Below are 59,349 nucleotides of genomic sequence, written 5' to 3'. Positions count from 1 at the left end.
CAATAAGTGTTCCCGGAATTTCCGCGAAAATATTACTGAAAACTACAGACATCATTCCTGAATTCAAGAGTTTCCTTTGATTTTCAGGATCATGTCACTGGAAATTTTTTACAAAATGACTTAATTTTAACATTGCTTGCTCATTGCATTTCTGAAATGCAGCTGCCTAAAAAAGACACATCGATTCCTAGGAACAAGGTTTTTTTTTCTCGGTAAATACATACAATAGAGAAATGTCAGAGTGGAATTCCCTGATTTTTTTTCACTCTCGATTAATTTTTTAAAGATTCAAATTGATACTTGATTCATTCACATCGTTCCATTCCATCGGGAGATATTGTCGATTGGAGACAATTTTTTATGGTCACTGAAGGAGACAAACCATTCATCTAAATCTCGCAATAATCTGCGAAAAATCTTATTCATTAATCTATTATTATTGAATTAATCCCATTATGTGTAGATCGCTGGAGAACAACGAAAACGTTCCAACCGTTCAAACGAGTTGGAATGATTTCTCTCTCCTTCTTCTCCATTTTCTTTCTCACTCGCACTCTTTAAANGACAATTTTTTATGGTCACTGAAGGAGACAAACCATTCATCTAAATCTCGCAATAATCTGCGAAAAATCTTATTCATTAATCTATTATTATTGAATTAATCCCATTATGTGTAGATCGTTGGAGAACAACGAGAACGTTCCAACCGTTCAAACGAGTTGGAATGTCTTCTCTCTCCTTCTCCATTTTCTTTCTCACTCGCACTCGTTAAGTTTGGCGGAGGACGGGCACGTGCCAACCCGACGGAGACGACAATGAGTGGGAGTGAGCGCGATACATATTCGTTTCTCACTCAGGGGGGGAATAAATATATATAATCGAACATTACCATAGTAAAAAAAAACAAAATCTGCACAATTATTCAATAGAATCACCGTGTCAATAATAAATATGTCGAGAAAATGGAAAAGACTTTTAGATTATTAGATTCTGCATTCATTATACTATTGATTATAATATGTTCGATTTTACATTCCTGACAATTATTACAAAATGCGAGGAGCTACCGTATTGAGAACCCCTTTCCGGTTATCGACAAATTGATGCTCAGGCCCTACCATACCAACAGTTCCGTACGCTCCATCGTAGTCCATGCGCCACCGCTACGAATTTTGCTGTTGAACACTTTACATTGGCCCTGCTCATCTCCCCTATAATCTCTGCCTTATTATCTCTGTGAAACGATCGGTGGTGAAATGTAGATAATCGCATTTCTGTATACGGGTATAGTTTATGTTGCTAACAAATTAGCAATATGCTTCCGAATGGATTCCCTATTTCTGAAATTTATTACTCTTATTTTTTATTGTTTTGAATAGTGACACCCATATGACTCTCTTATGATCCCTATCTTACCATTTTATGAGCCCATAGAATCCCCATGTGACCTCCATATGACTCCCGTATAACCCCATGCGATCCTCATATGACCCCATATGACCCTGTATTATCCCATATGAGCCCATTATGACACCATATGACCTCAGATAACTTCCAAATGACCTCATATAACCCCCATATGATCCCGTACAACTTTTATATGACCCCATATAACCCATATATGACCCCCATATGACCTCCATATGACCTAAAGCTTCATATTGCTACTATGCAACTCAATAAATAGTTATGCTGTTTTCATCGATCTTTGCAATTCATCGAGAAAGCATCAAAACAATCTTTTTGAGTCATGATTTCATTGATATGACAATTTTTCCAGTTTATCGTGAAAAAAATGAAAAAAAAATCTCCCAAACTATATACTGCAGCTCAACAGTGATAGATGCGATCCGCATATCATATTCTGATAGAACCAAGAGGCTATCAATACAAATTTTTCAAGCCATGATTCATTAAATTTTGATAACAATTCTTAGACTGAGCGTCGAAAATCGATTTGTGAAAAAATACCAATATTTTACAAACTCTATGAATAATTCACCTTTAATTGGTGTCGATGAATAGAGCCTATTAACGTCTATATCCATGGAAAAATTCATGAAATTTCATCAAGCTCCTATAAAGAAAATTGCGAAACAAAAAATTGAAAAAAAGTACACACATACCTACATACAGACACAATACATTGATGGCGGGCTTCCGAATGATCGGAAATATTACAAAAGTTTATAGCTTCACAACACTAACTAGCAGCAAAATTTCAAATGGTTACTGTCTTCTCCATGGGGGCTATATTAAAATTCCAATGTTTCGAATACTTCGTATGAGCGGATATACATATTTTTTGTCCAAATTTCAAGTTAATATCTCCATTTTTGCACAAGCTAGAGTGTTTACAACGTTTCTTTTTATAAAAAAACGGAAAAACGGGAATATCTCGAAAACTTTGTATGAACTAGTATATATGTTTTAATTGATTTAGACAGAAGGTAGCGAAACGAATGTTTTGAAAGAGGAAAAAGTGAAATCGGTTGCGTAGTTTTGAAGATATTCCATGTAAAAAATTTTCAGAAAAACGGGAATATCTCGAAAACTTTGTACGAACGGGTATATATCTTTTGATTGATTTAGATAGAAAGCGTCGAAATGAATATTTTGAAAAAAAAAATCGAAATCGATCCACTAGTTTTGAAGATATTTGCGGAAAACGATTTAACAATGAACCGCTTTTTTCAGAAACTATTAACTCGATCGGGCTTAAATTTTGCACAGAGCTTATCCTCATTAGGACCTATAAAATTTCAGATTTTTTGGAATTACTTTAGCCACTTGATTACTCAATTTTCTAAAAATTGGCCGCCGGGAAGGTGGTGGTGGACTTGGTAACATAAAGACATGATCGCCAACTTCGTATTTTCACGTTTCAGACCATTCTACATCATTTCCAATTAAAATTAGAGAATGTGAAAATCGAAGGATTACAATGCTTCCATTTGGAAGCAAAAATGTTCTGAATTGATCGAATGGTGGTTTAAAAAATTTGTTTGGATGTTCCTTTGACCGAGTTCGAAGATAGTGATACTGCGAGACACTTTACGAGACAAAACTTTGGAGAGATGATCTCGTTCTTAATGAACACGGAAATCATTGCTCTCGTCTCAGTCTCAAAATACGCAGTATCGACTCCTTTCGTGATGACTCCGAGTCAATTTATCTCATCTCGGTCTCAAGTTTTTCGTGTTTTTTAATATAAAATCTCGGTTTTTGCCTCGGTTTTCTACATATAAAAAAGTCGAAAAACTGGAAACCGAAATGAAATAAATTGACTCGAAATCATTACGAGAAGAGTCGATATTGCGTATTTTGAGACTAAGACGAGAGCAAAGATTTCCATGTTCATTGAGACCGAGATCATTTCTCCCAAGATTTGTCTCGTGATGTCTCATGGAATGCCTCGCGGCATCACTATTCGAAGGTGAAGGCGATACCAATAATCGTTATTTTGATTTATTCGAAAATTTTCAAAAATTTTGTATTTTTTGAAAATTAGAATTCCGGGGATATTTTTGAATATCATTCTGCAAATGTGATGTTTCAAATTCATTCCAGCACGTGTCAATAAAATTTTTCTACAAACATTTTATCGAAGGATTGAGAGGAGAGATGAAACTGTAAAAAAAGGGAATCGGTTGTATACAAGAAAAGGCATAATAAGAATAATGATGCTGATAACATTCAACTAAGTTGAAAATTTAACAACATTAGGTGAATGGAAATCTTATTCAATTTAATAAAATGAAATAAACAATGAATTATACATGATAGAAGGAATTAATGTGTCAAATAACCATTCGGAAGCATATTGCTAATTTATTAGTCAAATTAACTATACTATATACAACACAAGAGCAATCCCTCTTCCTCTTGCTTTTATCGTTGACTTGAATTTCACTTACCTGCATGTCATCTACTCTTCAATCTCTTTCAATCGATTTTCAGTCCTTACAGATTATTGGAAACGGGTCTCGAAAGCGATATTATGACAATGGATGCTAGAACATTGGAAGCAGCAAAAATTTCAAAGCACACCAACCTGATCGACGGTTAACAGACTTGAATTATTCCTTAGTTAGTATATACATCGAAGATACAGCTGCGAATTATTACGGAGTGAATAAAAAGTTTATGTACAAAAAAGTATGTAAAAACCAGAATATAAAATGCACAGGTGTTTTCATAATGCAGGACATCACTATCGAAATTATTTAAAATTCGAAATTATTTGCGAGCTCAATTGGGCCTGTAATATTTTGAAACGTAGTGCCATCTCTTTGGCTTGATCTTTGAGTTTCTGCGATTCTACTTGGAGATCCTTGACTTGTCGTTCAAGATCCCTGATGTTTCGTACGTTCATGTGCTCCATATACTTCTCCGCCTCTCTCCTAAACCTTGGAATCCCATTCCCAGAGGGTACTTCACAGTTTTCACAGCAATCAGACCAGAATCGAAGATTAATTGACGGAATTTCATCACAATTGATGAAACTATTTTCCCCTTCAGGGAGTTGAAATACGTCTCTTTGAACTCTAGTGATGTTGTCCCCATTATCGCAAAGGATTCTGGCTAAACTGATCTGTTTAATCTGTTGCAGTTGTTCGGATTTGAAGGTGGACGGATTCTCATACCAAAATCTATCCCCATCGCGAGACCTGCGGAATTGTTCTAATAACAGACAGTTAAACAAAGGGCCAACTTTAGCGTTAGGTAGTTGATCCTCTAAAATTCCACCGACCCAAACATCCATATTTCCAGGATGTCCATAGAGTTCCTTCAATTTCCTTCTCACTCGGGGATTGCTGATTTCCCTTGCAAGATCCTCAAAGTCATTTGCACTTGCCATACCGCAGTACTTTCTCCACTCTAAATATCCCGGGATTCCATGCTCCCTAGCTCTCTGAATGTTCATGGCTGCTAGATCTAAAGCAACTGCATGAGCAGTTTTAAAGAGCTCTTCAGTGAGTTCGGAGTTGAGATTTTGTTCTGGTAATTTGAGTTTTGCAGCAGTAGCGAACATTCCACGAAGGAGGGGATCGACTCCACCTTCATCTACCAGTCTCCAAGGTGAGAAGAAAGCATCACGGAGGCTGAGAGGTCCTTGAGGAATGCTTCCGAATGTTTCGTTCAATCTCTCCAATCGTGGTTGGATAAGTGAATGTCCGAATCGTAACGCCGCAGTGGCAAAAACGTTTGAAATCCTAGGATCCAAATCGGGGTCATAACCAGAGTAGGCTCCAATCAACTCCTCAAGACTTTTTCCAAAAACTTTAGGCATCCATTGCTGATAAGTAATGTGCTGCATCTCAGCTCCAACAATTTTTCTGGCTTCCTGGTACAACTTTTCCCCGGACCAATGGGGATTAAACTCTCCTAAACTTCTGGCAATACGATTATGCTCCCTCAACCAAATAGTATGCATTGCGAGCAATCCCACCTGTTCATTAGCTCGAAAGTCTCCAGTAACAAAACAGTTGATAGAGCTTTCTTGAGGATTCCTTCGACAATCCACAAATTGTCCCGACATATAGGGCAACATTGCTTTTCTTCCCGGCAATGCAGCGCCTTCTCTTAACAATCCCCGATCACTCTGAAGTTCCCGAAGATCTCTGGCTAGATCATCATCGTATCCGTAGACCTGAGAAGCATCTATATAGCTCGTCAATTGATTCATCTGTTCTCTTGGGCTCATCCCATGTCCCCAAAGAATACTCGTCATTCCAGATCCACAAACTGCACTGGATCTGACAAAGTCAATGCAACGTCTATTGGTGATTCTAGGATCTCCAGGAGGTACTTCCATTGGGAAACATGGAGCTGCATTTTCACAGGATTTTTTGCAGTCAATTCCATCCCAGGACTCGCTGGAGACCGCAGGAAGAGCATGGTCAAGGTCATGATCTAAAAATTGACCCCACTGCATTAACATGTGTGTTAATTTATCGTCTGAAGTGATCTTATTAGTTGAAATAATCTTTGTCGATATTAATCTTGCAGCAGGCTTTGTGAATCCGAAGTATAGTCTCGTTTTATCCCACCCAATTGGCTGAGAGAACCCATTTTCATAAATCGGTTGAAGAATCCTCCGGAATCCTGTGTAAGATGATCCCCAGGTTGTGTGTTTCAAATTATTGCAGGTGCCATCGATTGTTCTGTATTTACTATGAAAACACAAATTGTTACATTTTGGTTTCTGTCGGTGTCCAGTGCAATCCGCGAGCTTCTCAATCTCCCGGACTTGATCATGCGTCAAAATGTCGGTATAATTGAAGGGTCCTGAAACATTAGCCTTCATACCTTGATTAACAAACTTTCGAATATTGACTAGAGTTCTTTCGAAAATTTCTGCAGGTCTGGCATTAGCCCTGGCGACTTTGTTGGGAAACCTGGCGATTCTGAAAGGGTCAGAATGACCTGTAGGAGGTGCACCATCGATTCCAAACAGCCTTGCTAATGTCTGATTTACGGCCCTATCAATACTATCTGTTGCGTCTTGAAAAGCTCGATGAACGATGCTGTTTGAGGTAACTAAAGCTTGTTTAACTTTTAAGAGACTTTGAGCAGTTGCTCGACCGTAATCATTGGCAGCTGTGCATTCGTATCTCCCAGAGTCACTCAAGGTGATGTTTTGGATGTATAAACTCCCTCCACGCGAGATTCTGTACCTGGGGATGGGTTCCAAAGCACTTCCATCTTTCTTCCAGTGGATTATGGGTTTCGGTTCACCTTCTGAGCGACAGGGGAGTTCAACGGTGGCTCCCAACTCTGTTTCCATGTTCTCTGGAGGCTCGTAAGTGAATCTGGGAGGGCTGGCATTCTCGGAGACAACTTTCAGATCTGCGCTAACCTCTGCGAATCCGTTGATGTTTCTTCCTTGGCAGACGTATCGAGCAGAGTCGCCAGTGGTTGTGGAGATAATTCGTAAGGTCATACCTTCGTCTTCTAGGAACATCCTGTCGTCTCCTCGGATCCGTTGGCCATTTCTCCACCATTCGATCCGCGGGGAGGGACGAGCCTCTGCTTTACAAGTGAATATAATGTCCTCACCTGCAGTGACCGACTGGGAGTTGGGAATTTCCGTAAAACGAATAGAGGGAGTCGCGGTTATGACCGCGCGGGCCTTTCGCGATGCTATTGAACCCATTTTGCTCTCAGCAATGCACTCGTACTCTCCAACATCGTTCTCAGAAATGTCCGAAATAACCAGAGTACCGTCCTCTTTTATGATGTAGCGCGAGCCATCTGGATTTACTTCGTCGGAATTTCGCATCCACTTTATTTTCGGTTTTGGATCGCCAACTACTTTACAGCTGAAGGAAGCTGTTTCGCCAATTGCCAAGTGGATGTCTTCTGGGCCTTTCATTATCTTTGGAACATCTAAAAAGAGCATAGAATAAAGATCCGTGAAGTGGTACAATGAGTGAGATAAGGGTGGGATGAAGAAAAGTGAAAATCGATAGACCTGAAAAAATGTTTAGGACAATACTTTGAAAGTACCAATTTTGGCACTATGCTTATAACAAAGGGGTCAACATGCTTCCATAAGTTTACTCATATCCTATATTAATTTCTGACATTTTAAGACAAAATTGCAAATGACTAAATGAGTCGAGTTAATCGTATTCAGGGGAAACACCATTTAAAAAATTTTTAGAATACAGAAGAAAAAAATTTTTAATTGTCAAAATAATTTGTTGCAGTAATTTTGACGAAATAAAGTAAACGAATAGTTTTTTATGCTCGGGCTGTTATGAGGTTTACTCTCAAATTAATAATTCACTTACTGAAAGACTTTAAAGATGAAAATAAAAATAGAGGGCAATGAAAACAAAAATAAACGGACTCTAATGGCCAAGGGAAAAATTGAGGTAGATTTCTTATTCAGACAAATAATGCATATATCGAAAATTTTGAGCCTCATATAACCTCATGCTAACGCCTATATTGGTACGTATTTTCTATTTTATTCCTGATTAATCAACTCGGATTGGTGGGCTAAAATTTTCATCATTTTTTAGAGTGAAGATAAATCTATCTATGAATTGAAAAAAAATGAAAAATTATAAATTTTTCGAATGCTTGCAATTGTGGATGAATATTCTTAAGGATATCCAAGTACTTTGTCTATTTTTGCTTCCGAATGGAAGCATTGCAATCCTTCGATTTTCACATTCTCTAATTTCAATTGGAAATTATGTAGAATGGTCTGAAACGTAAAAATACGAAGTTTGGTGACCATGTCTGTATATGACCTCGGGTCATATACAGACATCCCGGGGGTCAATTTTCAGAAAATTGAGTAATTAAGTGGCTAAAGTAATTCCAAAGAATCTGATATTCCATCAGATTATAGGTCCTAATGAGGATTAACTCTGTGTAAAATTTCAGTCCGATCGATCTGATAGTTTTGGAGAAAAAGCCATTCGTTTTAAATCGTTCCGCAAATATTTTAAAAACAAATGGACCGATTTTGACTTTTTTGTTTTCAAAATATAGCTTGCACAAAAATCGAGATATCATCTTGAAATTTGGACAGAAAGTATGTATACCCGCTCATAAGTATAAGTATTCGAGACATTGGAATTTTGATAGCACCCATGAAGGTGACAGTAACCATCTGAAATTTTTGCTGCTAGTTAGTGTTGTGAAGCTATAAACTTTTGTAATATTGCAGACCATTCGGAAGCCCCCCAGCAATGTATTCATGGCGAAAAAAAATAAGACATCACTCAGTGACATGCTAACAGTCACATGGCGCGCTGTCATACGCTCGCTGCCCCCTGCTTGTTTCTCCAGTGAAATACTTTTCTACTGTTTTCGCCCAACATCAGAGCTTTCGTTTGAGTCCTAATTCACCCTAAATTTCCGGAAATTTTACAATAATTTTGTTATGTAAACTTTGCAGCCCTGAATTTGAATCTCGATATTGAACCGTTAGAAAACATTTTAAAGAGATACGTCGGTGAAATTTAAACGTTCACTGGGCTTTGGGACCCATTTAACAGTTTATGATATATAACGGAATAGGGGAATAACTAGGTAAAATCGCGGACCCGATCGTTTTTGTCCCGTCTAACCACGAAAAACGTCATTTTTTCCTGTTTTTACCTTCAAAATGCTCCTTGCGCCGTAGTTTGCATACGATTTTAGTTTTTTTTTAAATGTTCGTTACATTGCAAACAATAACGTTAAGCATCCATTTGGCTTTATTCGCAATAGATCATGAATAAATGAATTTTGAATTTCATAAGTTTTATTCCACTGTAGAGTCGCAAAAAATTTATGAAATTCAAAATTTCATTTCATATTTATTCAAGATCTACTGCGAATAAAGTAAAACGGATGCTTAACTTTATTCGTTGGAATGTAACGAACATTAAAAAAAAAGCTAAAATCGTATGAAAAACAGGAAAAAAATGAAGTTTTTCATGGTTATATGGGGCAAAATCAATCGGGTTTGCGATTTTCTTCTATTATTTCCATATTGGGTCCCAAGGACCAGTAAAGAATTTTAAATTTCACCGACGAAACCCCTTAAAAATCTGAAAAAAATGAAGAAGTTTACTTTTGGAGGAAGACTAATGGAATAATAAAAAAATTTCAATTTTAAAAAATTCCGAGCATTTTCTTGAAATAATTTATAAATAATCAAGTTTTCACCATAAATATCATTTGTTCGGAATCGAAACAAATTTATTTACTATATTCAGAATTTTACTAGAAATCGATTTCATGCCTAAGAAAATAAGGTTTCCGAAAGTTTAAACAATTTAAATTATTTATTTATAAATAACGAATGTTGAAAAAGATAATAACTCAGGGTAACATGTAATTTGAATGACGCTCAATATTCGTGATTTTTTTCAAAATTTTCTCACGTAATTTAATTGACAAATTGCATGATTGAATCAGTCATCGTGTAGTAAACTGTGAAAGATACTTGGATATCCTAAAAAAAAATATAATTTTTGAACTTTAATTAACCCAGCGAGTCTATTGTTGTTGATTAATTGATATTCTATATAAAAAGATCGAACATACGGCAATGGAAATCCTCAGTGGACATAGAGGTGAGTGATCGACCTTCCATCTCCACTGGAGCTTGACAGACCGCAGTCGTCTCCGATGGCCCTTCGCGAAGTCTTTCAACAAGCCAAAGAAGATCGCAATCACATACCAGCGCATTGCTATCCAACCTTAGACGTGTCATTGGCCCAACATTTTCAAAGGCATCCGCTGGTATTCTGTGGAGTCTGTTATTTTGCAAAAATAGTCTCTCCAACTTCGGTAGATCGCTGAACGTTCTCGGTTCGATCTCCGTCAGACGATTCTCGTGGAGATAGAGTTGTCTCAAGTTTGGCAAGTGCGCAAATGCTCCAACTGCCACCGAAGTTATTCGATTCTTGTACAAGTATAGAATAGTCAAGTTCGAGAGGCCAACGAATGCATTCGCCTTCAAATGCCGTACTTTATTATCATTCAACAGAATTGTATCAAGATTTTTCAGTCCATGGAATGTACCAGGTGGAATATCAACGATATCGTTGAATCTCAGATCTCTGTAAAGACATTATTAGTTTTATAATGAGACAATTTTTCTCCATAATCACTGCATGAGCAATTCAATAATTTTGATCCGATGTGACGTGATTCATGATTGAGAAAATTACGAACCTCCATAGCAAGGAAGATGAGACATAAATAATTTACTAAAATAGTCTGGGGAAATGTAAACTCAAGTGAGAGGGTGCGAATGACCAGAGCCATGCCATTGGATGTTATTGGACTTTTCAAATTCCGCGTGAGGTTTCAAATTACGGTGAACAAACCTGGATTTTCAAAATTATTGAGTACGACAAGGGATTGACAGGCAGCTCGATTAAATACGAAAACGTATTTTTTTCACAATTTAACTGGTCACTGGCAATTTAATAACTGGTCTAATTTTTTAAAGATTTCTTTCCTGGTCTAAATTTCATCCATTAGAATTTCACTATTCGACGTCACGCGGTACAACCTACATGTGGAATTCAACTGATGATTTTTTCGAACATTTTGTGTATTACTTAGGGCAATGTGGAGCGTTTGTTATCCACTCCAAATCGGAAGTATAGGATCTTTGTACATATAAACGAACACGTTTTTTTTAGAAATTTTTTTTTAGGACCTTTCGGGATGTACCTCGTATTTTTCCAGCCTTTCCCATATTATATGCGAAGAATTATGAGAAACGGCATTTAAAAGTCTACGTAATAGGCGAAAATTAATAATTTGGGATGTTTTTGATTTCGAGTATACATTGGAAACTGATTTTTTTTCATTGAATATAAAAAAAATACCTCAATAATCGCCCGTTTTTTAATACATATAGGAGAGAGTGGGGCAAAAAATGAAACAGTCAAAAATACGACTTTTTGAGACAGTTCAAGTAAAAACAAATTTTTTCATCAACTATTTTTTTTATATTAATTTTCATTTAAGGTAAATAACCCTACGCTCGTCTAGCTAAGGTGAACACATCATTAGTCCAATATTTCTATCGAAATGAGTGTGAAGATACGATGATTTAAATTACATATCAGAGGGTAAAACCTTCAGAATTGGAATTTATTTATATTAATTATGAAAATTACTATTTTTTTGATAAATAATCGTCCATGAATGTGAAAAGTCCCATGTCCCTACGCTCGTTCATTTGTCCCCATGCTCGTTTGACGCATGTCCCCATCCTCGTCTCGTGATTTGAGTGATATGGAAAGGTTATATCCGAACTAATTACATCGTGAGTATCCAATTTTGTGATAAAACAACATTAAAGAATATCTCGATGCACAAAATTATATTGCCATTGGACAGTCCAACCTTTTAAATGATTTTTTCATCCGTTTAGTCCGTTACCAGTTGACAGTTGGGTGCAAAACGAGCGTAGGATCAATGCCATTTTCATTGTACCTATTCTTTTAATTTGCAATATTTCAGTGAAATATTCGGATATTACTATAATTTATGCATTTTTATTAAATTTTCAACTATTCGAAACCTTAGCCAAGGGATTTTTAATTCCATTTTACTAGCGTAACGGAGATATCAACGTTTTAAAATTGTGAGTTTCTTAACTTGTGGCTTAAGAATTAACTCTGTCATAGCACGAGTTGATGTGAATGTGATTTTTTTCTCTTATTATTCAATAAATCACTCTGCATTGGTGTCTATAACTTTTCTTATTGACTAAAATAATAACTCCAATCGTACTTCACTCTGAATAAACTCTTGGGACTATCAAAATGATTGAAATGTCCATGGCTGGCAGGATTTGAACGAGCGTAGAGACAAATACGGGCATAGGTACATTTACCTTATTAATTTTTTTTTATTCTTGGCAGTACTGATGAGAATAATAATTTTGCATTCAGTAGAATGAAAAATTATTGAGAAGTTTTGACAGGAGAAGATTTTATCAATGGATTAATTGAAAAGAAAATGAAACAACAAAATCCAAAGTCCCGAGGAAGGCCCAGGGGGAGACCCAGATTGGGAAAAAGGAAAATATGATACTGAATTCCAATCGGACGAAAAAAAAGTGTAATCGGCCTAATCTAATCAACTGAATTGTAATCAATAGAATTATAAGACGAATAGAACATTATTATTCTCATCAGTACTCCCAATAATAAAAAAAGTTGATAAACAAAGGTTGATCCAAAAAAATTTTTGTTTGCTTGAATTGCGTCAAATAATTGTTTTTTGGCTGCTTCAGTTTGTCCTTCCCTCCCCTAGCTCCATTATTTATCAGTGAAAACAAAATGTTTAAAAAAAAACATCGACATGATGCAAAATAAAATTTGGATTATACTATGTAGTTATGAACATAAAAAAAAAATTTCTCCTATATTTCAGTAGGAAAATTGAAAACGTGTAAATATCCAAATCTGTAGTATTGTGGACAACAGTGGACGAAACTGTTGTTTTGTTGTCGCGCAGAACTATTTTAGAGTCAGGAGAAAATATGACGAAAAATTCTGGGTTGAAAATGTTCAGAATGTAAAAAAGGGGTCTCTCGATATTTTGTTCTGAAACTACTTGCTCCTGAGATTAATGAGGAAACAATAAAAAAGAATTCCGTTCGTTGTGAACCTTTCAAAACTGAATAATAATATTTCATTGGTTGTATGATAACAATTGAATTGATTCCAGGCTTTTTCCTGTTAGGAGGACGATAAAATGTTCATAGAGCATTTTGACGAGGATTCACTGCACACTACTTACGGAAAATTATAGTGGGCGATCGGGTTAGTGCAGAACCGTGTCAAAAGATAAATGTTGGGGGTCGGGTCATAGTGAATGGTCCTTCCACACGGGTATTATCGTTTCTACCCAGTTTACTCAATTAATCATGGTGAAAATTTATGATTGTCATGTTTTTTACCAAAACGTTCAATGAAAATTTGATCATATGATGTCAAATAAACGTTGATCAAAATGTAAAAAATACAATAGAGCTGATTATGCTGTGCATGAGGATTTGATGTTGAATATTTTGGAATTTCAGTAGTGTTAATGCAATAAAAAAATCGCACAGATTAATTTGCAAATGTCTCAAAAACTATTAAAGCAAGGAAGTCCTTTGACATTCTCTTCCAGTACGACCTTTTCGATTTGATCGCGATATAATTCGATAATTATAAAATGAATTCAACATTTTACTTACAAAATTGTAGAGTTCCCTGACACTCTCGGTACTCTGGTGATACCCTGGAACATGCATCGTACAGCAGTTTGATAACACCAGCACTTTCTGGGGCAGTCTTTAGAGATATTATCTGGTCTCCCTTGAGGTGAAGACAATACAGGAACCAAAGCCGCCAACAGGAGTAATCCACTAGAGATCCTCATATTCAATGAATTCCACCCGACATCCAACTTTTTTCTCCTATTGTAAACCTCTCAGAACTCAAATAGTTTAGTCTTAAATTTTTGATGATCTCAGCGAGTCAAGTTCAAGCGGAGCGCGGGTGCACGAGCAACTGGCCAACGGTTCCTTCAGCGACTGAGCCAATGTATTCTCAGTGGAACGGTATGAGTGCGTTCAGCTTCCACAAGTGAGACAGAATCAAATAAAAGGGGACGCCAACATTGGAAGCGGGATAGGAGTGGTGTTGAGAGAATGAGAGCCAAAGAAGAACTTACGCTCTCATGCTTGGAACAGGAGAGAGAGAGAAAAGTATGTCATGGTATAGTGAATCAAAATGAAAGACTGTGTGTGTTTGCTGGACTATTTGAATCCTGATCAACAACAAAAACGCTTGAAAAAAAATGTATATCCAATTTGCCTCCACATAATGACACTAATCCACTCGTTGTTGCATTTCCTACTTCACGCTCTCATCCATTCTCGGTAGAAAGCCCAGCAAAAATCGCCGGAGGAGATCCTGATGGAGAATGCGCGCCTTCGAGTCGCGTTCTTGTCTCTTTATCCTTATTTTCTTTATACAGAGTTTATCCTCTTCGTTTTCTTTTCGCCTCTGGCGACTAGTTAAGCATCTTTATACATTTTAATAAATCTAGTAATTACTCTAGTTACATCTCCAAGATGTCTTGTAAGATATTAAATAATTACTTGGAGATGAGTCGAAAATGTCTTGGAAGCCAGCTGATTTAGCAAAAGTTTTGAACATGTTTTGTCCAAGTTCATGACAATTTCTATGACGATGTTTACCAAATAGTCTCAAATTCCGTTTATTTTGAACTAATTCCCTCTGCAGACTTCTTACCATTCCACCATTTGAAATAAAATAATATTTTGTGCTTGATATTCTAGTCCGATCTAAGAGAATGAAATGACTCCACGTGAATATGTTGAGTCTGGTAATTCGATCAATTAAAAAAACATAAAAGTGAATGAACATAAAAAGAATAGTTGAAAAATACTGGCGCCAGTAGGCCATAGACGAGCTGGTAATTTCAGATACAAAAGGCATTCTCACAGTTATTTATGTGTGTTAAAACATGGACACATGTGCCTGCATCAACAAAGACCCTGAATTTCGTAACCAACCTTTTTTTTCCTCTCAGGTCGTTCCAGCTGGTTCCAGGCATTGAGCACGGTTGATCAGAGGAGGATGGCGGGGGTGTGACGTCCACCTCCATCCCGGATTCGTCATTAAACATATTTGTGTACAGTCTCGACCACCCAAAGGGATTCCTTCTCGGCTTCGCAAAAGCCGAATGGTCCAAAAATAACCAATGAGTCAATGCATCTGACCTCCCTCTCTCATCTGGAGCATTGATTTAAACTTTTTTTCCGTTTCATTTTCATTGGTAATCTTTGTCAATAAATATATCGTTTTTTCCGAAGCCTCTTTACAGATAGTAGATGAAGCTTTGAGATGTGGGTAAATAAAGATGCAGATATTTCATTTTATCAATGGGCACTGTCTTACGCCATCGAGTCACAAGATTAAGAGTTAAGAGGAGGAAAAAAAAATAAAACCAATAAGAGCCTATCAAAAATAAAAGCAAATGGATAAGTCAAATAAAATACTATTAGACATTCATGTGGGTAATCAATGAGGTCCTCTATCGCTGAAAAGTATAATCATGGAGATATATTCCCGGAATGGAGTCATAGTGAACAAGACATGAGTTCAATAATTTTGTAATAATCATTTTTCTAATAATTTGAGAGCTAGTGAATGAAAGAAAAGTTGCAAGGGGTCCATGTCTAAAAAACTTTTGTTTAAAGAACTTCGTCAAAACAACTTGGTAACAAAAAAAACTTGAAGAAAACAAAATTCGAACAACCTGAACTTGAAAAAACTTTTAAAGTATAAAGAAAACTGCAAGAAAAAATTGAAAAAAAAGTCCACACGCATACATACATACAGACATCTAAAAATCGTATATTCGCACTTGTTGGACCATATTTCGTGCCCTTGACACAAAAATTTTCAAACTTAAATGTGAAGAATTACAAAGCTTCCATTCGGAAGCAAAAATGGAAAAAAACCGAACGAACCACAATGCAAAACATCGTAACTATCGTAAACGGATACCAACACTCTGAAATTCCAAACACGAACACAGATTTTACCTATATTCTTACAAAAGGCAAATTCAATTTGACAAAAGTTCACTAGTCCAATTGGAAAAGCACGTCTAAAAGACATTCAACTTAAGTTGAATTTAACCAGGTTTTTTTAACGAAGTCTTTTAGACATGCTCCGAAGGAATAATGAGGCAAAATGGACCCTTCTGAGTCTTTTTATTTTAAATGTTAATAGCTCATTCAATTTTCAATGAAAAGGGATATTTTTCTAGAAAGGACAATTAATTGTTTCCTTCTGTGATGAGCCTAGATTGACTTCTACCGATAAATTCATTCCTGAGTTATGAACGTTAGAAAAAGTGTCAAGTGTCCATTTTACCTTATCCGCCTCTATACTGAAAAAAAAATCATACGATACTTATTAGAATGGAAAAAATTGCACGTTGACAATGACTGAATCCCAGCCTAGGACCGTTATGACAAAAAATATCGTTCGTCACATGGCCGAAACCAATTTTTCTAACTCATATTCACCAGAAAATTTTCTTTGGGCCCAGTGACGAAAAATAACAAATTTTACACTGGTGCTACGTTCACCTCGTACAGAATAGTACATTAGAGTACAAGGGCACAAATTTCGTTTTCAACGAATGTGTAGTTTACAGGCCAAGCCGAAGGCGAGGTCTGTACACACATTTGTTGAAAACGAAATTTATTACCGAGTGCTCTATAATATTTTATGTCAAGTCGTGCAGAAGTCGAGTTTTGCGAAGCGCAGCGTGCGATAAACTCGACTTATTGCACGGCGCGACATAAAAGTACCTTTTCGTTTACTCGTAAACGAATAGTAAACGAAAGGTCTTCTCACTTACTCATAAACGAAAAAGGCGCAGTTCGGCCACTCGCTGAACGTAACATCACTGTCAAAAAATATTGTTCGACACATGTAAGACGGGAATTTCCACAAATGTGAAGTTGGCGGCCCGAGGCGAAGCCGAGATCGTATCGAAATATACTATTTCGGTACTAGGTCGGGACCAACTTTTCTACTGAATGAGGCAGAAAAGTTCCTCACGGCCGTATTTTGAAAGATATTTTTTTATGACGTCTGTGAGCGGTGTTTTATGGATGCGAAGCATTCATGAAACAGTGCTCCGGTTCAGTAACAAAAATGAGATAGGTAGCATTGCTTGTACAGAAAATACATATTTTTGGGAACAACTAAATTTATTGTTTGCGTCAAAAATTTGTCATCTCAAGACTCTGTGCCAATGTTCAGCGCAACATGTTTTATTTTTGGTATTTATCAACGAGGAATTTTCTCACTTCAAATTAGTTTTGAGTGAGAATATGGGTTTCTTTTTCTCAGTGTATTCTGTTATGAGTAAGAGGGCATTAAAATATTAAAGAATGTCAACAGACCTCGATAGTTAAGTACCTATATTTTTGGAGCGGAATGGAGATTAACCAAAGATAAATCCAATAATTTTATAGAAGTTATTGAAATTTTTAAAAACAAAGGGTTTACAGAAAAAGGTTGGAAACATCTTTATTATCGAGACAATTGTCCACAAATACAAATCTCTTGAGGAATTCCGCTGAGCCTCTTTTTTTCGAGGATATTTGTACAATTCATCGATATCTTAATAACAGACAAGCGTAAGTGCTATGAGTTTCCTATGTAGATACACTTATCTGTTATTAAGGTGTCGATATGTTCATCTCCGTCGTTGTTAAATATCCAACATCCTTTGAATTTTTTTACATATTTATAAAATGATAGAAGATATTGAAGGAAGAAAAAGTAAAAATGAATGAGTTAAATAGATAGAATGACTTATACCTTCTCGTGTAATCAACGTGGTCCTCGATAGGCTATTAATATAGTAGTCATAAACAGGAGTACAGGGGAGAAATAGTAATTAAAAAATAGTATATTTCAGCACGTGTGGGGCAATTTCGTCTTTAACGTGTGTGGGGTTTACAGCATGAGCCGAAGGCGAGTGATGTAACCACACACGTTAAGGACGAAATTTCCCAACAAGTACTGAACAAAATTTTATGTCGCTCATGCCTGAAACCGGCTGAATTAGACACGAGATGCGAAGCGTCGAGTGTGTAATCCAGCCGGTTTCAGGCCTGAGTGGCATAATAGTATATTGTGTTACCAGTGCGTAAAAAACCATTTTTTCGCACGCACGCGTAACAGATCCTATTTTTTGTGATACCTGCCAAGTTCACTGTTCGGAACGGTAATGGGGGTAAAGTGGTTATTTTTGTGCACGGCCTCTTAATTTTACGCACGCTGTGCGTAAAACAAGCTAAATGGTTCCGAAAAGTGAATTTTTCAGGCAGCTATCTAAAAAATTTATATAATTTCAAACATCTTTCAACAACTGGGTTTTAGTAAAAAAATATACGGAAATTTTTCGATTTAAAGAGAGGTTCTCGTTAAAGAGTATTCTCCTCAATTTTTTAATGAAAACAGTTGATAATCTAGAACACGTGTTCAACATCTTTGGTTCCATGTCTTTGTAAAATCCATATTGAATACGTGAGCACTATTTCGAAGTAAAATATCAGAATTTTTTGTTGGAGCTCGTCCGATTTTCTATGGTAATTATATTTTTTTACTTCACTCCGTGCTAAAAGTCACGTTTATTGCGCGGATTGAGCTTAAATAGTATAGACCAATGGGGTATAAATTTTGTCTTCCACGAATGTGAGTACAGACCTCGCTTTCGGCTTGTCTTCTGAGCTTCACATTCGTCGAAAGTGGAATTTGTGCCCTAGTGCTTCAATTTACCGAAAGATCTTTACTGAACCTCTAGCTTTCGGAAGTACCTAAGATGAAGTAAAATATAAATGTTTTATACTTGCTCACTAAGGTATCCTTGGGTGGACCGGAGAGGCGAAACTCTGGATATTGAAATAGATGATTCGTGTCTCAAATATAAATTTTTATTCAAGTAACCAAGGTCTTCTTGTATTACTTCAGATACACTCATTCTTTTATCGCCCTTACTTTCTCAAACTAACGATCAATTACATTTCATAGGGATAGGTTTTCCATTATGTTCTCGGTCCATTAAACGGGTAACTGCTGTTATGATATTAACAGGTGTAGAAAATAACAAAATAAGTCAATTATTAAATTATCATATTTTTACAATTGATGAATAACTTAATTCTACTCCTCAGATATACTCATTCAATAATTCACAAATACTTATGCCTAAGTATGATACATGTATGTAGAAGAGAATGAGGCAGAAAAATGGAAAATCAATCAAGACAAAATTCAGTAAATTATTTAATCAATATTTCGCACTATTCACTATTCCCTTCTCCACCATCTTACATTCGTATATTTCTGTATTTCTACGAGATATGACTAATAATGATGCCAGCTGTGTAATTAAAGTCTGAAAACTTTAGTAATGTCGGTGTCATTCTCCCGAATTGGACCATCATGATAAAACAAATTAAAAGAAATGAATATAAGTTCGTCCTTGCATATTGGCATCTAAACTCTATATACAAATACTTAATTACATTTCCAATGTAAGGAAAACTAGAAACAATCGATGCATCCTACTTCAATTTAACCGTTTAGTAATTTGCTGAAACGTGTTAATCCAAATATGCCAATCTTCACAGTTACATAAATACTTCAATAATGAGTGATTATAAAGCAAATGTCAAAAGACCTTTGTCGTAAATAAGCAAAAATCCCAAAAAAGTGCCTCGAATTTTTCTCTAAAAACGCGTCATTATCGAGATAGTTTTATTTTCACCAAGGTATGGAAAATAAATTTGTTCTGTCGTGTTTTATAGATTGCCTATTGAATCCATTCATGCTAGTTTCAAGTAGATCGTTCTGTCCCTAACTTTGCAGTGTCTGAGCTCTCTCAAGGCTCGTTGAGCTTCATTGGGCGATGAAAAAGCCACTCTGGCATCGCCAGTGGGCATACCCTTCTCGTTGTATCTTCTAATGACATTTTCTCTCTTGACATCAAAGTCTCTGAAGAACTCAATGATCTCATTGATGTCAGCTTTGAAGGGTACATTCTCAAGAGAAAGAACACAACCAGGTTTACCAAAGCCCTCGACGTAATCAAGAGAGGACCCAGGAGGACCCGGTCTATTGATGGGCATGTGTCTGGGAAGCGCCATGATGCCAGGAGGTCCCCTAGGAAGACCAAACCCTCCGTTTCCAAACCTGGGTGGATGATTCCCCATCGGTGAGAACCTCGGACGCTCCTGAAGGGGTAAAGGAAAAGGCTGCTGCGTTTCTACAAACTGTGTATCTGCATTGCCCAACATATCCAACATTTTATTTCTCGCGACAAGCTCAATAGTAGGAAAATTCTTTCCCATTGGGAGTCCACTCTTGCCCGTTGCCCTGACGGCCTCCTCAGCACTCTCAAACTCGCAGAAACACTCGCCCGCCGGTGATCCGTGATTATTCAACATCATATGAATTCTACGTGGTACAATTCCAATGTCTGAGAAAAAGTCTTGGATATCACGTTCAATCACCTGGAAAGGCAATCCCCGCATGATAATACAATCGGGAGTACTAGCCTCTCCAAGGGTCTCCTGTTCATGGGTGCGTTTGGCTTGAGAAAATTTATCATCGCTTATCGACATTGCTGTTATCGCTTTTGGCCCTATTTTCAATGGGCTCGTTAACGCCGCTTTAGCGTCCTCAGCCCTAGAAAATTGTACATAAGCCATGTACTGGGGTGTACCGCTTGAGTCTTTTTTTGATGTTATGAAAAGATCATTTATTTTACATTCATCCAATTCCTTGGCAATGTCTGCTTCTTTGGTAAAAGAGGGGAGATCGGCAAGTAAAATACATGAGTTTCGAGAATCATTGGTAATGCTCTCAGGATTTTCATCGGGTTTTTCGCGTTCGGGAACGTAAGAGTCAACAGCTTTGTCGAAGAGAGTTTCATCGAGTGAGCAAACCTCGACCTCCGAGCCACGGATAAAACGAGGGACACTGAGAGCCAATTCTTTCCCCTCGGGTTTGAGGAATCTGATATAAGCTATTCCTACTCTGTTGCCTTGAGTGTCGTTGATGAGTTTCAAACCATCTTTGCGGATGTAGATTCCCTGGAATGCATGTCGAACATCTCCGTAAGTCGCATTCAATGGCATATTACGAACTTCGATACAGTGACCTCCCGATTTATCGAACCTCACACCATTGCCAACATTTCTCGACTTTGCTCTCTCAGAATTACCAGGGAAAGCATCATAAGGAGTAGAGGAACTCGTCTGAAAAGCATGGGGATTTCTCCTACCATCCAACTCCTGCATCTTACTCAATAAATGAGAATTTGCCCTTGAGTTGGCTCTGAAATTAGTATTTCCAAAGCTTGGGAAATTATCAAAGCCAGTGGATCTGACAGGGAATCTTATGTCACTCAAACGTGGTGGTCGATCACTCGACCACTGATTGTCACGTTTCAATGAATTAATACTGGATAATCCCAAGGACGATGGTAATGAGTTAAGATTGAGTGAATTAATCGCAGGTGTCTGAATGCCCCCGTTAATACCATTGAGGGTTTGAAATTGATTGGGTTGCATGAGAGGTGTTTGTCCAACTGTTGGGAAATTCATGGACCTTTCTGTCTCTGGAAGCGCCGCAATACCTGCGCCAAGTATTCCCGGTGCTATAATTAATGGCATTTGACTCTGCGGAGGAACTTCCCAGATCCCATTTTCGATGCTATTTCCCCCAGATGCATTCCCTTTTTTTCCAGAACCTTTGCTTCCGCTTTGCTGATCTTTGGGGAATGAGCCGACAATAACCACTTCGCTATTATCATCATCCTGTATATCTTTACGCCTATCACTGTGGGAACTACGCTTGCTGTCTCGATCACGTGAGCGTGTACGATCTCGTGAACGATCTCTACGGCGCCTGCCACGATCTCGACGATCGCGGTCTCGCGATCTACTCCTGTCTCGTCTACGTCTATCCCTACCCCGATCGCGCCTGTCCCTGTCTCTGTCACGATCGCGCGACTTCGATCTATCCCGTGATCTTGAACGATCCCTACGGTCTTTACGATCTTTGGTCGTTTCACTCTCATTGTCACGTTCTTTGTCGCGTTTTGATTCAACCGCCGGCGATGACTTCTGCTGGAGTTGCTGGGAATTGGCTAAGGGAACTCCCGATTGTTGGGGCACTGGTGCCACTGGCGTTTGCATAAACGACTGGAGTGACAGAGTTTGTTGACGCGCTGCTTCAATCACCTTCTGCATCTCCGTACGAGAACTTAGCAAAAGTTTTATCTTCATCTCTTTGATCTTTCCACCGTCGTGCATCATTGCCTGACGGGCATCCTCATCAGTGCTGTGGGCCAATAATTTCATTTTTTCGTTTTGTTTGGATGGTTAATAAAAAGAAAGAAAGAGAGGGATGAGTGTGGGGAAAAAACCAACGAAGAGTGATAATAAGTTGTTTCTGGGGAATTTGATCGACTAGGGAACGATATCTGCAGCAAGATGAATTGTTTACCTGAACGCTATGAAAGCATCGCCCAATTCGCCGCCGACTATGTGGACACCACCCTCGGGGATGCTCAGGCCACGGAAGAATTGACGGATGTCAAGGGCATTTGCTGACCATGCCAAGTTTTGTAGTCTGATTATTACACTCATTTTTGAATAGTGTAGGAGAAAGTGAGTATAATCTGTAACCGAAGGGAGGTAATAACAGTTGTTAATATGCTTGGGATGTTCAATTTTTTTTGCAGAGTTGTTTTAACTTTATTTCGGTTTTCTTGTTGTTTCGAGAGTAAGCTGACGGAGGAGAGTTCCTAACAATTAAGGAGGAGAATGAATTTTGCGAATCTTCGATCATCGAAATACATTTAGTACAATGTCCTTGATTGCAGCAATCGACTCGGAAAGCAGGGAGCATTAGAACGTCTCGTTTCCTGAATGAATTACGAGATTGTAACGAGGTCAAATGTCAGCAGCCTTGAAAAGTATATCGATAAATTCAGTATAAAATAAATCGTACATCTCAAAAATAATCCTACTGTGAATCCAGTTCTATTTTTTTATGGACGATTAAATTAGGCAATCTGAATTCAACAGTTTCTTGTCTAAATATTTCATTTGAATCTTCAATGGTGTATCAGAATTCTCCACAGTTAAATTTTATCGAAACAATAACGATATTTAAAATTAATCTAAAAATAATTTGTTCATTCATAATAATAATATTAATAATAATAATTCCTTCATTCATTCAACTCTTCTAATAATTGAGACTTGTCATAAAAACCTGTGGAACAAACTGGAATGCCATTGAAAATATGTCAATCTCCTGAAGAGTAGCTATCAGTTATCTACCATCTTGTTAGAAGATCACCCTCCACTATGGCATTCCAAGTACTTTTGTTATTTAATTAGGAGAGAGTGGGGCAAAATGAAACAGCCGAACAACAACTATTGGACGCAATTCAAGCAAAAAAAATTTCTTTATCAACTTTTGTTTCTTAACTTTTTTTATTATTGAGAGTGCTGATGAGAATAATAATTTTCTATTCGTTTTGTCATTCAATTGATTAGATTAGGCCGATTACACTTTTCTTTTTTCATTTGATTGAAATTCGGCATCACATTTTCCTTTTTCCCCCTCTGGGTCTGCCCCTGGACTTTGGATTTTGATGTTTCATTTCCTTTTCACTTAATCCATTGACAAAATCTTCCGTCAAAACTTCTCAATAATTTTCCATTCTACTGAATGAACAATAAGGTTTCTGGTTAGTACTCCCAAGAATAAAAAAAAATTAATGAAAAACAATTTTTTTGCTTGAATTGCATCAAACAGTTATTTTCGACTGTTTCATTTTGCCCCACTCTCCCCTATCTAGACGAGAGTTGTGGTTTTTTAATGAAATCATCAACCACACAAAATAAAAGTCCTCACAAATTCATCAAGAATAAACTTTCGAGTCTATCATGATGAATTTTCAGTCTGCCGTCGGTGAAGGAACTCCTCGAACAACATCCTTTTGAAACATGATGTGGCAGAAAAACGGTTGAACCTGGCATTTTGGAAAAGTGTTTCGATCCTTAAAAACCTTCTTGGACTAGCATTTTCATCTGTTATACACTTTGTTTCCGTGTTTATTTGACTTCAAACAATAAAATTCCTCATCCGTTTCATGTCATACAAAATAGATAATAAGAAACTGAGACGAACAGAATAAGTAAATTGAAAAAAAATTACCCAATTTCTGCTATACATGGAAAGAAATAGGGTGATCAGGCCAATTGCTGGACGATTAAAGGAAATTCGAGTTTCGTGGTAGGATCTAAAATAAAAGAATCACCTAAATGGGGATATGATGGCATCCCTATCTTCAAGAATGTTTTAATTAGCAGAAAAAACGGTTTAAAGTGAAAATAACAAAACAAAGAATAATTAAATTGAGAAATAGTTGAATGTAGCCGAAACCCCCAATTTCTGGACGACTTGGTGATATTTTTATTTATTTATTAAATGTTGATCAATAGAAGAAAGTAATTGATCACATGATTATACACAAGGGATATTATGGAGAGGTGAAATAATTAATACAATTTTCATTTTATTTGTGGAATATTCAATGCAAGTTGAAATCGTCCAGAAATTGACCTGTTTACCCTACATCACAATCTTGTGCGAATGCCTTCAGAAATTAGTGTGCTACCCGCTAGCCGCGGGATCAAACAGGGGATCAACGAAAAATTCGGATACGTACCCTAATTTTTCAAGGTTTTACGCTACATTTTTTTATAATTCACGTGAAAATTAGGGTGACATGTTATGCCCCAGGGTTAGTGGGTAAACGTAGAAAAATGGTTTACTTTATATTTTATTTCTTTTTTTACGGAATTTATCACACGAAGCTTGTGATTGGCCATCGCCCGAGGGCCTCCAGCCTGGAAAATGGTTTATTTGATTTGAATTGAATAAACTTCATACGAATTAAATAAATTTAAAAGGGGGGAGTGGGGCAAAATGAAACAGTCGAAAAACGACTATATGACGCAATTCAAGCAAAAAAAACTTTGTTATCAACTTTTATTTATTAAGAATAATAAATATTCTATCAGTCTTATAATTGAATGGATTATAATTCAATTGATTAAATTAATCCGATTACACTTTTCTTGTTTCATCCGATTGAAATTGAACATCACATTTTTTTTTTTTTGGACTTGCTCGGGACTAGATTTTACTGTTTTATTTTCAATTAACCCATTGACAAAATCTTCTCCCGTCAAAACTTCTCAAAAAATTTCCATTCCACTGAATGGAAAATTATTATTCTCATCCGTACTGCCAAGAATAAAAAAAGTTAATAAACAAAAGTTGCTTAAAAAAATTAAAAGAATTTTTTTTTTCTTGCTTGAATTGTGTCAAACAATTCTTTTTCGAGTGTTCCATTTCGCCCTACTCTCCTCTAGAGGATTTCTATCGTTTAAAATTGATGAGGGAGACATGCGGAAAAAGTTAAGTGCACAGCATTGGGTTCAAGAAAGATGTCTTCACCGAGAAACTGACCCTCTGCTGGAGAGAAAAAGACCTCTCCCTACAAAATTCCTCCAGGGTTCAATTACAAATCCCTCGTAATTCTAGATGTGATGAGGAGATTATCGAGACTCCTCTGGGGTCATTGGTGGTGGAGATTTTAAATGTTATCGTTCAAGGGCATGTCAACTAAATTTTCGACCGATAGCGACTGTTTGTAATCTTGACCGTAATGGTGATATTGGTCACTTAATTGCAATTTGTCTGATTTTTGAAAGTCTAAGAAATTTGTGGCTACCTAAATTGTAAATAGAGCCAAGAGACTGTATTACTTCATAGTTAAGGCGCGCAAATTAAGAAACTTTCATAATAATCTGATTATAGAAGCAGATGCTGACATCTCATAAGCTGCCTCGTAAGTTAACTCCCTTTCGCTCAATACGCTAACTGCTGTTTATTCCTGTCTGAATAATTGATTGAATGATTAAATGTACACAAAACAAATCAATTAAGAAGCCTGTATTGTAACTCCCCCCTGCCGTAGGGATCTCCCTGTATGGCAGGTAGGGTGAACAGGCCAATTGCTGGGCGATTAAGGGAAATTCAAATTTCGTGGTAGGATCTAAAATAAAAGAATCATCTAAATATGGATATGATGGTTTCCATACCTTCAGGAATGTTTTAATTAGCAGAAAAAAATTATTTGAAGTGAAAATAACAAAACAAAGAATAATTGAATTAAAAAATAGTTGAATGCAGCAGAAACCCCTAATTTCTGGACGATTGGGCCATATTTTTTAATTTTTTACATATGTCGATCAATAGAAAAAATAATTGATCACATGATTATACACGAGTAATATTATTGAAAGGTGAAATAGTCAGTACAATTTTCATTTTATCGTTTATGGAATATTCAATGGAAGTTAAAATCATCCAGAAATTGACCTGTTTACCCTATATGAAATAAATAAAAATAAATAAATCAAGAATAAATCTAACAAAGGATTTGATTCAAACAGAGTCTATTTAAATCAAATGAACTATTTTTCCGGATTTTCGTTAGAATCTCCTTTCCACATATAAAAAAACTATACCTATTCTTATTGTTTGGAATCCAACGAACATTTTAAAGAGTCTGAATAGAATGAAAAGTGTAGTTACGTTTGAATATGTAATGTTTACTCGAAAATAATTTACTTTGAAGCAGGAATTTGGTTGAAATTTTTTTTCATTTTTCAATATGTTCGTGTATGAAAAGTCTATCGATGGATCTTCCGATTTTCAAATTCACGATGCGCCCTCTCCAACAACATCAACAATTCAGCAGAGAATAATTTTATGGTATGTCCAATTTCATGGTAAATCAATTAGGTGCGAAAAATTGACTTTAATGACGTGCAAAAATTCAATAAAAGAATAGTGATTTAGGAGCATTCAAATACGAAATACAATTGGGCGAGGAGGAGGTTTGAATTTTGTACCGTTTTGAAATAAAGGGGGACAGTGGTTGTCTGCGTTGTCATGTCACATCATATTTTTTTCTACCATTTCTTAGATAACAAAATCGAAAATATTTTTTTCTGCTTTCCTCTTTTCAAATCCAATTTTATGAGAAAAACATGGAAAAGAGAAACAAATAATCTTCATAATTAAAAGACGTCGTTGATTTTGTAACATAATATATAGGGGGAGGAGGTCCACGTTTGTGACAGCTTGCAACGAGGGGCGGGACTAAAAAGTCCAAAGACGTGACGTAATATTTGAATACCTCTTGTAACTAATTTGTGACATTGAAACCATCAATCGTCCCCTAAAAACAAATTTCCATAGTTAAGACGGCCATTGAAGCTCGCCTAGGAAAATGATGGACAATTAAAAATTTCTTAAGAAGTCATGTTCTAATACTCTTAATTTTTCCGGAATTAATTAATAGTTCATTGCTTGCGCTATGAGCTCCACGCCGGAATTTTTACATTTTTTGGATAACAATGTTAAAACAATTGAAAAAAATTGTCATCTTATTCTGAAGTACCCGGTGGCTTGGCGCAGTGGGTAAGTTCATTGCCTCATATGCGAAAGGTTCCGAGTTCAAATCCCGGCCGGGTAGAATGGTGCGATCTAACCATTTAAACTCTTGATCATCATCGCAATATACCCTAACCGGGTCGAAGCGATGTAAAATAACGATAAAAAAAAATTATTCTGAAGTATATAAAAGCCCTATCAACAGAGAGCTAAGAGGGATTTTTACTGACAAGGACCGTGTCCTATTTCCCAACAAAAATTTTCTTTAAAAATATTTTCAATGTTGAAATATAGCAATTTTTATATAAAAACTCCATGGGTGCTGTGTTAGGAGGAGCAAAACACAAAAATTTCCGAAAAATAAGTCAACTTTGAACCGCACAGAATAAGTAACTATATTTGTATTCTAAATGCTTGCGGGCTTCCATTAACGATATTTGGAATTTGATTAAAGACTTTTTTCAGTTTTTCTCCATGAACTGTTAGATGAATATTGCCATGCAGCATCGGGTTTACGAACGAAGTATTAAATCAAACATTATGTTAGCTACATGAATCGTCAAAATTTTTGAATATAAATGTATAAATATAAAGTTCAAACTCAAAGAAATTTAATGAGTGTATAATATAGTTTATCATCGAATGGAGGTCATGTTTTCGATTAAGAGAAATTGATAAATTTCCAAACACGACACATACAAGTGAGTCACTTCTCGAAGTAACATCAAAGTAACATTAAAAATTCTATAGTTGGGAAAAAGAATCTTTTTGTCAAGATTCCCTGCTGTTACTCAGAGATTATTCGAATCAAGATACATTTTTATGTCCACAAATAGCGGTTTGTCTAATCAGTTTAATGAAAATAATTAAATATGGGTCATAAAAATCCCTTTGATTGAACCGCGCCCCAGGAATGCCTTGAAATTAAAGTGTGATTAATCCCCCAATTGAAATTCACTAAATATTAAAAAAGCGCTACCGTAGTAATTCAAACTAATGATCCCAATAAATTCTTAAAGTCGACGAACCAATTCATCATTTCATCTCGTGATTATAAACCGAACAACGATGCCCCTCAGCTCAATCATTCTCTGGTGCACCAACGTCTAAACAATTGTGCACAAATTAATTTTTTTCCGTCGTTCTGGTGCCTAGTAAAATCGACAATAGATGTTCACCCAACGCTGAGAGACGAAGAGAATACATCAGTGCAGCCGTGCGGCTCTCAAATAAATTGATGCAGGATGAGCAATGAAAGGCCAGCAGTGGAAAATCTAACTCTGCTTCGGCATGATGACGAAACTCAATTCCAACTGCATTCAATATCAATTCATTCGGATTTAAACACTGACAGGCTCCTCCGCAATCCCCTTCATTATCGGAAGCTTGTTAAGAATTTTCAGGAAGCTTCAACAATGTGTTGTCAATTATTGTACGATCATCAAAAAAGAGTGGGAGTAAATGAGAGTATAGAAATTATGAAAAAGTTACGTTAACATCGCCGATTCATTAATACGATTACTTCAATGTTTTACAGTTTCTAAACAATTCGAAATCATTCAGAATCAGTTGCCACGCCATATTGATTGATTCTCGTGTTTTTATAGATCAAGTGGGATACGATGAGATGCATTCATCAGGGTGAAACTGCTTCCAAGATTGACTGCTAACAGGGACAGAATCAAGGACTACTCAAATGATTTTTCAGCAGTGATGGGGAAAGTTCCGTTGATATTATCAAGAATTCAAGTGGATTATCCAAATGAACTTTACTATTTTATATTCGTTTTCATTCTTCTCATCTCTCGATTTTCCTCACTTCACTTCCTCTGCAGCCTTAACTTACCTCTACGATGGAATTTTGTAAATAGAAAGGTAATGGGTATACTTGTGGACTAGTGTAACCGAACAAGTACAAGTAACATTTGGTGTATCTCAATTTATTTTTATAATATATAGAGACTGATATAGTCTTTGTCAGTGAGTTTTCCGAGTGCTCGTGAACGTTTGGAGCGAACGTGTAGCCTGAAAGCATTATTCCTATTTCCAGATTAAGGGGGGGGGGGGAAAGAGAAGGATTAATGAACGCTGTTCCTTCCAATCAAATTTAATTCTTCTCTTTTGTTTTCTTTTGTCTAATCATCGGGAAATTCGACTACTTTCAGTGGCCAATGTTTGGATGTGCTACTTACCTTCCAACGAAAAAATTAATCCAATCAATTAAAGCCCTGATTTCCATTTGGTAAATTATTTACGAAAATCCAATAGGAAAAGCATCCCCATAATTCAACCCAAGTTTGTAATACTAATGGAGTGACTCCCCTCGGTAAACGTTAAACTCATCAGTGAAAGACTTGAAATTAATACCCTCACAAACATTACTAATTTTATGAATAAAATTACCTTAGCAGGAACTCGACAAAGGATTTCCACAGTCTTCAAGCGTGATGTTCTAAAATGTGCGTTAATGCAAGAAGATAATCGACGATATATTCAATTTATCGAAGATCCGTGGCTTTGATGATTAATCCGGGCAGAAAGACGACGTTGAAAAAACTGCTGTCCCATTGTAAAATCACACGGACATTGTTCATAGGATCGCGTCAAAATACCTGGCATATATCTATATATGTGTACATATATATTTTGCAAAATCTTTATTTTATCCTTTTTAATTCGCTTTCAATACGTTGACTATCCTTGGTCTTGAACAGAGGCACCTAATTGACGCGATTCAGCCTATAACCCTGCAACACACACAATTTTTTTCTATTTGGCTTTGTCGTCCATTGCTTATCACCGAAAATTAACCATTAATCATCCAAAATACTACAACCTTGTTACAAATCAATTGAAAAAAAGTCCTAAGCGAACTGATTTGAGACGATTTACACTCATCTCTTCAGATAATAATTAGAAACTTACCAGCCGCAGAAAATCGCACAAAGTGGAGTGAAGCCCTTTGACTCCCAATGAACGGCTTGTGACGAATGAAAAAATGAAACGAAACTTCCCTCCCCTTCTCACACAGTCAAACGAGAAAGTTATGTCTGTAGCATTAGTTTTTTTTTTCCACGTGATAATCGAGTGAAAAATTCAATAAAATAATTACGTCCAAGTATGAAAGATCTCTTTATTTTATCAGACGTAAAATAGACGACACCCCGACGACGAGCCTCACAAGATGGCGGAATGGCGGATTGGATTGTGTCGGCAAGGAGAGGGGATGTAAGGAGGGGGAGGGAATCCTTGCTATTGGTCAGGAGGACCCCTGTTGCGCTGTTTTTAAATGGCGACCGATCACAACTAACGACACTCGCGGATCCTACTTATCTGTTCGATTCTTCTATTCAATAATCACGTGATTTAGAAAAATGTATTTTGTTTTTTGTTGTTCGCTCGATAATTCATTATGCTAGTTTTATCGTTAATTTCAATGAGTTATGTAAATATTGAAACAAAAAATTATTTCTCATGCGGATTAGCCTTGAATCTTCATCCAATGCCTTGAATCTGACATACAATATAATGATTCTTCCTCCTCACTTGAAACTATCGAATTAGGCAGAATGTCACAGTAGTGTTGGTTTTTTATTCTAAGAAGAAATTTTTGAACAATTTCGAAAAACTCTTGTTCACACATGCCGGAGATAAACACTTTTTCGGAATAAATGGGGGATGAAGGCAAAAATGGGGTTTTTCAGGTCCCGTGACACGAAAAATTAATATACACACCTCGCCATGGAAAACATATCACCCTCTCGCACGTGGCTCGGGCATGTAATGCACTATTTCTTCACAATATCCGTATAACGGTGTTTGACGTTTTTTTGGCGTTCATCAAATAACGGTGATGAAAATTTTAGTTCATTTTCATCAACGCTCATTTTTTGCGTCCCAATTCGATTAAATTTTTATTGGAATTTCAGTAGAAAATTCTATTAATTTTTTGCGCCAATTTAATTAAAAATTGTGTTATTTTCGCATACATTTTTCAATAGATATTTGCTCTTAGAAGAGAATATAGATATTACTTTTTGCGTTCAACTTCATTCTGTGCGGATTATCTCTATAAGAATTCCAGATCACGAATTTTTCTACGTTCTTTTCTTGAATTTTATTATGAGAAACAAATAAGAATACAACGGGAAAAATTTGGAAAATTTATGTCCGAGAATTTCTACAGAAAAATCAAAATCTATTGACTTTTTTCTTTCAAATATCTGTGATCATAATATTTAATGGAATTGGTGCCAAAAACAAACAGAATTCCACTTTGCTCTGAAAAAATCTCGTAATATCATTCGATGCTCATTGTACACATTCACAGGGAAAAAATTCAATAACACCAAGTGATTGGGTAACAGCTAAACTATTTATTGAATACGAAAATAATGAGGGTGAGAATATTGCGAAATATTGAGGGTGAGCACAGTTGTTTTTAATACAGAAAAAAACTCCATATATAGTTACATTTGTTTAATAAGTCCTACATGTATTTACACAATTATACAAACTAATTTGTCAATTACCGTGTGACTTAAATAAGTGAATTTCCAACAAGAGCCCAATCCACGTAATTTGTTTCTCCCCCTCTTTCATTTTTTTTCCTACAACTTTGGCTTTGCGGTGAGCTCTTGGAGAAGCATATCATTGCTTGTTCAGAGGACTAGGCTTGAGTTTGTCAACTGCTATTAGTTGGATCAATATTTTGAAACAGATTCATTTACTTCGTCGGACAGATAAAAGCTCCTTTTGAATGCTTTAAAATTCTTTCATTTTGTTGTATTTGCACGTGAATGGACAGTGATCAATTCCAAATTGGTTTAGGCACATTAGTTACCCTCGAAATAGACCGATGGTAAATGCAGAAAGCTGATTTCAATCTCGTAAAGCTAATTTAGAAATTAATCATGATTAGTAAATTTCTCAATTTCATTAGATCAATTCGATGTTTAAAATTCCCCCTCTCTCTCACATGATTTTGAGCGGCATTCAGTGAACCTTAAACAACGGATTATGATATACATCTATTCAAAATTAGATTATATTAAGACATCATTCATCAATACCGTCTTTTTTAACTGCTTCACTTCAAAATAATTATCCCAGTCTCTTCAAATTTTTTTTATTCTTCATAGTGAAAAATATATTCTCGCGCTTATAAAATTTACAATATCACGCATATTTATTTTTCTTTTTCCGCATAATTCCATCGTATAAATCATTGAAAAATATTCTCTTCTTGTTACTGTACGTTTCTACAGCCAGTTTATCTTTGATAGCATTTCTCTGCTGTCCAATTATTTAAAAAAAATCAAATAGTTCACACCCTCCAGGGACGAACGTTTCGAGTCAATCCCTAAAATACTCTGTTGGTCCGAACACACATCAATTCCAGTACCAATTACTTGTTTGAATACAATCTCTGTAATTCTGCCATATTTCCTTCGATTTGTGGAATGAAAATTTCAATTAGTTAATTATTCGTTAAAATAATCGCGATTAGCCGGCTAAACCGAATACTTGGTGTCCTCCTTCTTGATTGGTGTCAATCTTAGGCCCTTCGATAACATTTGAGCCTCGAGTTCCTTATCCTCGTCTTTATACCTGCAATCAAATGTTTTTTCCTCTTGTTATCAATTTTTTCAATTTCATTAAATTGTAAATACTGTGCTGGGATAATCACTTCACTCTTAATACTCATTAACTCATAATTGATATTAACTGATGTTAACTCATAACTGATATTTTATTATCACAATGCAGTATCTCTCCCTCTCTCTGTACATCAAGAGGAGGCTCACCCTGGACAAAGGAAACTTTTTTTCTTTTTCGAGGAAAAATAAATGAAAATTCCATTTTTACATGATTTTTCATCATGAATCTGATTTTGTAGGTCAGAAAATTTTGTCCCAGAATTAAAGATAAAATTTTTTCTACCCTAAAATTAAAAATTAAAATTTCAATTTAAAAAAGTCCCTAACGTAGAAATTTTTGTTAGTTTTTGGAATGTATTCACCAATTTTCATAAATATTTTGCTTTGCAAAACAATGGTTAATCTCATTATGTTATATAAATTTTGAAAATGAAATATCCTGCTCCTTAACTTTCAAGTTCATTTATTAACCAAAAAATGGTGTTATTTTTAAAGGGCGGATTTTATTCTCGAAATTGTTTATGACGATCAATTAGAATGAGTGAATTTTGACAAAAAGAATGGAAATTATATGACAACAGGGAGAAACAATGCACAATTCAAACTTGAGGATGGATGTTCGCGAAATCTGGATTACTGGGAGGAACCCTCTTAACTATAGAATAACAAAAGACTAGGAAAGTAACATCAGGGATATTGAACATAGAGTTATCCTTCAAGAATGAAGTTTTTGTATAATCATTAGATGAATTTTTATTCGGCATTGCGACCATTCGTAATTTCTCAGATGTTAGTGAGGTACATTATTCTTTCGTGCTGCCATTTGAATGAGAGAGGGAGAGATTCACAGCTCGACAACGTATCCCTCTCAAAGTGCTAAAGTTCGAATTTGATGAGATTCAAATAGCGCGAAAGAAAAATGTATCTCACTAACACTTGAGGAATTACGAATGACCGCAAAGCCAAATAAAAATTTATCTAATGTGTATATTCCACGGTCAATAAAATCCTCAAACTGTTTTCACGTAATATTTGAATAAAAAGTTGTTTTTCCGTATATGAATGGAAATTTTTAAAGACAAATCAATTTGAAAATGCATCTGCTCCCCCATTTTTCATAATTAACGAGCAAAAATTGAGGATTAGGTATATTCCAAAAACTATAACAAAAATTCATACATTGGAGATATTTTTGAAGTCGAATATTCGGCTGCAAAAAATCAAAATCTCTAATTCTGAGCGATCGAAGACAATTTTGACCTTTAACTTCTCATTCTTGAGCAAAACTCCTGCAAAAAATGGTACCATTATTAATTTTTTCTTGCAGTGAAAAAGTTATTTTAACCAGGTGAGCTTCCCGTTAAAAAAAATCATTATCAACATTTTTCAAAAATTAGTCTTACCATTCCCAGTTTAAATATTTCACTCAAGTGCATGACGTTCTCGCATTACAAAGCGAAGCCGTGCCGTACAATTCCTCTTTGCCCATAACAAAATAATTCCATATTCAAGGGTATGTATTTTTGATATGTATATGCTTGATAAATGCTATATTATGTATATATATTAAAGAATCTCAAAATACAATTCAACAATTTTCATCACAGGAATAAATTTCGTCGCATCATGAACAAAACTTCGTTCAAAATATTCAAAAATAACAATAATTACTGTCAATAATGTCATAACAATTTTCATCATGCATCAACAGACATGCATGGTTTTTCAGAATCATGATTTGTACAAACTGTCTCCTTTCATAGTAACAAAAATCACAAACGAGAAAAAAAAATGTAAAAATTGGGATGCATGCAGATAGTCGTGAATTTTGTGTGCCTGCCACCAAGAAGGGAGAATCGAGTCACTGGAAAAATGAAACGAAATGATCTACGAGATGAATGAACACGGTGAATGCAACTAGGACAACGAGCAAAGCGAAAAATGGTGAAGTAAGGATGGATAACGGTGTAAAGGTGTTAGTGACTTGTGTTGCTGTGCTATAAGGTGCAATGATTGTTGGGCACGAGGGTCTACGCCACCTTTGTCGTTCGTCCTCCAGCAGGGCTATAAGAGAGTCACGTTTTGCCACAATCTCCAACATTTCTGTCAATATTTCTCCCTCTTTCTTCACGTCGTCGTTAGTTTTGTTCTTATCTGCAATAGACCAATGACTAATTATGATTTGTTTGGAACTTTCAAATCTCAGTTACGTGACAGAAGGAGACGCAGTTGGCAAAGAGAAATTAAAAAAATATAGAAAACGCACCATCATCAGCTAATCTCTCTCGTAACTCTTGCTCCAATCTCTCGTGGCGATCTTCGAGCTGCACCTCTTGGGCACGAACCAACAGTTCCTTCTCGTATCTGCGTAACTCTGTGCGCTCTCTCATTAGATCGAAGAATTCACGGAGGAGATCCGCCTCCTCTCGACCGGAACATTCTGAAAATCAGATAAGGGGTTATAAAAATACTTTATGTAGGAGAAGAAGGAGCAAAATCGACACACGGTTCAATGAAGGTCACTAGAAGATTAAAAATATCGTCAAAATTATCATACACAGAGAAATAAGAAATTCTAGTTGCCAATATAGATCTGTCAATTCCAAAATTCTGTTGTATAGAAATTTAGCGAGCTAAATGCCCTGAAAATGCGTGAAATTTTCGCCAATTAACGGAAAATTTCTTCTAAAAATCAGAGAATAAAGTTTTAATTCTCAGTCATTACTCGGGGTTATTGTAATTATATTTGAATTAATGCACATTTTCTCTTTTGAGGAAATCTTGGTTCTGAAATTCAAAACTTTTTGGGTTTCTTATTCTCGAATCGATAATTGAGTTTGTTCTAAAATTAATCTACTCATGATCACAAATCCGTTGTTAATCAGCGTTTATTACCTGACACCTTCACTTAACTAATGTTCAATGAATTTTCAATGATTCCAGAATTTTATGTTCTTAATATGAAAACGCAATCGTCTTCAAATTAAGAACGCAATGGTTCTTGATTGACGAATTTCATTCAGTTGAAATAAGTAGGTTTTTCATAGTGAATTTAAGGCGTTTGCATAATAAAATTAAGTAGCTAGTTCCACTTCTAGAACCGTGATTTTTTTCAACTCAGCAACTCGGTTCTGGAAACTAGGAACTGGAGAGACGCTTTTTTCTAATATTTACAAAAAAACAACTATTTTAATTTTTTCCTTCCAATTCACTCAATTGGATACAATGTGAAATCATTCAAAGAGCCAAACGACTCAAATGGGAAGGCTATTTGACCTTATGATCGTTTCTATCTCCGTTTAACCCGTCTTTTTCCACATTTTTGTTAATTATTTGTATTAATTATTTTTACGTAATTACCTCCTTCTCCGTTCAAGGCCTTCTCAACGAGGACTCCCCGACTCTCCAGATCTCTCTGCTTCACCTCAGTCTCCTCCAGCTTCCGCTGAATCTCTTGTGCCATCCTTAATCTCTTCTGTCTCACTAATTTCTTCGTATTCTTCACTTTACGGGAAATACTACTGCAGGATCCATCCACCAATGTGTTCCTCTGCATCTGAGATGTTAGGGCTGCAGTTTTCGAATCCTCATCGGATAAACTGTCGTCCGAAATGTGAGTTGCAGATAGGGAGTAATTGAGCGGTGGAGGAGGAACAGGTGGTGACGCCTCGAGCATGTAATGCTCGATCAACATTCCTTCGCAGGCACTTTTCGGTCTTGTGTGGGATTTCCGATCGAGTTTATCGAGCTGAAAGAATATTAAAAATCAAATTCTGCCTTTAGATGAGTGAATCAGGAGCGATGGAGAAAATGATTCCAAAAATGTTATAGATTATTTTGCAAATATTCCTGAAACTGGTATGTTCAGAGGAAAATATGAAGTTTTCGTTCATGATCAGTATAATTTTCCCCATAAAAGCTTTCTAAGGAATGTTTTTAGATCTGATCCCCTTGAGAATATTCGCAAATTAATTCTTGAATTAGTTTTAGACTCGTTTTCTCTTATAACTTCACAACAGAATCGATCTCATCTACGTTAATATACTCTATAACTAGCCATTAAGGATGTTTATCTAAAATCGCAAGTATTCAAAAAAATTCCATTTTGCTTCCGAATGGAAGCATTGTAATGGTTCATTTTGGCGATCTTCTAATTTCACTTGGAAATGATGTAGAATGTTATGAAACGTGAAGATTTAATGTTTTTAGAAAATGTGTAGGAGTGCAAATGTATGTCCGTATGAAGCTGAAACTAGCCAAAGATTCGACAGCAGAAGATTTGTCTTAGGCGACTCTAGGGGTGTACAAATATTTTTAAGTAATGTGCAAACTCTTTTGCACTTAAAAAACATTTGTACATATGATTATTTGACTCTCCTACACTTAAATATCCCCTCAATTGAATTTTACGCTGACGAATATTCTGCTAGTTTCAGCTTCATTATGTCCGTATGTATATGCGGATTTTTCAGAAATTTTTTATAAATCTTCACGAAAAAAAGTATTCAAGTTCGAACTGAAAATCTCAAATTTTGTGGAATAATTGGCATATCTAGAGTTATAATCAAGTTATAATATCTTCACTTAACCAGGGACAGCTTATTTTTGTCAACTATTTGACAGTTAGCTTCTTTATTTTGATAACAACTTTAATCCACCAATCCGCGTTGATTATTCGGAAATAAAATGGACAATATGCACCGAATGTAAAGGTTAGCATGGGTCATATGGAATTTAAAATTTAGAATATCTGCATTATTGGCCTAGATACTCCAAGTTTTCTCTTGGTTATTGGATCCAAATATTTTCTTCCATTGCCCTCTATTTTTATTTCTACTCTTGGAGCCTCCAGCAGATGAATTATCTAATTCAAAATAAGCGCAATAAGAGTCCGGGTGTAAGAAAAAATTTGTTCCTTAAGGCCCGAGTGGATTATCTTTCGAACATGATCTTGGCTGTTTTTTTTATTTTCATAATCTGAAATTATCTCCACTTGCTATTCCGTTTTACATAGCCCTAGAGTCTCCAAAAATTATGATTGTATAATAAAAAAAACGTTGAGAAAAAGCTGAACATTTTCAAAGTGCGTTTTTGAATAATATTGGGAAATAAATCCAATAAGGAGGAAATTGCAAATTAATAATTTGATGTATCTAATGGCTATTAGGTCGTCATTTGTGCCAGTAGTCAATGGCTGTCAGATCGTTAGTTACCATAATAAATTATCCATTCACTATTTCCTCTCTATCGGACTTATTTCTTAATGTTTATTAAAAACGCTCTTTGAAAATGTTCAGTTTTTTTTCTATTTCTACTTTTTTTGATTGTACAATCATAATTTTTGGGACTCCTGAGTGACGTAAAATCCGATGAAAATTGTGATATATTTTACATTATGAAGATGGAAAAACAATTGAGATAACGTTCGAAAAACAATCCACCCGGACCTTAAATGAATTTCATTTCGTCAAAGCAGCTGCAGCCAATTTTCCTCAATTATCAGAAATGTTGATATCGCATATTGCTCCATCAGTCTAAAAAATAGCGGAATTCACTTCGGATACGAAAAAATGTGATTTTCACAACTGGATAAATATCCCTACGAGATAATGGAAAATAAAACCAAATGATAAAATACAGTGCGAGCACAATTAATCATACAACTTCTCAATCTACTTTGCAAGAAAGAAGAACAAACCAAAAAAAAAATGCGAAGAGCAAAATCTCTAGACTTAATCTATGATTGCTTACATCGAACCCTTCCGAGTAAGACCTATACAACTGTAACAGTTTAAGAAAAATTAGAAAACAATGGACTCTCCCACGACAATTAAACCACCTTACCTTAGCTTTCTCTTTCGCCCTAGAAGTCAGCCTGAACACGGAGCCCCTGTCCTTGTGGCTAGTGGGTGAAGGGCTGGTTTCCTTTTTCTTGAAGAAGTCCGAGACAGCCTGGATGATGCTCTTCCTCCTCTCAGGGTCCTTCGGTTTCTTCTTATCCCGCCTCACCACGACATTGTCACTCTCGGGCTTGACCTCCACCCTCTTCGCATGAGCAAGTTCGTCCATGGACTTCGCACTCGATGCAGGCACCAAATCAAGAGTCATCTTCTTCGAAAAAGCCTTCATGTTGTCTGTACTCTTGCTGGACTGAAGTTTTCCCCCAGTCTTATGAAAAGTGAAGCTGTAGTGACGAGTTTTGGATTCCGGAGTGGTCTCCTCCACAGTCCTGGCTCGATCCTCCATGGACAACTGCCTCCTAGGGACTTTCATCCTCAAAAGTCTGATCTTATCCTCAGGACTGAGCCCCAGGTCCTCGTCACTCTTCAGTCTCGCCCTCTCCCTCGCCTCCTGCTTAGCTTTCTCAGCAGTTCTCCTTGCCTCCTCGTGCTTCAGCCTCGGTGGTGCTACTGGTGTCTTGAAAGGATCATTCCTCTCCTCATTACTTGCCAGTGTTTCAATCTCACTAAATTGTTTAATCTCTACTGAGGCTGGTGCATCGAGAGACATTTTAGCTTCTGCAAATGTGCGAATTGGCGTGGCAAGTGGGGAGTGTGCACCAGGCACTGAAGGAGGAGTACTGCATTTTACTGGGAACAATTGAATACCTGAGTTGAAGGAAGCCGTTCTCGCAGCTCGTTTCGCCTTCTTCTCGGCCGACTTCTGCTTATGCGCCTCAATCTTGTCCATCAATAGGTCCTGGATGAGGTTCTTCTGCTTCGATCGCTCTCGAGTCAACTCCTCGAGTTTTCTGGAGGTAGCTGGGGAGTTGTAACTCGTATTTAACGCCTCTTGGTTCTTAATCTCCTCGGCAATCATCTCTGCTGAACGATCTGGCAGGGCGATCTTCGAGTTCTTGCGTTTGGATTTTCTGACGTCGATGGAGTCTTTCACGTTGGAGAACTCGGCGATTCGTGACTGCAGACGTTTGACGTACTCCAGGTAATCTGGGTGGTTTATGTCTGCTGTGTCGGACTTGGACGGCTCTGGTTTCATCTCAGGCTCGACTGGAGGTAGTGGACAGACTGGACTCGCTTTGATTGTCGTTAGTTCACTCGTAGTGGTGTCCTCTGCTTGTTCAATCACTAGAAGACTGTCTTCGTCCATCGACTGGATCATTTCTCGATTCACAGCCTCGATCACTGGCTCCTTCGAGGCGTTATCCACAGGTTTTGAATTCGTCAGTCTGTCTTTGATGTCATCCATCGTCACTGGATTGATCTCAATAATATTCTCGTATTTATTGTACTGATACTTTTCCTCATCGGATATCGATTCTGCCTCAGCCTCAGCCCTGGCAATCGGTGCATCATTCAATTTTTGCTTCAATTCTCCTTTCGGCATGTCCGAGACGTTAACGAACTCCACGTACCCACGGTTTTTCACCACTGGAATGTTTGCTGTATCTCTGAGACTGTCTAACAACGACTCATTATCAGTATCCATGTAATCGATGTCTTCGCCATTAGCGAGGAGCTTCGAGGTGTCGTTGCAGGGAAAGTTGAGTGCTCTCTCAATCTTTTTAGAATAATTCTCAGACAACTGCTCGATGTCTGTTAAGTCCTCCTCTTTAGCGATCCTCGCAGGCCCTTCGTAATTGAATTTGAACTTGGGTTTTTTCGATGCTGAACTCATGTCGAACTCTGCATCCTTGAGATCAACTGAGACGAGGCCGTCACCGTCCCTCGCCCACTCCGAGAATTCAGTTTCGGTTAGGGCTGCAGTTGTGACGTCGTTCTCGAACGAGTCGTCGTGTTTCGAGATACTCGAGGCAACTGAGCTGGGACTGCTGCAGTTGCTGGCCTGTTGATTGGTCTCGGTGAGGTCTAATCGTTTTAGATTGTTGTTAATTGCCTCGATTTCGACAGTGGGGGTTTTATTGTCGTCCTCACGAGGTATTGCCCAGGGGTCTGACCTGTTTACGTCATTGTGCTCTGATTTCTCCTCTTCTCTTACGTTGAGGATGCATTCGATTGAGTCCGGCTCGAAGTTCATGGCGTCCTCTGGCTCTTGGTACCTCTCGACCTCCTCGTCCAGCAGGAGATCTCCGTCTGTGCTGTGGATCTGCAGCCTCGGGGGCGACAGCTTCCCTCGGAGAAGCTTTTTTTTGTCGTCTTCGTTCACGTCAGTTTCACTCGAGGACAAGGAATCGGAGTCCATTTCAGAGTCTTCGGTGCTGTCCTCGTCTTCGTCGTCGTTCTTATCTTTAGCTGCTTTGGACCAGTCCACCTGGGGGACTACGATGGAGGTTTCGTGGAGGGGACTCCTCGGACGACAATCCCCATTCTCCTCGTTGACCTCTGGAGACTGCAGGTCGTCGAGAATTTTGTCCAGAATCTTATCCTTCTCGTCTTCTATTTTAACTTCCTCTTTTTTGTTTTTGTTCTGATCGTTGGGTTCAGTACTTTTGGGGTAGGACAGGATTCGAGTGCGGAGGATGTTGGGGTCTGTCTTGGACTTCATGATGTTTGTTTCCTTGAGCAAGTCTGGGAGAGGGGTCTTCTGGGTTGCTGGGTTTTTCGGTTTTTCCATTGAGGAAATTAATTGATTTGGCTTCGTGGAGATGGGGGAGAGAGGAATGTTGGAGGTCGTTCGTAATTTATTCGTGCCCTGGAGGAAGGCTTGCATCGTGGGGCTGGGGACTGGTGCAGGATTTAAGAGCTTCTGATGTTGAGATATCGAGTCTGTGAAGTTTCGTAATTTTGTGTCGACGTTTGAGGTCGATCCAGACTTCATGACGCTTCCTCCGAGGACTGAGCCGCCCAGGAGATACTTCTTCTTGAGCTCCAGGGAGAGCTTGGAGGCGATACCCTCAGTTGAATGCGTTCTATTCAACAAGTAGTCCCCTTTTCTTGGGTTTATTAGAGGCATTGGGCTCAGGGTTGTTGGACGAACAACAGTTTTACCCAGGTGTTCGATGTTCGTTTTATTTATTGGACTGCTGGGCTCATCGTTCTTGACGTTCCCGTTGACTGGTGATATCATTCGACTCTTCACCTGCACTTTCTTTGGTTGGACATACTGACCACGCGTTTTTCGCACGAAACAATCGTTTATCGTTATCTCAGGTATCTCGTGCTGTGTTGGCGTTGTGCCGTCATGCTCAAACTCGGAATCTGTGGAGATCTCAGTCGCCGAATTCTCTTGGCACTCCTCACTTGAGGACTCGTCCGAGGCCACCTGCGACGGAAATTAATGTTAATTGTTGGATTTTTTTTTAAGAAGAAAATGAATGCCGCAGTGGAGAGGTAAACGCAATAATTTCGAAGAGAAAAAAGGTTTTAGTTCCCAGAATCGAGTTACTGATTTTTTTTAACTCATGGTTGTGTAAGGGATTGCACACTGAGAGAAAAACAAATAAGTTGTCCAACAAGTCTTGTTTGCGCCAACGAAATCGCTAGTTGAAAATTGCTAAAGAAGAAATTGTTTGTTTTGAATTTGGCACAAGAGGCCGATAATTTCCACGAGGCGGTGCCTTTTCCGGATGAAAATATCTCATATAGAGGAATAGTTATCAAGGAATATTTTCTACCTAAGTTACAAGACCATATCATTATTATTATTTCACTTAAGGATTAATAATTTCGTTTCTGTGATTATTGAATAGCCGAAACGAAGAACTACTCTTCCTTGTTTTGCATAAATGAACATTTTCCGGGGGCAAAATACGGATGGGGGTATCGAATGATGAAGCAGAGCTAGAAATGACATTTCTTGCGTTCACAGAGAATACATTTTTTTGAAACTACTAGATCGATTTTTGCGACAAAAATTTTTCATCTCGGCGCACTCTTGGCATGTTTGGCATGAAAAAATCCTTTTGTGATAATTTTTAAAAAACTATTTTTTTGGCGCAAAATTCGTCCTTCTCTCAGTGCAGTGAGAATAAGAAATTTGTTACTTAATTTCAGAAGAAAAACCCTCAAAATTCAGTACCAAAAACCGACTTATTTCACGTGAAAAAAGTTCTCAAATCAAGAACTATTGTAGTCTTAAATTGAGAACTTTTGCATTCTCAAACAAAGAACATTGGAAAGAGATGAGATTCTGGAATAATTGAATATTAATTCAGCATTCATTGAGTCAAATGTCAGGTGATACACTTTGAATAATAAAGGAGCTATAAACACGAGTACATAAATTTTAAAACAAGAAAAATCATAAATGCAAGAACGAGAAAGTTCATATTTTCAGAACTTGAAGATTTTTTTTTAAATAAGAGAACATACGCTCCCTTGAAATAAAATTATACTCTATTGAAGAAAAAATGATTGAGAATTGCAACTTATTCACCTCATTTTTAGGGAAATTTTTTTGACAATTTCACTTTGCAATCTTTTTTTGTTCGCTAGATTTCTGTACGACAGTTTTAAAAATTCGAGATTTTCAGTAAAAACTAGAACTTTTTTTTCCCTGTGTTCATTTTTCATATCTTGTTAAAGATGGAATTCTCCCGATAATGAGTCGTGTCAGATGAAAATGTCAAGAGCAACAACAACGCTCATCTGACATTTCCCTCTAAAATCACTAGTTCTCAGGACGAATGCATATCCAATGAAGACATTGAAATTGACTCATTGAGTTTAAACTCTCGACTTCAGATTTTGTTCAGGCGATTATTGCGAAAACAGACACCCGTGTCGTGTTACGTGTTTTTGTGATTGAAACGATCAATTTCTAATAACGATAGACAGGTGAGATATTAGATAGATACTTCAATTCGAATTCACACCCAATTGCTGGATTAGATATTTCTTTTTTGTGGGATAATTAACGAAAAACGAAAAACAAATTTTTTTGTGAGATTTTAAGCACTTGGGGTTCACGCACAATTAATTTCAGACTCTTTTCCCCTTTGAATTTTACACAGTTAATTCTGTTAATCAACACAAAACACACCATTCTCATATGATAAGTTTTAATTGTTACCTTCGTGTCATGTCAATGGCGTAGGTTCGTAATAATTTCGATACCAGCTTCTGTTTTTTTTTTTTTAGATTGGTTGAATTTTCCTGTTTGGTTTTTTGTTTGAAATATATTTTGAAACTTTATTAAATAATATCTCACACATTTTTATCGTTATGAGAAAATCATCGGTGTCGTAATCATACGTGCATTTACATCGTTACAGACTCATTCAGGCGCCATTCCATTTATATTATTACGGCATAAACGGGCTAATGGGGATATTCGTCACGATATTGTGCATTTTTCTTTTTTCTGGGCCTCCTGATCGCTCTTCAGTGATTTTTTGCCGGATTTACCGAATTTTAGGGAAGATATTGAACGGTGTGAGTCACATTTTCGGGGAGCATTATCCGAGTTTGAGTCGATGTCTTTTTGTGAATTGTTGGGGGGATTATTTGCCTCCTGAGGGGCGCGCTTTCTGTCTGGTCGTTTGGGTAGTTCATCATCCGAAATGGAAATACGTTCTTTTGGAAGGATTATTTCTTTTTCAGTTACTGAGATTCTTTGAATGGGTTCTGGACTGTTTACGATTTCAGACTTCTGAGGTCTCGAAAAACTGTGCTTTTTAAATAGATCGATTTTTCGAGGTATGGGGACAGGAATTTCCTCGTTTTTCAGTTCACATTTGTTGCGCAGATCTTTTTCACGTGTTTTGGGGGATTTTTCTTTGAGATTCTCTGAATTGATTGACATTTTTTTCTCCGGAGATGCGGTTACCGCTTTTTCTTTCTTATCCACGGAGTCGATCGAGCTTGATTGGAAATATTTCAACAAATCTTTCGAATTTATTCTATTGGAGATGTGGGCTTTTAGCTCAACTTCATTATGAGGTTTGTAATCAGAGACTGGGGCAGAAATGGGCTCTGGTGTCTGTGACGTTCGAGGGATGGCTGAAGTTAATATTTGTTCTGAGCTCTTCGATTTCTCAGATTGCAAAGAACAGAAACTCTCAGGGCTTTTTGATTTTTCAGATCTACTCAGACTGGGATTTTGCTCTGGACTCTTCGATTTCTCCTGTCTCATCGACTCAAAGTACTGATTCATTTTGGATCGTGCTGTCTCTCTGGACAGTGGTCTCAAATGAGCCAGATCAGCGTTTTTCTTCTCCCTACGTAGTCTCAACTCTTGCTTCAGAATGTCATACGAATCCTGAGCAGGTTTCTCTTTACTCTCAACAACTTCAATTTTATGATCAATCTCGACTTTCTGCTTCTCCGTATTCCCCACGATTTTTTTATGTGATTTCTCACGAGACATGCCCGAATGTCTCCTCTCAACCCCCGGAGAGGAAGTAATTAAATCCGGCAAATTATCATCACTAGGTTTAAGCAGATTGTCATCACGACCACTCAAAACATGATTATTATCCCCCGAAACAGCAAGATCAGGAAGGCTAGCACACTCATCCTCACGATTAAATTCCCTCGAATTTCTCAACTCTAGCCCCTCGTTACTACGACTACAATTGCTATGAACGTTACTACTACTACCACCATGACCACTGCTACCATTGTACGCATCTTCCCCCTTTCCCCCCAAACTCTTGAGCCCACCGTCAACCGCCTCAACAGCCACATCATCAACAATTTGACAAATCACCTGTACCTTCTCCTCGTCATCTAAAACTACCTCATTACCCGGCAATGGCTCTACACAATGTTTGGTATCACTGGACGTATAATCCAAGAGTTGACAAGTCTCCCCAGTTTCCCCAGCTGTTAACTTCACCTCAGTTTCGGATCCAGTCTCGGTGTCATCGGACTCCCTCGGTGGTACCTTCACCCAGACCTCCTGTTTTCTCAGCTCGCGGGCCCTCGCCTCATCCTCGTCTTCGGTCGCCGTGCCACTCTCTTCGTCTACGCAATTTTTAACAAGGTCTGAAGTCGTCTACATCAGGATTACGGATTTGTCTGAATATATATACATGTGTCTTTTCTCTTTACGTCTTACGTCTTTCGCTGGGTTGCACACGTTTATCTACCTACCCTCGCTCGTGTAATCGTCGCTGGAGTCCTCGTACTCGTTGCTACCAGTGTCTGAATTAGCACCCGAGCCATGGGGATTCGTTGAATACCTCAGTGTCCAATTTTTAGCCAATTCAATGGTGCCCTCGGTCGTCAGTGGCTGATCAATGGCCTCCTCGTAGATCTCATTATCATCATCTGAATCACTGTTTCATTCGGGTTTTTTTTTACGTTATTTTTTCAGCAATCTCCTCAATACTCTTACTCCATGATAATTATTACTAAGTCTCTGTTTAATCAAAATATTAAGTCTCGGATTAAGCAAATACCTCATATCAGATATATCATCGCTCGAGCCCATTTCTGCTGCTGACGCACCGAAATTCCGGTCTGTCCATTCATCCTCATCCATTTGACTGTGCGCCTCCTCGGCGTCCGACATTTCCGCAAGATTTTCAAATTCAATTCTCTCGGGTGTTTGACCACGATCCAAAAGATCCAAGCCAGCTACACCGTCCAATGGTGGCTTCAGTGTCTGACTCTGTAATGAATTATTTAATTTAGTTACACGTATGAATGATGCATGGGATTGGAAAGTTTAGTATGGGCCATTGTCTGTGGCTTACCTTTTCTGGGGCTGTTTTAATTTTTCCCGATGAGTCTGGTATGTTCTCCTTGTTGAGAAGTGGCACTTTTTTCTTGTCCAGTCGTGTCTTCATTGTTCCAGGCAGGCCAAAGTGCTGGGTACAATAGAAACGCCCACCGTTCTTCTCCCTGTCGAATGTGTGATTGCCAATTCGAAGGGATGTCGAGCAGTATTCACACCGGAAACAACCGCGATGGAAGAATTTACCCTCGGCGGTGAGTCTCTCCATGAGATAGACCCTCTTATCACAAAAATGACACGTTTCAGAACCCCCCTGGGTCGGCAGGACAATCGCCGCTTTTGAATTTGATCTTTGGACCTTGGGCTCGCTGTCCTGATTCTTATTCGCAAATTGCTCAGCCATTGCTGACACTTTGTTGTGTCCCAGTACGTTTCCCTCTTTGATCTTTCGGTCTATCGACTTCAGGGTATTGTCGATTTCCGTGTATTTACTCTCTGGCTCGTTTGGATCCTTTCCTTTCTTCTCCATTTTTATTTGACGCGCTAGAAATTGCTCTCTGCTCCACTTTGGCACGCGCTCTCGGTCCTGTCGCGCTCCTCTACTCATTTTGTTCTCCTCGATTTTCTTCTCAATCTCCTTCACGTTCCAATCCGTTTTTTCAATTTTTCCTTTGAGGTGGAATTGAAGAAAGGAGAGAAACAAGGTTTTTACTTTTGTGATTGACATTTTTTAAATTTTATTTTTGTGGTCCTACACGTGGAAAAAATCGTATAGAGTTGTTCTGTAGAACCTTCATGCAGAAATTATGTGTATATAATTTTTGTGTACGTGATTGGACTGCTTTTACAGCATCTTTGTGTCTCAGGGGATTAGATAAGAGCTATTTTATTCTATAGGGCGATCCTATAGGCAATTCTCCACTGAGAAAAAAATTGTAACATCTGAAATGTATTTACTTGAGACAAAGACACGTCGCCTGAGAAAGGTCTCATGTTGTAAAATATTCGTGTACTCAAGGAGGATTCTGTTGCAAATGAAGTTCATTGAATGAGCTCACTCAAATCGCGTAAAAGCATCGCCAATCTTCAAGTATTTATTGTTTTCATGATTTGTTATGCACCTCCAATGCTTCGATATGTAGTATATTCATGATGTAACGCGAAACGATAGTGATAAATGAATGAGAATTTATTCGAGTTCCGTGAAGCGCAAACATTATGAAATTCGCGTTCCAAAGCCATTTATTTAAGCCATTAAAAATAATTTATTTCAATAGCGAAGTGGTAAAACGATACAAGTCAATTTTGACTGTTCACCAGTTTTCAATGAATATCTCGGAATCTAAGGGAGATAGCAAAATTTTTGTGAAAATCTTTTTTGTAGAGCCGATTGAGAGCTACAACAAAAGTAATTACAAAAATTTCGCTATCTCCATTAGATTCGGAAATATTCCTCAAAAACTCAAATGGGAGATAAGTCGACTTGAACCGTTTTACCACTTCGCTACTGATTTCTCTCAAATAAATATGGTCTATATATTAGGAACTTTTTCTCTCAGTGTATGGTTTTGTCGTATATGATGTTCAGATATCTTCTACACACAAGGTCTTCCCTATAGAAGTTTCTGTAAGATGCTTATAAGAATTGGAACTTGGAAAATTTTTAAAATTTCGTAAAAAGGAATAATAATGAACGAGAAGAATTGCGGCTTATGGAATTGAGAACATTTTCCAAATCCCAATGTTCATAAAAATCTTGCAGGAATTTCAACAGATAAACTTATCCCAATATCATATACAACAAGACTGACCCTATTTATAATAAATGTTCTATGGAACATCTCCATACGATTTTTGCATCTCAACTCAAATATCGAGAAGTTTCATAATATCTCATTTAAGGCCCGGGTGTACTATCTTTCGAAAGTTATCTGATTTTTTTTTTATCTTTCATAATCCAAAATTGTCAATTGAAATTATCAAAATTGTCAATTGAGTGGTACATCATGAAATTCCCAAAAATTATGATAGAATAATAAAAAAAAACAGAGAAAATTCTAAACTTTTTTAAAGAGCGTTTTTAATTGAGATTCATAGTGAGTTGAAAAAAAGTGGAAATTACAAATATCTGTCATTTTCCATGGGGGATAACAAAACACTAATACCTCATGGGAAGTGACAGCTAGGTATCTCAATTTTCAAAACAGTGGTATGTAGTCATCTGCCATTTTTATGTGATAAAAGTGTGATTAAAAAATTCTCCAAAATATTACAACTTTTTTTCAAAGAGCCTTTTCCGTAATAAATGTCTCTGTGCAGTGTGGGAAAAAAATTACGAAATCAGTCTTCCCCCTGCATGATATTGGGTGACAGGCCGCCATTTGTCACCGTAAATTAGATACATTTTTCAATTTCTCGTTATTCAATTTATTTTGAACATAAATTAAAAATACTTTTTGAAAAAATTGAGAATTTTTTCTACTTTTTTTTGATTATTCATTCATAAGTTTTCAAAAACTTCTGCAAGATGCAGGACTTAATTGACAATTCTAGATGACGAGAGATGAAGAAAAACATCGAGATAACGTTCGAAAGATAGTACATCCGGGCCTTAAGTGAAATAAAAAAAAATTAAGTCATTAACATTGCAAGCAAAGAGGAAAGTGCCTCACTCACTGCTACGTAAATTGTTTCGATCACCGGGCGTTCCACTTTATTTTGCAATAAACTCACCAATTGCTCGTAGAAGATCTCTCGGTTTCTTTTCCGTTGGCGTTGCCCCGCGTAATTTATCCTCCATATTTTTTATCCTCCCCGAAAAATCCTCGTCCATGCCACCCTTGTGCTGCAGAGCCATTTTCGGTTCCCTATCCTGGAGAGCATAAATACAAATCAATGAGCAATAATAGATGATAATTAATCTTGGCAATGAATTATCCTCGATGAGAGATAACTCAACGAATTAGCCAAATGAAAATAACGTCAATTTATCTGGTTATAAATAGCCACGCATTATTGTATTAGTCGTTAGATCCACAAACTAACTGGTCAACTGAAATGAAAATTTTCACACACGAATTATGAGTGAATAGACGTGCTGAAAAAAAAACTGTCTTAGTTAGCAGAAATTTACTTTTCTGCGCAAAAAACGCAAATTAATGAAGCCTTGATTGGTTGATTTGTACGCTTTCACACCTCACGTTTTCTCCAACAAAAATCTTACTGGATAAAGTATTTTCTGCTCTAATTCTTTAACCCGATCCTTGAAATCAGCGGCTGTTTGACGATATAAATATATTGAATAATCTTCGAATGGGCCATCGTCTTTTTCACGTTTAGCATTAGCCTGTAGCATCTGTAAACTCTTATAAAACTGCTGGGTCGCCATTTTTCGTAAAAATTGCCGTCTCTTCATTCTTTCAATGCGATTGTTCACAATGTCCTCGAGTCGTTTTTGCCTTTCCTCCTTATTTGTTCAAATACAAATAATCCAATTAAAAAAATACACCGTTAAATTTATTTCTCTCAAACTAAATTAATCAAAAGAGTACATTCCGAGAGTAAAAAAATAATAACTAACTGTTTGGGGGGTGATAATTTTGATATTGAATGAGGGAAGGTGCTTCTAAAAATCAATTTCGAGGCCCAGGAATCTTGTGATAGCCAGTCCAGTGGTGAAAGCCATCACACCCAAAAAAATTCCTCGATAAAGTCTGGGGACAATCTTCTCCTTCCATGGGGACTGAACAAGGACGGAATGCACTTTGAAAATCACATTACTCTCCACCAAGATGAATAAATACTTACGACACTCGCCCCCATTTTTTCATTACTCCTTCGCTTCCTGGATCTCCTCCCAAGGCTTCCATCAGTCTTCTTATCCACAATCACCTGTACATTCTCATTATTGTGTCTCGAGGATCGTAAGTGTCTTGCCCTACCCGCTGTCTCGTGTTTAGCCAAACGCCCGATCAAGTGAACCTTCTGTTCACTCGTGAGCTGCGCCAACTGTTTATCATACAACGGTCTCTCATCCGCCTCTGGCTCCTGGCTCCCCAACAAAATAAAACAACCAAAAAGGAGAAAAAAAAACCATGGATTACATTCAGGGATCCAATCCACCGAGTCAAGGGAAATACTCACCAATTTGGGATGCTTAATGTGAGGTATTTCACCACGGAAGGCCTCGTACAATTGCGTGAGGTAGGAAAACATGGCTAGTTTATCGGGTACGTCGCAATGGGCCATTTCTTCACCGCTCATTATCTACATTCAATTTCATTTCAATTGTTAGTGGGTGATTAAGTGACAATGGCACGAATAACATGAATGAAATGAGCCAATGAAAAAGTACAAAAGAAAAAATGATACTGAAAATAACAAAACATGCAGATGCCCTCACCGGTGCAATACCAAGCTCCTTCTCGAGAACGTCAAAAGCGAGCTGATTATTCTTCTCAACTTCCTCAGACTTAAGCGAATAAAAATCAATCAAATCCGGTCGATATCTGTGAATGATCGCGCATATGGCCAGTCCGTCTTTGAATGATGAAGTCATATCGGTTATTTGTACGGCGTCATAGAGTGCCACCTGTTTCTGGAGCCAGTGGAGTAATGTGTCAGGATGAATTTGTGTGTCACGACGACGTCGTTTTTTCGGTAATTCAACACTGGGCTGTATTGGGGGCTGTTTGAGGCTCTCAGGATCGTCAGTCTCCAGGAGACCTCTCACCTGTACCGTGGACACAGACCTGGGATTGAGATTGGGGTACCTGGTGTGGGGATCAAGGGTATAAGCGGCATAATCACGATTCAAATTCTCCGGGGTCGTTTGCCCGAGTAGTCTGTAGATGGATTCACGTTCAGCAAGGACTTCGAGGGGCGAGTGCTGTGCACTCCAGCTTTTAATGGCCCAACAGGCGTCCAGAGAGCTAAGGAAACCCCTGGCGCAGCCTGAACCCGTTGGCCAGAATGGCTCAAGCAAACTGTCACCAACTAGAGTCATGAGGAGTCTGTGTCCGTGTCTCTCTATCACTCTACTTGCATTCTCAGCGGCATACATCGAGGTAAAATCAAACATTGCAACGTCCGGTTGGCCATAATGATTGACAGCAAACTCCATGTCCATCATTTGATACTGAGTGGAGAAATCAGCTGCCTCCCTTGCGTAAAGCATCAAGGCATCACGGTCTACATTCTCTTTAGCCAATAGTTTGGCTGTGTCAGCGTGATCTTGAAGTATCACTCCCTTGTCTATGAGGCTGTGTTTCTTAGCTGTCATCACGAAATAATGCGTGTCGTCTTTGTAGTATACAATGTTCTCAAGGTCAATTCCTGTATCTTGGTACAATTCCTTGAAAAATTTTTGATTGAAGATAAATGCAACACCACTTATCTCCTCCACTCGTGCCTCAGCCTCGGTACGTTTATTTATAAAATTAGCTGTTATGGCTATAGCCAATTTGCCACGAAACTCCTTGCGTTTGAAACCCTCCAGGGTATTTCGTTTGCCATCAGCACCTATTAGCACGTCGAATTCGTATTGAGAGACTGGGTGGTCGGGTGGTGTTGTTTTTGTTCGCCAGCCGATTTTACCCTCCTCCTGGGTCTCTGGGGGTGGCACGAGAGCCTCAAAACTCACACCCTCGTGAAATTCAACGCCGAGAATGAGGGCTACTTTTAGGAGGATGCACTGAAGTTGACGAATACTTATGTGGTCAATGGAGCCCGCGCAGAATTTTCCGAAGAATTTTTTCGCACCCAAACCACGGAGATCTTGGATGACAAATGGCCAGAGGTGGAGGACATTGTTTCTGGACATTCTGTCACGCTTCTCGATGACCACGACTTTAGCCCCGAGCAGTTGGGCCTCGATGGCTGCACGTAAACCGCAGGGACCACCTCCAATTATTAGCACCTGGAAAGAGAAAATAAGGGGTTTTAATTATTTTTAGGCACTTGATATTTCAATGGGCTTGTTTTTTCGTATTTTTGCTTCTGAGTGGAAGCCTTGTCATCGTTTAAATTTAAGTTTTTACAAAAAAGTTGAAGAAAAACATTAAATAAAGGGTTTTTTTTATTGTTCGCTAATAAATCGATGGAATTGGATCTTTTTTTCAAATGCAGATATTTTTGAGTTCTATTCATCAACATTAAAGTCCCTATTATCCCTATAAAATAGGGTGTTCTTAATATTGTCCCCATGTTTTTCGTAGATAATGTTTATAATAGTCCCCAGCTAATGCAAAAATTGTCAACTAGCGGTACTATACATTTTAGGAGATAATAAATAATGAAATGCGGGCTTCTAACATGCGAGGCATAGGCCAAACGGAGGTTGTAAGTCCCGCCGAAGTAGATTTTTCCATCTTATCAGCAAACGGTTCTTACGTTGTTCTTTAAAAAACAACTCGTGATAGATTGATAAATTTCGAAAACGGTGAATTTTTTGTAAAATGTTATAGTACATAGTTTCTACGATTTTCAACTCTAAAAAATGGAAATTTCGTGAATGCATGCCTTGTGTGAGTCAAAAAATTCAGCAACTAATTTCCCATTTTATTCAAACCATTATTGTTGCCTGCATCAATAACACATGAGAATAGAAAAACTCAACTTATGAGAATGCAATTAATTAAGTTATTTCAATTTTTTTCCAGAAAACCATAGGGACTAATTTTTGAGTCCATACAGTACACTTTTGAATTTTTCAAATTTTGTAAAAATCGGTTGTCCCACCATAATTAAAAAAAAAGTTCTGAATTCATTGAATAATGGATTAAAATATTCTTCGGATGTCACTTCGACCGAATTCGAAACTGAAGGCGATAGCTGTAATTGTTGTTTTGATTTTTAGAATAATGTTCAAAAATTTTGTATTTTATAAAAATTACTATTGCCAGGATATCTCGAGATGTCATGCTCTAAATTCATTCAATGATAGCTGAAAGCATTAGTTTCTAAACCACTCTGCTGGAATTAAAAGATCGTTGCGATACCTATATTCGTTGATTTAATTTTTATGATGATTTTTTGTAAATTGCTCTGAAAGTGCACTTTCTGATGATTTCTTCAAATACGATGGTTCAAATTGATTCCATAGCATAGATAACATCATTCTTCCATTCGATTTATAAAAGAATTTCGCAGATTATTCTCATAGCATTCAAAAGATTGTTGATTTTCCAACTTTTGGAAAATTTAATTCCACTGATTATTTGAACAAGAAAAGGAAAAATAATAAGTGATTCGACGCCTTACGGGGCTAGCGCACGGCGCTGAGCGTGGTCACTAGATGGATGGGTGACCGCGCGGGAACACCTCAGGGAAGAACATTGTTTGGAAAAACTGGAAAGAGCATCTTGGGAAAAACAAATATGCGGAAATAAAAAACGGGATGAAGGAATAAGAAAAACCGTAAAAACCGAGAGGTATACAGTGGAATTGAATGAAAAAAAAAAAAAAGTGATTCGTTAAAATGACTCACTTCAACTTCACTTTTATCGAATAAATGGATGGTTTAGATATACGGTATTAAACTAAATTAAAAATTGATCCAATTGACCCAACTGATTAAAGAATCAATTGATTAAAGATTACAGAATCAAATGAAAGATATCGCTAATTTATTACCAAAAAAACAATACTATATTGACATAAAAGCAATTTCCCACTTGTTTGTGGGTCTACTCACTCGTGTATTGGGACATGCTTTCCCTCGATTGTAACACTTGTGATTGGCCCGTTGATCAAATTTTTTCCACAATGCCTGTGCCTTCCACGATCTCAATTTCGATTTGAATTTTGGGTAGAACTGAGGGAAAGTATTGGAGCGCATATTAAGTAGATCACAAAGGTGTCGAAAGTGTCCAAGTATGGACTTGAGTGTTGTGGCATTGCAGAACTGATCAAAGACCTCATTTGCCATAGCAACTTCCGGCGATGCAGCGAGTTGCTTTCTGCCCCACTGATGACCATGATCCATCTTGCGTTAATTGTCGTTCCCCCTTGTCTTTCAATGACTCTCTTCTCAACCTCGTTGATTATCTCTCACCGCGCCTGTCTCCTGCAATCATAAAACCCAGTGGATTCTCGTTACGCATCGAAGGTATCACCAATATATCATATCAAATACGACAGGAGAGGAGAGGAGAAAAAAAAAATGAGATGAAAAAATTGTCGGAGTTGCCTCACGCATGAACCTGCGGCGCCCTGATTATTTAGTAGATCAGTCTCGCTCGGCGGCGAGCGCTTGGCTGGCACTCTCGAACGCGTGCAACCGTGCGCTATGTATCAACATGTATTCCCTTTGTTTCTTGTATTCAATTTTTCTAATTTTACCACTCGCATAATCAACACTGAATTCACCAGTGGCTCTGATTCATTCTGATTCCCCTTGACACCAGCCAGCATGATAGATCGCAGAAATCAATATAGGACAGATGAAAAAAATTTGAAAATTGGACGTGAGCCACTTCGGAGGGACAAATTCTCTGCCCCTATTCCAAGTGTCGGGATGATACACATTGCAGCGAGAGGGGGGGAGTAATCATAGGAATACATTGACAGAAACGAGTGTGGCCCGCTGCTAAAAATACCCCGGTGGAGGGACCCCAAGTGGGCGACCGAGATGCAGTAATGCTGCCATCCGAAAAACTAGAGCGACATCAATTTACCAACCCCTCTCCTCAGACGGACGTAAAATGAAAACAATTCATAAATAACAATTCATCTGCCTTTTGAGAGAATAGAAAACATATTTTTAATCTGGAGTGCGATGTAATGTGTCGTTAATTGGCCGGACAACGCGGAACTGTCGTTGAACCGACCGGCTGACTGGCCAACTACGTTGACCCCTTCGATGCTGTAGTGTCTCCACTGAGTGCAAGAATTGAGACGTCACAGAGCCGTTGGACCCCCCCGCTGCAGCTGCCCCGCGGAGGCAAACCTTCTTGAAAGGCTTCTATGCAAACTTATCCGCGTCAATCTATTCCGAGTGTGCGCTACGCTCCGGCAATCAGCGTGAGATGATGTAGAATCCAGGATGAAATAATGGGGGAAAAAACGTATTATATGTAACCTTGAATGCATGATTTCCTTTTTTCCATCCAGTTTGGTGAGTTTTTTTTTTTTCCATCAACATGACTCACGGGAAAAAAGGTATGAGAAGGATTGAATGGCTGGACTCCTCTGATCACGTTCTAATTGAACGCTTCGAAAGGGACATGAAAAAACATTGATAATCTGTCCAGGGTATCTAGGCGGTGTGGACTTGATTAAGAGTGTGTGGGCAGTGTGTATGACTCTCACCACCATATCCGTGAATCATCCATGAGATCTCAAGTCATGTGTGGTTTGATGCTAAATGCGGAAGAGCGTAATCACGTCAGACCACGCGCTTGAAGGAAAACTTATCTCACTCGGACATTGTTTTTTCCACTTGATCGATGTATCATTCTATTCAAAAGTGGCATTTCAATGATTTCATTGATTTTGTGAATGAGAGTGAAGTAAAGACAAATTGTCGGTTGCAAAGTGACTCAAACATTTTTCGACAAAGAATTGCATTCATTTATTCCTCTTAGTAAATTACCAAGGTGGTCTCTCTATCATTATGGGAAAAAATGGAAAAATAAAATGGGAAAAATCGCATACATGCGAGAGTGCGTAATTACAGTGGAGCATGCGATGCCAAGTTACCGTGAAGAAAAAAAATGATAAATCAAGTTACATGATTTTTTGTTATCCTGCATTTGCGAGAAAATTATTTTCAAATTAAATTGAATTGTTAATGCGCCGGTGTAGGGATTATTTTTAGCAATTGCCAGGGCAATTCTGCGAGTTTGTCCGCAATGATAGGTTTGTTGACCGCACAACGGCCTGATTCACAAGTCTGACAAGGAGGAAAAAAGAAACTAAAAGGGCTCTGGAGGGCAAGTCAATATTTCTTCAGAGTAGTTTGAGGGTGGCAGATAGTTTGTCATTCGATTAGTGTACACAACGAGACGATTGACACGCGGTCTGACTGTCAATGAGTTTATGCCCCAGGCTGACTCGGTCATTATCATTGCAATCGTGTATTACACCTTCTCTTCTCTCCCCCCTTGCCCCGTATGGGCCCCTGAATTTATGACAGGCCCGCAACAAACAGAACGAAACAATTCGAGCGGTAAATTCTACTAAACCGAAATCGTGTCAAAAGACAAATAAACGGTGACAGGTAAACTCCACCCAGAGCATGAAACAATTCTCAGAAACTGAATTTCACTGTTTCACCTACAATAGGACTAGTTTACCCAGTGCAAAAGAATCGAATTCACTGCAGCAGTCGTTTGACAACGAAAAAATTGAGGCAGTGGCATTTCACGTGTCACGTAAATTATTCCCTTATCATGAATTTACTCACATTTCAAGTGGGAGAATCCTTCGGGCGAGGCATCCGTAAATTCCACGCAGAAATGCGTGGGTTATAAGCCAACACAAGAGACAGTTGTAATAATTATTTTATCTCTCTCTTACTCGCTATTTACATGATTGGCCTTTCACGATTCGCGAGGATCCGCTGTCATCGTGATAACTATCATTGATGGATTTTTGTTTAAACGATCAAACAGCCATACCACACACAAATAAATCACACACTGTACACCGATTGTTCTTGTCGTCTCCTCTCTCGTGAGGAATAAAAGAGAAATAACTCCGGGACGAAAATATATATAGAAAAAGATAGAAAGTGACGATGGACTCACCACTTGTCCACCATGGCGGTATGCGTATGTGTAGGGAGATAATTTATCTATTCTTTACTTTTTTTTTCTATTTCTCTAATTCCGTCCCCACTGATGTGACTCAAACGGATTGGCACGGATAAATGGAGTTGACGGTGGGGCGGGAGCGAGAGGGAGAGGAGTAGAAAAATAATAAATTTGTTGTAGAAATTGTATGAAATAAACAAATTGGAGTGGATCGAGTGAAGTTGACCGTGGCGAGTGGCCGACTCGTCTCGTACAAAACGAAACGGCCAAGAAGTATGCGGCCCCAAACCGTAGTCGAGAGGTTGGGAACTCCAGTGGAAGTTGACACACGATTTTCTCTAAACCCTGTGTGTATTGCTGAGGGTGAGACAAGGATAGAATACGAGGGGATTTTCTACGTGGGTCTCTCAGTGGGGGTAAAAGAAGGCGTGCCCCCTCTCTCTTTTCATTGGTGGCATTGCGCCATGGCAATGCCGCGGTGGAGAATGAATTTGTATTTTCTGGACAAATCAATTTTTTAAAATATAATTCGAGTGTAATGCAGGCGCTTTCAAATCATCAGCTATTGGAATTTTGGCAATAGCGTACAGTGGAGGGGAATGAGGCGAATTTACGGCCGATGAAGTTCGTAAATAGACTGATGCTGCCATCTGCCACTGACTTATCGCAGTTGAAGTCCTACATTATCAATTTTATAAAGATAAAGTGACAATCAACATTTTTTTGAAAATTTGATATCGTTGTTTGATGGAAAGTGTTGCAAAGAGCTTAAAGAAAAATGTCCTCATTAATTTTGTCTGATTTTTTTTGTCTGCTTCCAACTTTACTTCTGTAAATTAACTTTTTGAGTTCGTTACGCTGGAAATTTAATTAAGCCAGATTATATGGTTTTTTAATGATACTGAATGATAAATAAATAGGATAATGTTTATTTGGCACTGTTCAAATATTACGTCACATGTTTTTCCGAACATTTTAGACCCCCCTCCCCCGTTTCCTTCTAACACTAGATCATCACAAATGAGGCATTCCACACTATTTCAATTGGTCAAAAATTATTTTTGCTCGATTTTTGGATGTGTTGTAGAAGAGGCCCAGAAATGTTTCTAAACGCGAGGAAATTTTTTTTCCCAAAAGTTATACAAAATACAAAATTAGAGGTATCTCTGGGTAAGCAATTGTTTACAGCATCAGAATTCGATAAATATGGGGTGTATGGAAAAAATAATGAAGTACTTTTTTATTGTCAAAGTGTAATAGATTCACACAAAAATTTTTTTTTGTCATTCCGGCCGTGAAGCGCTGCCTCACGGCCGGAATGACAAAAAATACTAGTTCGTCATACGGTCAAAAAAAACTTTTCTAGCTCATATGATTGCAGCCCTCGCCTTCGGCTCGGGCTACAAACTCATATTCGCCAGAAAAGTTTTTTTCGGCCTAGTGACGAAATATACTAAATAGGGTGTTTCGATGTAGAGCCCAAAGAGGATTGACTAAGGGTGCGTTTCGGAATCAACTACCGTAGCTGCAGTAAAGCAAAATTAGATAGGGTTGCAGTACTGCTACTGCTACTACGTCGATTGCGAAACGCGCCCTAAAGTAGTGGCTCAGATCTCGGGGTTAGACTGACCCCAAGCCAAAAGTAGTTCGACCCCAACGGAGGGATGCCGCCACGGTCGAATCTGACGGCTGGGCGAACTGCCTGTGCGGGTAACTCGGCAGTAGCAGTCCCGCTGTCACAGGGATAGTTTCGGA

The 59,349-nt window shown here is 37.7% G+C and overlaps 3 protein-coding genes across 9 annotated transcripts; all 3 read right to left on the bottom strand.

Annotated features, from left to right (window-relative positions):
- Positions 1–4,060: 4,060 nt before the first annotated feature.
- On the bottom strand, positions 4,061–14,049 carry LOC107048555 (peroxidasin homolog). The gene is made up of 3 exons (XM_015271778.2): positions 13,724–14,049; positions 10,057–10,574; positions 4,061–7,392 (listed from the first exon to the last, which is right to left on the bottom strand). Exons 1-3 carry the CDS (start codon positions 13,906–13,908, stop codon positions 4,223–4,225), a joined length of 3,873 nt encoding a protein of 1,290 aa, XP_015127264.1. The 5' UTR covers positions 13,909–14,049; the 3' UTR covers positions 4,061–4,222.
- A 4,950-nt stretch (positions 14,050–18,999) lies between these two features.
- Positions 19,000–30,830, bottom strand: LOC107048552. 2 transcript variants are annotated; one of them, XM_015271772.1, is made up of 4 exons: positions 30,567–30,830; positions 30,045–30,410; positions 22,602–22,776; positions 19,000–22,436 (listed from the first exon to the last, which is right to left on the bottom strand). In XM_015271772.1, exons 3-4 carry the CDS (start codon positions 22,742–22,744, stop codon positions 19,916–19,918), a joined length of 2,664 nt encoding a protein of 887 aa, XP_015127258.1. In that variant the 5' UTR covers positions 22,745–22,776; positions 30,045–30,410; positions 30,567–30,830; the 3' UTR covers positions 19,000–19,915. The 2 variants fall into 2 exon arrangements, with proteins under 2 accessions (XP_015127258.1, XP_015127257.1); XM_015271771.1 differs by having other exon boundaries at positions 30,045–30,388.
- A 1,228-nt stretch (positions 30,831–32,058) lies between these two features.
- On the bottom strand, positions 32,059–57,936 carry LOC107048514 (F-actin-monooxygenase Mical). 6 transcript variants are annotated; one of them, XM_015271704.1, is made up of 18 exons: positions 57,246–57,936; positions 54,534–54,905; positions 51,243–52,757; positions 50,984–51,106; positions 50,648–50,887; positions 50,064–50,306; positions 49,574–49,712; positions 46,860–47,509; positions 46,563–46,774; positions 46,255–46,439; positions 45,998–46,125; positions 39,146–42,481; positions 39,053–39,082; positions 36,662–37,049; positions 35,568–35,741; positions 35,341–35,455; positions 34,705–34,780; positions 33,166–33,251 (listed from the first exon to the last, which is right to left on the bottom strand). In XM_015271704.1, exons 2-17 carry the CDS (start codon positions 54,822–54,824, stop codon positions 34,750–34,752), a joined length of 7,800 nt encoding a protein of 2,599 aa, XP_015127190.1. In that variant the 5' UTR covers positions 54,825–54,905; positions 57,246–57,936; the 3' UTR covers positions 33,166–33,251; positions 34,705–34,749. The 6 variants fall into 6 exon arrangements, with proteins under 6 accessions (XP_015127186.1, XP_015127187.1, XP_015127188.1 ...); XM_015271700.1 differs by lacking the exon at positions 34,705–34,780 and having other exon boundaries at positions 32,059–33,251; XM_015271701.1 differs by lacking the exon at positions 34,705–34,780 and having other exon boundaries at positions 32,059–33,251; positions 57,589–57,936.
- Positions 57,937–59,349: the final 1,413 nt, after the last annotated feature.

Source organism: Diachasma alloeum, unplaced genomic scaffold (genome assembly GCF_001412515.2).
Source record: "Diachasma alloeum isolate Michigan unplaced genomic scaffold, Dall2.0 Dall_scaffold_00194, whole genome shotgun sequence".
NCBI classification, from domain to species: domain Eukaryota; kingdom Metazoa; phylum Arthropoda; class Insecta; order Hymenoptera; family Braconidae; genus Diachasma; species Diachasma alloeum.
The sequence above is the reverse complement of the archived record's forward strand: the minus strand, read 5'-3'. Positions and strand labels throughout refer to the sequence as shown.

Excerpts from the sequence above, each read along its gene's own strand:
- LOC107048555 (XM_015271778.2), bottom strand. The coding sequence starts at position 13,908 with ATGAGGATCTCTAGTGGATTACTCCTGTTGGCGGCTTTGGTTCCTGTA. Across the intron at positions 10,575-13,723 it reads TCAGGGAACTCTACAATTTT|AGATCTGAGATTCAACGATA; the intron begins GTAAGTAAAATG and ends ATGTCTTTACAG. Across the intron at positions 7,393-10,056 it reads CACTGAGGATTTCCATTGCC|ATGTTCCAAAGATAATGAAA; the intron begins GTATGTTCGATC and ends TGCTCTTTTTAG.
- LOC107048552 (XM_015271772.1), bottom strand. The coding sequence starts at position 22,744 with ATGAGTGTAATAATCAGACTACAAAACTTGGCATGGTCAGCAAATGCC. Across the intron at positions 22,437-22,601 it reads GATGCTTTCATAGCGTTCAG|CACTGATGAGGATGCCCGTC; the intron begins GTAAACAATTCA and ends ATTGGCCCACAG.
- LOC107048514 (XM_015271700.1), bottom strand. The coding sequence starts at position 54,824 with ATGGATCATGGTCATCAGTGGGGCAGAAAGCAACTCGCTGCATCGCCG. Across the intron at positions 46,126-46,254 it reads CGACGATTACACGAGCGAGG|ACGAAGAGAGTGGCACGGCG; the intron begins GTAGGTAGATAA and ends AAAATTGCGTAG. Across the intron at positions 33,252-35,340 it reads CTGGAGGACGAACGACAAAG|GTATAAAGACGAGGATAAGG; the intron begins GTGGCGTAGACC and ends ATTTGATTGCAG.